The sequence below is a fragment of the Setaria viridis genome, chromosome 8 (assembly GCF_005286985.2).
Source record: "Setaria viridis chromosome 8, Setaria_viridis_v4.0, whole genome shotgun sequence".
Taxonomy (NCBI): Eukaryota; Viridiplantae; Streptophyta; class Magnoliopsida; order Poales; family Poaceae; genus Setaria; species Setaria viridis.
Window position 1 is genome coordinate 31,014,541 of NC_048270.2, and position 55,013 is coordinate 31,069,553.

The 55,013-nt window shown below is 45.6% G+C and overlaps 4 protein-coding genes and 1 pseudogene across 6 annotated transcripts; 1 reads left to right on the forward strand and 4 right to left on the reverse strand.

Moving 5' to 3' along the window:
• Window positions 1–18,267: 18,267 nt before the first annotated feature.
• LOC117833181 (uncharacterized) lies at window positions 18,268–25,429 on the reverse strand. 2 transcript variants are annotated; one of them, XM_034712602.2, is made up of 5 exons: window positions 25,248–25,429; window positions 23,868–23,975; window positions 23,471–23,560; window positions 22,875–23,008; window positions 18,268–22,030 (listed from the first exon to the last, which is right to left on the reverse strand). In XM_034712602.2, the coding sequence occupies exon 5, from the start codon at window positions 22,023–22,025 to the stop codon at window positions 18,837–18,839; it is 3,189 nt and encodes a 1,062-aa protein (XP_034568493.1). In that variant the 5' UTR covers window positions 22,026–22,030; window positions 22,875–23,008; window positions 23,471–23,560; window positions 23,868–23,975; window positions 25,248–25,429; the 3' UTR covers window positions 18,268–18,836. The 2 variants fall into 2 exon arrangements, with proteins under 2 accessions (XP_034568493.1, XP_034568492.1); XM_034712601.2 differs by lacking the exon at window positions 23,471–23,560.
• A 1,549-nt stretch (window positions 25,430–26,978) lies between these two features.
• LOC117833517 (T-complex protein 1 subunit theta) lies at window positions 26,979–31,887 on the reverse strand. The gene is made up of 13 exons (XM_034713043.2): window positions 31,591–31,887; window positions 30,892–31,154; window positions 30,644–30,790; window positions 30,387–30,548; window positions 29,731–29,808; window positions 29,291–29,424; window positions 29,005–29,077; window positions 28,846–28,923; window positions 28,641–28,763; window positions 28,431–28,525; window positions 27,839–28,048; window positions 27,479–27,536; window positions 26,979–27,393 (listed from the first exon to the last, which is right to left on the reverse strand). The coding sequence occupies exons 1-13, from the start codon at window positions 31,739–31,741 to the stop codon at window positions 27,322–27,324; spliced, it is 1,644 nt and encodes a 547-aa protein (XP_034568934.1). The 5' UTR covers window positions 31,742–31,887; the 3' UTR covers window positions 26,979–27,321.
• A 7,769-nt stretch (window positions 31,888–39,656) lies between these two features.
• Window positions 39,657–41,988, reverse strand: LOC117866750 (glucan endo-1,3-beta-glucosidase 8). The gene has a single exon (XM_034751030.2). The coding sequence runs from the start codon at window positions 41,349–41,351 to the stop codon at window positions 39,882–39,884; it is 1,470 nt and encodes a 489-aa protein (XP_034606921.1). The 5' UTR covers window positions 41,352–41,988; the 3' UTR covers window positions 39,657–39,881.
• LOC117834493 (uncharacterized) lies at window positions 41,822–43,100 on the forward strand (annotated as a pseudogene).
• Window positions 43,101–50,841: 7,741 nt separating this feature from the next.
• Window positions 50,842–54,612, reverse strand: LOC117866529 (uncharacterized). Of its 2 annotated transcripts, XM_034750760.2 has the most exons (3): window positions 54,297–54,612; window positions 51,621–54,209; window positions 50,842–51,464 (listed from the first exon to the last, which is right to left on the reverse strand). In XM_034750760.2, the coding sequence occupies exons 1-3, from the start codon at window positions 54,607–54,609 to the stop codon at window positions 51,061–51,063; spliced, it is 3,306 nt and encodes a 1,101-aa protein (XP_034606651.2). In that variant the 5' UTR covers window positions 54,610–54,612; the 3' UTR covers window positions 50,842–51,060. The 2 variants fall into 2 exon arrangements, with proteins under 2 accessions (XP_034606651.2, XP_034606650.2); XM_034750759.2 differs by having other exon boundaries at window positions 51,621–54,612.
• Window positions 54,613–55,013: the final 401 nt, after the last annotated feature.

Sequence of the window (55,013 nt, forward strand, 5' to 3'; positions counted from 1 at the left end):
GCCCGTCCTCACCAAGATCCTTCTGGAGGACGTCAAGAAGATCTTCAAGACCACCACCGGCACCACCTTCATCATCCCAACCACCGGTACCTTAATCTTCTTCATCTGCCTGTGTTCATGGAGAGATGCCGATGCACATGGTAGCAGCTCGATCGTGTGAGCACTGAGCACACTCATCGTGCCTCGCGTTGCAGGGACAGGCGCGTAGGAGAGCGCACTAACGAACACGATGCCCCTGGGTGACCACATTGTGTCGTTCCTGATCAGCCAGTTCAGCCTGCTGTGGATGGACCAGCAGCAGCGCTTGGGAGCTGCGACGTGGACGTGGTGGAGAGCGACTGGGGCCGGGCGCCGACCTCGCCGTCCTCGAGGCCAAGCTCCGCTAGGACACGGCCCACACCGTCAAGGCCATTGCCCGGCCTGGTGTGCTCGCCGAGTTCGTTTTTGCATGCGCCCGACCATCTGTAAGGTCCTGCGCGGCTCCGACGTGTGCGATTTCCTTTTCGTGACCTTTCTTTTCGTTTTTGTGGAACAGTTGTAGTAATGAAACAGTTATAGTAATGCTATAATTTTGGAACATACACACATCCGAAATTCAGCAAGATCCTGAAAGACCGATGCTCATCAGTCATTACTCTCCTGTATTTCCAGTTACACACCAACTAATGCACAAATCTGACAAAAAACTGGGGAATCCTTGCATCAGTCGATGCTAAGAATCTGACAAAAAACTAGAGAACAAAACATCAGAGATAAGATAGTTTGTGGCAAAGGCTTGTTCAATTGAACTTATTCCATCACAGATGGCTTATGCAACACCAGACACAAGCAGTGTGTGAAGTACAGGTACAGGCACAGGTAGAAGTGCATGACCAAAGAATACTAATTTATACACATCTATTTTGTGATCATCTTTATGCCTTTTGAAATCCAAAAATAACACAAGACAACAAATTGCTCTTGTTACATGCTGACAAACTGTCATCAGTTCATCACTTCTTTAGCAAAGCTCGAGAGTGTATCCTCTTGCAGTATGGACTGGTCCTAAGTAGTTTGCGTATGGGTGCTGAAGCAACTGCTCCAATTGTGGCATGGCAAGGAGTTCGAGTATGATCTTCGCCTTGTCAGCCTCCTTTAACATTTTCAGGCATTTCTCAACCACATTGCTATTGAACTTCTGCGTGGACAAGTGGATGTACCTGCATGCAAACTGTTGTGCAAGACTTGAATTTGCATTTGGGATCTTCAAGTACATAAAAATGTAGCAAACTGATTCTACATACTACTTTTGTCAGGGCGAGGGGGCCTGGCGGCGCTCGCGAGGGGGCCTGGCGAACAGTAGGATGCCGGCGAGGGCAGGGGCGACGGGGCCTGGCAGCGAAATCGCCTGGCGGCGCTCGCAAGGGGTCTGGCGGCGGAATCGCCTGATGGAATCGCGAGGGGCAGGGGTTTTTGGAGAAAAAAAGGCTGGCGGTGGGGGCTTAAACGCAAAATAATCCCACCTCTCACCTCATCCATTGGATTGGCATCCTGTAGCCCTAGTTCCTAGTTTTCAAGTTTGCACAGGTTGGTTGGTTTGCATAATATGTTGCTTTTTTTTGGAGGGGAGTGCAAAAGTTTTCAAATTTTAAATTTTTCATTGGTGGAAGATGCAATTGCAAAATTTGTGGCTCTGATACGAGGAAAAAGAAAATTTTTAAAAGAGTCAGATTATGTAACCTTAGTGTTAAGATTGTGAGACCTCTTCGACTACACGAATCATAAACTAGCGTAAAGTTAAACTTGACATTGAGTTTGCATCTTCACAGAAGAAGAGAGCCGTTAAAAACAAATTTCGGTGATGAGGTTTAAACATCTAGATTTAGAGGGTTTGTTTCGGTGAAGCTAAAGGAAAGTTGTTGGTCAGACGATCATTTCTGAGCTTAGAGCCTCGTTCACTCGCCACGACTTCGGCGAGGGAATGAAGTGGATGAATAAATGATGAATGGTAGCTACAATGAATGAAGCATCTATAATAGAGTGGGTGAGGGCATGTGACCCCTGCCCATATGAAACATATGAGCTCCAAATAAATTAAAATGTTATTAAGGTTTAGGGAGTGTGGGCCATCTATTTTGCTTTTTGACATTTTGTGGATCGGGTTATTGTGGATTCAAACATTTTTAAGTAACGGTGTGGTACGTACATCTGGAGCTAGCTTGTGATGCGCTCGATTTGGGTGTATTGTGTGCTGATGGTATGATCTTTGCAATCCTTGAACCGTTTGAGCCTAACTCCCATTTTTTATCTAAACCAAAATAGGAAAGATAGTGCTACCAAAGGTTCTCTAAATTTTGAGGCAGACTCATTAAATCGAAAGCATAGGCCATTAGGGCATGAACATGATCTTTAGCATAATACTCGCTCCGTTTCATAAAAAAAATCACTCGAATAGTTTTAGGACATTAATTATTAATAAAAGGTAAAATGATCTCAATTACTCTTATTTATTAATTATATTTGGCATTAATTGACTGCCGCATACCCAAACGCATATAATCATCATATACCATATTAAATATAATGACTTGTTTTGTGATAAAGTTTTGATATAAATAAATTTAGATGGACTATATTTTCAATCGAAGGAAGTATATCCTTCAAACTCTATCTTGTGGTAAGCGAGAGAAAATTACGAAGCAGTAGAATGGCCAAAAGGAACTGTTGAGAACGGTAACTCTGGGGCCGTACTCGTTGATAACCCCAGATCAAGCGCCCGATTTCGTTTATGTTAGCTTTCAGCAAAATTTAGATATAGCAAAAACACGAATTGCTAGACACAAATCGCAGCCGTCCGGCAGTGAAATCGAGCCGATCAGTGGAAGCAAGTGGCGTCGTCGAACGGCACACTGCTAGTGGCACACACCTTCTAGCAGAACACTAAACAAGAGAATTCCTTATTTGATATTGGTATAACGATTGATTCCTTACTTGGCTCGCAAAATTTTATCCACCCATATTTGACATCGGATCTAAATTTCATCCCTTTTATAACACTCCGTTAGTTTTTCCATCCTATTATTGTTAAATGTCTTGTGAAAAGGCAATTTTACCCCTGTTGTCCCCTTAGAGCATCTCTAGCAGATTACTCATATTCCACTACCAAAATACTTTCTCTCTCCCTCTCTAATAGTTACTTTTGCGTTTTTTTATCACCGTTGTAGCAGACTACAAAAACAAATCTTCAATACTTCCCCAACACATGGGACCCACACTTCAGAGATTATTTTTATTTTTTTTCTTCCCCACCCCTCTCTTATCCTCCCGGCTACCCATACCTCCCCCTTCCCGTTTCTCCTCTCAATCCACTGCACCCACGCCAATCGTCCCTCTCGATGGCAGAGCTTGCCCGGCCGGCCTTGCACGAGGTGAGGCAGGAGCGCGCCAGTGCGAAGCGACGCAGGGCGCGGCAGGAGGCAGGGGCGCCTAGCGTTGGTTCGCCGGCACGGGTGAAGATAGGGCGAGGTCGCTGGGCCCTAGTGCAGCCGGAGGCAGGGCGGTAGATGCTTGGTCGCCGGTGCGGGGTGGAGCCGGGGTGTCGTCGGGTCTTGGGCGCAACCGAACGCTAGGTCACAGGTGCGGGGTGGAGCTGGGGCGCCGCAACGCTAGGGTGGAGCAGCAGCGCATGGTTGGCGGAGCAACGATGCCGAGCGAGAGGAGATGTCCGGCACACCAAGAGCAATTGCCGATAGGGGAGAGGGGTGGAGAGGGTTGCTGCTTCTCTCCTACATCAAGGGGAGAGGAGGTGAGTATTTGGCAATTGACTAAAGAATTTTAGTATTGAAGAAGGGATTGGTAGTCTGCTGGAGCCCTCTCCCATCTCTAAAATGGTAGGTTTTTATATTAGGTGTGGATATGAGCAATCTACTGAAGATGCTCTCCCCTATCTGCTACCACGGCGCGTTGGCCGCCCGAGCGTGTAGCCCGCTTGCCTCTGCACGCAGCACGCTGCGCTTCGTCGTCCCATCACCGAGCTTCGCCATGTGAGACCGTGAACGACGCACGACTCCAGAATCCAGATGTCCGGAGGGCATAAGGATGCTCCGTGCCTCCATCTCCATCCATGCGCAGGTGCCACCGAAGGGAAGCTATCAACACAGCTAATTTCTCCGTCCATGACGGCGTTGCCCCAACTCCTCTGTCCACCATCCGCATCAAGCCTACAGTACATGCCGCTACTCCTGAGTCCATGTGCAAGTCTACGACCATTCACATTCAGCAGCTAATGTTTTTTGCAATTGGTTAGCAGTAAATAGGTACTTTGTTTGCTTGTTAGAACTGAACATTGAGGGATTTTTTCATAGTAGTGGATTGAAGTGGAATGTGAGAAATTGGAGAGGAAATTAGTTCATTTTAGATGCATCCTCTCCATTCCACTCCAATACTTTTCTATCCAAACAAGCCCTGAAGTGGAGCGTCGGTTGTTGTGTTGGCATGCTTGGAACTTATCTGCTCCTTCTAAATTTGTTGATTTTGCTCGTCTGAACTTCTGATTTGATCGCTTAATACTTCAATTTGCTGGAATGGAATGCTGGTGCCTCAATCCACAGGGATCCACCGGGGCTGGGGTGATTTTTTCCTCGATTGGAGTTTCAGGGCGGAGGATCCAGAATCGGGGATCGGGGCATGTTAATATCATGGAATATTACACTATTACAAAAACGGTTTCCAAGAGCAGTTGAAATGGCATTTGTAGGGGCGGACGCGCCACCCGCTCCTAGCTTTCGCAGCTACAAATAGTTGTTTGCAGGAGCGGGTAAAAAACCCTCCCCTGTAAAGCTATTTCAAGGGGCGGGTGACATCATCACCCGCCCCTAGTAATAGTGTCTTCAAGGGCGGGTGACACCATCATCTGTTGTAGTGGCGGGTGAAGCCATCACCCGCCTCTGGAAATATCGTTCCCGCCAAAATTTTGTACCATTTTTGCGTCAAATTTTTAAAATATGGTTCTCAATCAACCCATTCAGATCGAACACTCAAAGAATATTGTATATGCAATATAACCAGTTCTGATAATAGTGCAAGTTTGTACATCAATACTTAAAGGTCCTAGAGATAACAAGTTCAAATCCATAAGAAAAGGGTAGGGTACATCAATGCATGTAACATATTTCATACTAATCCGGCTCATTTCATTAGATATGGAACATAGTTAAGGAACTTAGTTAAGGTCTTCAATCGTTCAGCCTAGAACTTCATCAAAATAAGTTAGAGCACGGATGATTGCACTCTCCTTTGCTTAACATGGACGGTCATATACACAACTATAAATCTCGAACAATGGAGATGTTAACTAATGTGGCCTACAGAAAGTGAGATGAGCCTGGAACTTCTAATCTCTAGTGAATATCGGATTTCCACCCATGTAAGTCAAATCAAACACTTCCAAGACTTGATCCAGCATTGCACGAAAGCTCATTGCCCTAAAAGATGATAATCACAAGATGAAACTTAAAAGAAGTAACATAACTAAAGTTAAGAATGATAAAAGAATGTTCCATACCATATCATGTTGATTAAGCCGACAAAGTCTCTCAGTAGTCACAATCATATTGCCTTCTCCCTCCTCGAGCTATTTTATTCAAAAAATATGACAAGTCTGGCACAAAGTACCCATAATCCTTAAATTTCTCTAGGCAGGCCTCCACGACGGTCCTCTCAAAAGCTACCCTATTTGGTGCTATTTGACCCCATGCGGCAATTGAAACCATCGGGATAGTCTCTCCCAATGATATCAAGGTGAAATCTGTATTTCGAACATGTAATTCAAAAGAGATATGTACTCTTTTAAAATGAGGTTCACCAACAACCTCGGTTTGCACTACTGGAGAAGTACCACTTATAGCTTCAACAATATTTTTGAGCCATCTAATAGGGTTGATAAGCTACATTGTATGTAAGTAAATTTAGAATTTATTCATGTTTAGTAAAAAAATTAATTAAAAGAAGGAAAGAATATTACTATGTTGGGAACTAATCCACTCCTTCGATCGCCTGTTGGCAAGTCAATGGCGCCATTAGGGAAGTGAAGTCTTGGATGACTAGAGGGAGGGTCCTCGAAAATGTACTGTCCCCTGCCACCTCCACGGCCGCCACCACCACTTCCACTTGTTAGCCAAAACTATCCAAATAAAATTATAATAAGATAGATTATTCCACAAACATCAACTTCAATGATAATTTAGATAAGATAGATTTTTCCACAAAAATCAACTTCAATGATTGTCCAAAATAATGGAAGAAATTTATAATTGTTGGTTTATAAAATAATGGAATAAATTTACCAGGCAGCGGTTAGGTGGCGGCCCGGCGGGGAGGAGGCTGCCCGGGCCCGGCGGGGAGGTGGTAGGGAGGAGGCGGCCCGGTGGGGAGGCGACGACGCTCAAGGATGAGGCTGCCCGGCCCCACAATGGTGGAGAGAAGGGGAGGAGGCGTGCCCCATGCTGCATGGCCCGGCGGTGGAGAGGCAGCGCGAGGAGGCGCCGCGACGGGAAACACGACACTGCGGCCTGGCAGTAGAGGCAGCGCGGGGAGGCGCTATGGCGGTGGAGCCCGCGGGGGAGGGGAGTGGCACCGATGCGGGGAGGGAGGGGGGAAATTTTGGCAGCCTATCGGTGTCCCGCGGGTTTCTCCAAAAATTTGGCTAACTTCCCGCGGGAGTTAACATATATAGAGTGCCATTAGCAGGGGCGGGTGATGCCACCACCCACCTCTGAAAATGATTTCCAGGGCGGGTGATGCCACCACCCACCCCTGAAAAATGATTTCTAGGAGCGGGTGATGGTGTCACCCCCCCCCCCCCCCAAAAAAAAAAATTATTTTTCCATTTTTGTTTTTCTTCTAAAATATATTTTTGAGCTATTAAATGATCTCAAATGCAAAAGTTGTCAACTACAAAATTTAATGTCTCGTTGAGCTCTACAATTTTGATATAAAGTTTATATTCATCAGAGATAAATTGTAAAAGTTTGTATTCAAAAAATACATCCACTAAACACATTCGTATGTACTCACAAATATACTCATACATTAAACTTCAAAAGTTATTGTGCTTCTCAAATGAAAAACATGTATGCCACCTTCAAAAGTGTTAGGTAATTGATTCAATTAGAATACATAATTGATTCAAAGTACATGAGATAATTGATTCAAACTACATATTACATGAGTTAAATAGACTCAAACTAGCTATATATTATGCGGTAATAATTCTTGATTCTCCATCCTTGCGTGCCTAGGGTATTTCATCTTTCTTTATACTTGCTTCTAAAATTATCATCTTCTGTGGTAGGTCTATGAAGAGGTTCATTTTCTTGTACTGATTATATTCTTCAACGTCTTCAACACCAACTTCTAAAATTTCTTATTTTCTAGGGACTACAACGTGCTTTGTCTTTCTTTAGGAGTCATCTTTGTTGACCTGTGAAGCAAGTACCCAAGGGTCATCTTTGTAACGAACATTGTTGAGGTCAACAATTGTGAGCCCATAGCCGTCCACTTCAACACCTTTCGGGTGTTTGACCCAACGACACCGAAACACCATGATTTGTATATTGGAACCATAGTGGATTTCACATATATCATCTATGATGCCATAATATGTGGTACTTTGGCCGGTTTTCTCGTCTAAGGCCTCAAGATGAACACCACTGTTCTAAGATACAATCTTCTTGTCCTTCACGGCAGTATAAAATAGATATCCATTAATATTATAACCTTGCCATAACGTGACCTGGCTAGACGGACCAACTGCCAATCTTTTAATCATTTGATCTTTCATGGTTTTCCCATCTGGTAGATTCAGGTCCTTCAACCATGCGGTCAAACGATGCTTGTGCTTCCTTGTGATCCAATCTTCCGAGCGGCCCTTACTTTGAGCACGAATCATACTCAAGTGTTGACACACTAAAGATGACATTATTGTGAGGTGTTACATCATGCTATAATGGGCTTGTTGCACATCTTTGAAGTCCTTGTCGATGAAGATTTTCCTCCCAACTGTGCCGATCCCTTCCAACTTCCCCATAAATCGTGGAACAGGCAAACCAATTCGTACTTTACCCTTTAGGTAATCTAGGCAAGACTCGATGATTTCCTCTATATTGTATCCCTCTATCATGGAGATCCCTCGGGATAAGCATGATTCAGAATGTACCAGTTGAGAACTGACATGAAACGCTTATATGTCCACATTTCATGTATGCAAAGTGGACCCAGTGCCCGTATCTGATCGACCATATGAATCATGAGATGTTCCATAATATCGAAAAATCCCGGAGGGAATCACATATCCAGTTGTACCATAGTCTCCCCAATAAATTCTTGGTGGTGTTTCAATTCATCTTCATTAATAATCTTTTGAGAAATTTTGTTGAAGAAGTAACACAACTGAGTGATAACCATCTTCACATATACAGGCTTGATCGCTCTAATTGCAATTGGAAGGAACAATGTCAGCATCACATGATAATCGTGACAGTTGTAGCCGGATAGCGAGAGATCTTTCATCGAGACTAGTTTCCTGATGTTGGATGAGAATCGACTTGGTACTCTAATCCCCTATAACGACTGGCACACTGCCTTCTTCTCATCTAGTGTCAAGTTGTAGATAGCTAGGGGTAGTTCATATCTTCCATTCCCCTTATCGATAGGGTGAAGGTCTTGTCTTATCTTCATGGCTACCAAGTCTTGTTCCAACTTCAGGGTATCCTTTGTCTTGGTTGATGTCTCCAGGAAGAGACCAATTGTGTTAACAAATACATTCTTCTTCAGGTGGATACCATCGATGGCATGGTGGACCTCAAGGTCCGGTTAATACAGCAAGTACTTGTAAAAGATTGACAGTTTCTTGAATTGCATGCCATCGATAGGTGGCTTATCTCTATTTCTCTTCTTCCCATATTTTGTCATCTTCCCACAAGGAACCCAAATGGTCCTGACCATGTTTCATATTCTAGGTCGAGCTTGCCGCCAAAAAAATTATAGAACTTCTTACTTCGGTACCTGTGTCCTTCCACCAAGAAGCGTCTGTACCCAAGGTAAACTACCTTTCTAGAACCTTCTAGGAAAGACCATACGGTGTTATCAATGCACACTGTACATCTTGTCTTACCTTTCACCTATCCTGACAAGACAAACAATGCTTGGTAATCATTGATGGTGATGAAGATAACAGCTCTTAGATTAAATTACTGCCGTGTAAAACCATCAATAATGTCGATACCATTCTTCCATAAAGTTTCCATCTCCTGCATCAAAGGCTCAAGAAAAACATCTATATTGATGCCAGGATGCTTTGGTCCTTGTATAAGGAGGGATAACAAAAGGTACTTTCTCTTTTGGCACAACCATGTTGGCAGGTTGGACATCGTCAAGATCACTGGCCATGTGTTGTGAGTGTTGGTCCTTTCATCGAACGGATTCATTCCATCCGTACTTAGTGCAAATCAAACGTTTCTTGGATTGTTTCCAAATTGTGGATACCGCTCATCGAACTTCTTCCATTGGTGAGCATCGAATGGATGTTGAAGCTTTTTGTCACCCTTCCTACACTTATTTGAATCCAACCATCGCATCGGTTCAGCGTCCTTTGGGTATGAGAAGATACGCCTAAGGCGATCGGCAATAGGGAGGTACCAGATGACCAAGGCAGGAATTATACTCTGCTTATGAAATGCCTAAAGTAGTGTCTTCTAGCTCAACAGTGGCAACACTATTCCTTGCACCCTTAATCTTCCTTTTATTCCCATTGGTTGGACCTTGCCTATCATCATCACAATAATTGGAATTATTTTTGTACCGACTTGCAGAACATACAGGATATTTGCCCAAGCCTTTGAAAGTATCCCCGCGGTACAAGATACAATGGTTTGGACATGCATGAATTCTTTCCACACCTTTAATGAATTTGTTAAATTCTCCACGGAAATAGGCGTCCGTTCTTCATGCTTGGTACATCCATATCCTATCCATCTCTCTGAACAGGAAAAAAAATTACACCATATAAAAACACCATATATATATATAATTACACACATGTAGTATTTCCTAATAAACAAATGAAAATATAGAAATCTTGAAAAAATTGTAAACAATTATTTATCATCCATGTCAACTTGTTTTGTCCCACAAAATCTTGGAAAAAATGTGGGTCAATATAGAAAAAAAACCAAATCTTCTTCTCTCTCCTCCATGGATATCTGGGAAATTCATCATTCATGAATGAGGGTAAAACATCAGAACCTAACTTCATCTAAAAGTTTGAGGTAAATGTAGCTCCAAATGGCTAATCCACACCTTGGAGATCTAGATCTATCTAGAGGTATATGGAACTCCATTTGAGCCTAAAACATATGCAATAAGCTTCAAAAAGATAAGGAATTAGCATCAACTTATCTTGTATAAGCTCCAACTCTAAGGAAACAAAGTTGAAAACCTTCCCCCAATTTTCGAGCAGCACCTCCCTCGAGTAGTGACTGTGTTGTTGGGAGAAGCAAGAAATCCAGCTGGTTGTTTTGTCGCCCATTTCCAGGGGCGGGTCATCTCGTGGCCTGCCCCTGGAGAACCATTTGCAGGGGCGGGTGTTGCTGTCACCCATCCCTGGAAATTTGTAGGTTCTCCAGGGCGGGCCACATGCTATAGTACCACCTCCATTTTGTAGGTGCGGGTGGCAATTTTGCCTACCCTTAGAAAAAAACGGGGTGCCCCTACAAATCGTTTTTGTAGTAGTGTTAATATGTTGATTATTGCTACAGGAAACCACATGGGTAAATATCATGGAATATTAATATGTTGATTATTGCTGCATGAGATAACATGGGTAAATTGGTCTTTTTCACATGTCATTTAACAGTCATTCAATTGCAAAACTAACGAAATGTCACATAGGGTATGAAATTTAGAGTCAGTGTCAAATAAGAAAAGCTGAAATTTTGAGGACCAAGGAAGGAACTAGTCATTATACTAGTGTCAAATAGGGAATTGCCTCATTAAACATTGGTGCCCTTCTTCCCTTGTTGGCAAGTGAGGTGACACGCAGGAGCGAGCTCGTTCTTCTTCTTTCTCTAAGCTGGGCATGCCGTCCTGGTCTGAAATCCGGAAACATGAAGTAGAAACCTGCACATTGCTCCAACGTCATCAGCGTGGGGTCCTCAAACCCCGGCATGGCTTGTGAGAAATACTCCTTCCCTTCCAAAGTCGTTTTAGTTTTTATAGATTCATACTTAAAAAGTCAAAATAACCTACAATTGGAACGGAAGGAGTAGGTGAATTCAGGCATATTCTGTATAAAAACAAAGGATATATAAGTTCATTTTGGATAAAAAATGAGATTTGTAATACAGGTGGAAAATATTTTCACGTTTACCGCCTCTGTCCACCTCCATTCCACCTCCATTCCATTCCCATTTGCGTGCCTATCTATCTTTGGAAAGAACTGATGATGTCAATTGTTACTTAGAGTTTTATTCCGTACCCCTCGTAGAGGGTCCATTTGCCGGTCCGAAGGTGTGACGAAAGGGGTGGTTAACTGAAAAATTCAGTTTTCTAAAATGTTCCCACCGATTTTAAGAAGTTTTTGTCACCGCGATTGCTTACTTACCTGCCCGCACGTACCCGTGGGTCGTCTCCATCGATCACGGTTAGGGTTGAAAACAGACGGGATAAATCTCGTACTCTCTCGTCCCTTTTTCACATTTGACCCGCCCATTTTCATATTTATGGACAAATTCGAGAATGGGACGGGAAGCGAGAGAGGGCCTGTCCCACCCGTTTTTAGGGGATCCCGTTTTTAACCGGGATGAACCCGTATTTATCCCATATTTGATAAATCTGGGATAAACTTAATATGCATTAGCATTTACCTAGCCCTAGCTCACACCTCTTATTGCTCAAGAGGCCATGCTAGCCACATATTTCATGAAATATCATTAGCCTAAAAATCCTTAGAGGTACCAAAATATGATTAGCAACTAGCTAAAAAACTAACAATGTTGTATGTGTGCGTATTAAAGTATAAGTTTCTGCTTAAGTACCCGTTACCGCTCATTTCCGTAGTCCCATTCATCCCGCTCCCGCTCCCTTTCCCGCCTATTTCAGACGCAATCCTGTTTTCAGTGATAAAATGCAGAACACAGGGTTTCCCACCGGTTCCCGTCCGTTTTCATCCCTCACGGCTCCTCTCCCGTCCCTTCCTTGTCTGCCGCGTTCCTACCCGCCCGCAATCACCGTCTCTTTCCTTCGTCGCCCGCTAATCACGCCTCCGGTGTTTTTTCGCCCTCCCCATATTCCCTCCCGGCCTCCCTCCCCATTCACCAAGCTCGATCCGCCGCCCCCATCCGCCCGCGAGAGCCACCACCGTCCTCCAGCGTGAGGTGCCCCCGTCCTCCGCCGCGAGGGGTTCCCCGTCCGCCCGCGACAGGAGGCGGGTCCGCGGCGGCGTCGGCTTGCAGAAGAGCTAGCCTGGCTCCACCCGAGAAGGAACCCCGCCGCCGCACACCCGCGTCAGGGCCGCAGCCATCCGCACCACTTCCTCCTTCCGCGAGCCCCGCCCCCTGTGGTTCGGCCGAGCGAGCTGTGTCGCGGCCCCCGCCATCGTCCACCTGCGTGAGCGCCGCCACCTCTGTCCGCCTTCTCACCTCCACTGCCTTCTGTCCACCAACGCCGCCCGGCGCTCAGGCATCAGCTCCTGCCTCCTCCCTTCCCTCCGGCATCCCCTACCCGCGGCGCACGGGCACCACCATCGTCACGGACGTCGCTCCTCTGTCCCCGTCCGTCCGTGCTGCGCCTCTCCTGCCCAGTCCTACGACGCCCGGCAGCTGTTGTTGCTGAAGGAGTTGCGGCCGAGCGTGCCCGTGCGGAAGGTGACGGAGCCGCCCCTATTACTGCTGGCATACTCCTCCGATGATGAGTGGAGCAACAGAGACTCCGTGCAGTCGTCTTGCGTGAAGGAGGCGCTCCCTTCGCTGTCGGCGTCATCCTCCGACGGCGGAGGAGAAGAAGCTCCGTGCAGCCCACCCCTGCAGCCGCCAAATACACATGGAACTCCACATCTTCTTGCCCCTTGCTGATTCAATCGGCCTCACCAAACGAGCTCGCAAGAATCATGTAGGATCATCTCTTCCCCTACCTTATCTTTTTCTTGTTGGATAAACGTCATTAGTTGGGCGGATTAGTTCTTGTTATTAGTTGGATCTACTAGAAACCACTTTTTATCGCCCTTTTTGTTCTTGGTCCGGTGTTTGTCCCACATTTCATATTGTTTTGTCGGTGGACATATAAGGCTAGGATATAGGTCTATGAATATAGTTTAAGTATGAAGCCAGACATTGCACTTAACTATACAGGTCTCTTAATATAAGGGTAGGACAGCTGATATTCTCCAAGCCAATATTTCCACCAACATGATTTTCTCCATGCTAATATTTCCACTATTTCAGACAGAATGACCAGCTGATGTTCTTTCAGAAAGAAATTTGAGTGTTGTTTGATTTGCATGGGAACTATTTCTGGAAGAAATTAAAAGCTTTGTGTCCGTGTTGTGAGTGATTGTTAAGAAATTTTTGGTTTAAGGCAAAACAACTCTGTTATCCATTTATGGTATTTATTTCCTCGACAACTCTGTTATCCTCAGCTTTAGTGACACTTAACTGGTGCTTATAAGAAATTTTTATTTGCACAATCGTGTCTGAGATCCAGTTTCCACCATGAGCCATGGTTTTGTATGTATGTGAAGTAGTACGGTAGGAGGTAAAAATCAGCAAGGACTCAGCTGGTTAGGACTTAGGAGTATGGGTGTGGAATAGCCTTTAATTTTTCCTGTTTCCATTTCATGTTTCACTTCCCCAATATTTTACATGAGGGGTATAGAAAAATTAGGAAGCATTGTATTCCTGCAGATCCTGTTTTTAGCATACTGATAGTTTTGTCTATTTGTAAATTTATTAACTATTGAAACTTACCCTTCTTTTGACAGGAACAATGCTTATTGACAATATATATTGTTTTGCCAAATGAACTAGCTCAATCAGAATATTCATTGTTTGTTTCCGAACCTGTCAAAAACCTGGAGGCTGTTTCCTAATCACTCTAGGAGATTTGGATCCAAACAGTTATTAGGTATATCTTTGACACAGTTGTATGGTGAAGGGACATCGCAGCTCAGGTGGGGAATTTAATTGTTGTTTTTATTTCAATTTTGCTATGAAATTTAGAAATTATATATAAGAACCGAGATTCTTCTTTGACTGTTCACCAATCGTGCAGGGGAATAGTTCCAATTTTGAAAGAGATGGAACCCAGATTTGTGATTTTTATAATGTTTTCATGGTGCCTGCATTAGTTGCTGTATCTGTAAGTACAAAATCCAGTATACTATGAGTTCCTTAGAGGTCTGGTGTGTGTGTGTTATGTTGGCGTGCATGCCTGTGTTTTTTAGATACTGTAGGCTCCAGCGGCTTCCAGGTGGTGACTGACTGACTGTTGACAACGATCAACAGGGTGCTACTCTTGAGCTAAATCAACCTTCTGCTGGAGATAAGAAAGGCACCTTAGGCTTTGCCCGGGCTCGATTTAATCCTTGGGTCCGCCACTGGGTAGGGCAATCAGTAGCACTGTATTCTGTTGCCTTATACAGTGTATTCAGAATAAAAACAACAATATATAGTGTAATTACTAAATGGATACCAGCAGTGAATGTTCCTTGTGAAAGGAGGTGGTGTCACTTATTGATGCAATGATGGAGGACGGCATTGCACTGTACAGGGGAAATTTCAACTCAATTACTTGTTTGTATTGCCGGATAGAATTTAATCCAACAAATAAGACAAGGATTGATTAGCCTATGATCATGATTTGGCAATGTAGGCTTGAAGTTGAAAAACATAGATATACCAATTTCTCAATTTTGAAAGCAAGTCCTCCAAGGTCAGGACCGATGGGGTAGCGCTAAATGTCAGGTTGATCATTTCTTTAGTTGCCGGTATCTAAAAATCAATTGATCTTGCACATATAAATTATTTTTCTTTCTGTCCAAATGCAGAGGTTTACAGGTTCACAGATCTTGTAAAAGAACTACTCATCGATTTGCTATTCAGGCAAGTGGCTTTTTTTGGGCATCGGTTTAGATTTGAACAATTCCTTTTGTCACTTGGATGGCATCTCATTTCGTTAGGCACCATGTAATTCACCACTTTGATCTGTGGATTCGTGGCACCATAATCTGTTGCCTCTCATTGCTGCAACTTTTCTAATAAGCACTTCTTCAACTTAAACAGTGATGCCGGCTGAGACTTTGAGCATGGTCGTGGTGTTCCTGGTACAGGATTATCACCCAACTAACTGTGAGCTCATCTTTTGCAACCGTGGTGTGCTCGTGTAGTGTTGATCCTGTTGTGGCATGTTTTTTGGAAACCGTGTCTATGCTGCAGTTTTCTACATTATGGCTGAAGTTTTCCTGGTTTGCCTTGAAATGTTGTTGCAATTTAACTGACATGGCTTGCATCTGCAAACTCTTGGGGATAAGTCAATGCTTGATGGTGATATGCAAACCAAATAATCAAATATCTGATGTTGAGCTCAAACTACTGCTAAAGAAATTCAGTTAATTCCCATGGCATGTTAATTATCACCTGGAGAGTTTCGAGTGTAGAATAAAATTATTGTGGTCAGTATACTGATATTGCAAAAGAAAAAAAACATTTTCTCTATCTATGTGGTGAGTGATTGTTAAGAAATTTTTGGTGTAAGGCAGATGCTTTGGATTGGGGAAATGCGCCTTTCTGGATATCCAATGTAGTGAATTGATTGTCAAATTTCAATGGAAACCATTGCTTGCTAAAAAAGTTTCAGTTATCCGGGAAAGCCTGAAACGTTTAGCATTCCATTTCTGCAGATGAAATATTACTTCTACTTGGTCCTCTTATAGCCATTTGGCGTTACTGAAAAGGTTATGTTGGTCCTTTACATTTTGATGTCTTCTGTTCCTGGTTATATATGTCTAAAGGTACAAAGTTTTGTTAGGTGAGCAGGTAACTGGTCTGGTTCAGTCTTCCCGTTTTCTGCTGCACTTCCTGTACATCAGAAATGAATAAGGACATACTGTTTAAACCTCGTGGCATGCCACTATTCAAGTGTGACGATATAAGAGAGACATGGCGACCCATGCGGCGCAACCCTATTTGTTGGTCTAGACAATCCATTCTATGGCACATGGAATTGTACCAAGCCTAACAGTGTGTATGCGGCTAACATGGTCAACAACAACGTCGTGGCATTTTGCATACAGGGTGAAGCAGACGTGCCAATTGAGAAGCACAACTATCCTGTCAAAAAGGGTGCTCGTTTGCTTGTCCGACAATCAATGTGGACACGTACGTGGTTTCGTCCAACAGTTCCTGCAAAGCACAAACAGATGTAGTTTGATTAATACTTTATTATATATGCACCATAAGAGGTCTTGGTTAGAGTTTTATTTTTGAATATGTTATGGTTTTTAATAATACAGTAAACATTCAATTTTTCCATTCGTTTTTAACCCTAGATAGTACCGTACTTACCATCTTTTCATTCCCCGATATCCAAAACATGTACTCCCTCCATCCCAAATTATAAGTCATTCTAAAAATCTTGGAGAGTCAAAGCATCTCAAGTTTGATCAAAATTATAGATAAAATTATAAAGATTTATAACATCAAATAGGTATACTATGAAAATATAATTGATGAAGAATCTAATGATACTTAGATGACATCATAAATGTTATTATATTATCATATAAATTTGATCAAACTTGATATACTTTGACTCTCCAAGATTCTTAGACTGACTTATAATTTGAGATGGATGAGTACCATTGTTCGACTGGCGTCTCCGCACATTGCGTTAGATATATCATACATGGAAGAGCGCGAGGATCAGCACGAGAGTACAAAGTTTTTTGACCTGACCAATGAAGCGAGGAATGAACCATAGCTAGTTATGATTGCACCTTAATTTTTAATAGTGGGTGGGGACATGTGCCCCTCGCTTATGTGGAAGATACAAGCTCCAAATAAACTGAAAATGTTTTTAGCAAATAATAGCATGAACGTAAAATGGAAATATCGATCGACAGCTCATGAGTTATGTGTCAGAGGTTCGATAAAGATGGGACTATCTCATCTAGCACTCTATGATGTTTAATTAATGATTATGAAACATAATGAGAACTGGACAAAGGAACCGCCAGGAACTGTTACGCTCAGTGACGGCAGAGCTTGTTACCAAGGCATTTGCTAGAGCAAGATTATGCGCCCGATTTTACTTTATGTTGACACGAAAACGTGCCTCACGATGAACATGCTAGTTAAGCATCTCATCCGCAATCTCTGTATGGAAGTTATTATAATGCAAGGAACCAAAATTATTATACGATCCTCTCGTTATGCTTTACCGGTCTTTGCCTGCGCCAAAATATTTAACCGAACATTCTGACTTCAATACCAAAAGTTTCTTTTTATCTTCTTTTTATCAAGATATTAGAAGTTTTGATATGCGTGAGTTTCGGTTGCAATTCAAATATACCATAATCAACCGAAGTTCCTTGCCATCCATATTCAGATGTAAAAACTTCTTATTGAACGTCCGAACACTAGCAGTGCCGCAGTGAATACGCACGTGGTGCTGTTTGCACATATTTTTGGCTTGTTATTACTGAGCCTCAACAATGAGTTTATTAAGCAGCCCAGCCCAGCCAAGCCCACCGGAGCCAAGCCACAGGCCAGCAGCACGTCAAGGCAATTCAGGGGACAAATTACCTGGCCAGCAAGGCAGCAACTGAGCGATGACATGGGCAGCATCAGCTCGTGAAGAGCTTCTTAAGGCCATGGTGGTCTGCAAATTTTCGGCATGGGATGAAATATTGCCTAGCGCTGATGTGGAGGCAACGCATGGAACGAAATTGCGAATCCTTGGCGCTTGCAAGAGTTTCCATGGAGAACCAAGTACATCGACGAGTGCAGGAAAACTAGCTTGGATATGCTATGTCCGGCTGAGAGAGCCCTTCGGCCTTCGGTATGGTCCATCCGAGCCCAGCCTGCCTCGGCCCGAGCTCAGGCTGCCAAGTGTACAAAGTGCTGGCGCCAAAGCCCGGACCGTGCGTGCCGCAGACGTGGCAGCCGGTGCCGCGACCTAGCTTCGATTTGGTTCACCATGGACAAGCTCACAAACACTACGAGTCACCACACACAAGAATTTTGGTACGTTACAGCAGTTTTATTGCTTGAGCAAAGGCAGCATTTGGAGGCCATAATTTAGCCGTCCAAGTTAGTTACATCGGAACATCTCCACATTTAAACCGTCCAGGTCACGGCACAGACGCAAAGTATCTCACAGTTCAACCACAGTGCACAAGTAAGACAATACTGCATGCCATTGAACACACACGACATGTGAGAAGCCTGGAAAACCAGAGTTACTTTCACTGATTGCAATTTGCAAGCCACTGTAACCACCAAGTGCACACAGCAGGCGACAATTTTACTCCACAGGCAACTGGTGACAGTTACCACTTGACGCACCAGCAGAGAGTACAAAATCGCAACACCCCCCCCCCCCCCCCCCCCCCCCCCCCCCCCCCCCCCCCCAGCTGTATCCGCACGTACGGTTTCAGTAAGTCTAAGCTTACCGGCGTATATGTACACCCAATAAATCGATAACCTGACATTTAACAAGACAAATAATTCTAGCACGAGTCGACTTCGGTTCAACTACATTAGAGTCTGCATCAACATTTGCGAGTAGTAGTAATCGTCGTCGTCGGGTCAGGTGTCCCTGTAAAGGAAGGCGTCGGGGACGGAGGCGGGGTCGAGCTCGTAGAAACCCCGGAGCTTGCCGCCCTGTTCTTCCGTCAGGCGGAACGAGGGGATCCGGTGGGAGAACCTCAGATTCTCCTGAGCGGGTACTTCCAGGACGCCTTTCTGCTTGTCGGGTCTGAACACGGATAGGTACCCGCTGACCTGGGCCAGGAAGGCGACGCTCGTGCTGGCTTCGGTGCGGTTGATGACCTCGCAGATTGCAAACTCGCAGGCGCCGGTGCTGGACGGGACCCAGTCGGGCGCCCAGTTCATGTAGATGGCCCAGATCTCGCCTGCTTCCGGGGTGATTGTGACCTCCCACCTTGTGCCGGTGTCTCTGGCATATACTTCATGGGAGAAGGTGTCCATTGTGTCATACATGGCATTCCAGTTTCGGACGACCCTGAAAGTGCCGCAGCTGATGGGTATGTCCTGCTCCAACCATCGCTTCTCCTGTTCATGTTCAGGGCAAGCCTCAAGCCAGACCAATTGCACCCTGAAAGGTTCTTGCTTGACTTTTCTTATCCAGGCGTAGAACTTGGGAAATTTATCAACCTCACTGAACAAGGCCCATATTTGTCCACGTAAAATCTTCTCACAGGAGCGACCTTCTTCAAAGCTGTGGAAATCAGAATCAGGATATGTATATACGCTGGGGGGAATGTCGTTTTGCAGAGAGAAATCACCAAATTCATTGGCATCACCGGCAGTCTTCTTCGAGGTCGTATTTTGTTCAGGAGGTTGGCAAGCATGTGCTTCAGAGTTGTTCTCCTTCTGAGCAATTTGCTCATCTCCAGGATCCGCTCTACGACTTGTATTGTCAGTGGTCATATCAACAAATGTGCCGCTTTCTTTCTTGCCAAGAGACATGTAAGAGTCAAGAGTAACAGAAGAGAATGCTGCATCCAGGTCAGCAGGGAGACATGCATTGTCAAGTTCCAGAAATCCTCCTGGGACACCAACCTTTTCATTCCCGTTTGTCCTATAAAACGGGATGCTATGAGAGAATCTGAGAAGCTCACTTGATGGTATCACAAACGAAGATTTATCCTTAGCTGTCGCAAATAAACTGACAAATCCCTTGATCCTGACCAGTGGGATAACAGTGGCACCATCATTGACTGACATATTTGATAGGACTTCCACAACCTCGTACTCATATGATCTATGGTTATCTGCATCAGAGCTCCATTCCATACTCCACCCCTTGTAAAGAGCCCACACCTCACCCTTATTAGGATATATGACATACGAATTCCTTTTTTTACCTTTCACCCATGCAGCAATATGAGAAAACATGGACCTATCTTGTGATACGTCAGTTCCTTTCCCAAGGCAAAAGTTTCCACAGGCAGTAGGCAGTTCTTCATTGGTCCAACACTCCTCAGCTTCATCCATCGCATCATACTCCAGCCAAGCCAAATGCACTTTGAAGTTGGAGGCATCAAATTGCTTTATTCGAGCATAATACCTTGGCATGCCATCAAGATTATCATAGAGGGCCCATATCTGACCAACTGCAAACAGATTGATATCCCTGAACTCCTCAAAATTGAAGATATCTGGATCAGGAAATGTTACCACCTCAGAATAGGAAGGTTTCTTTTCGCTCACAGTTTCAGGAGCTTCTTCCTTGATATTGTCTTCATCACTTGTATCAACTTCAGGGGCTTCTTCCTTGATATTTCCCTGATCACCTGTATCAGTAGTTTTTTCCATCTCTTGGACGTCAACATTGCTGGAGACATGAGGTGGATCTGGTTGTCTAACATTAGATGGAAAATCATTCTTCCTCTGCCTCTTTTTGGTATCAATGTTCAGGAAAATATTTCCATCAGCATCTTGCTTCCTTCTACCTGACCTTCGGGTACCAGAGGATCCTGCAGCACTAGGCACTGTAGATGCATCTTCTCTAGTCAAGTTCCTTCTGTCAGTAATGTTTGGATCAACAGGATCTTGCATTGATCTTCTGCCCGCAACATTTATCCTTGAATCTGCATCTGTTTGTCTACCTACAGAAGAAAGCTTTGCAGAACAAGGCATATTCATAGCATCTGGCTTCGCTGATGCATCTTCTCTAACCAATTTCTGTTTGTTGAAAATGTTTGGATCAGAAGAATCTGGCATTGACCTTCCATGCATATTCCTGTTTTCAGTTGGGACAGAAGATTTCTCTTGATTCAGTGTTGAATATTGAAATTTCCCCCTTGACATGTCTGGGTGATTAGCCTTCTCATCACAAACGGGCCTGCTATACCCTTTAATGTATTCATCATGTTGGGCCACATTCATCCTCAGCTTCACATCTGTGTTTCCACCTGCAGAAGGCTTCTCGGGATGAGAATTTTGACAGGGAACTCCATGCTGTTGATTTGGAAACATGTGTGAAGGGTCTTGAGAACCATTTGGCTTCACATTGGTGCCTCTACCTGTACACGAAGGCTTCACAGGGTGACCTTGTTGACTCTGAGTGTCACGCTGCTTGTTTGGAAACATGTTTGCAGGAACTTGGGAGCCATTGGGTACACTTGATGAAGTGGGCATGGGATGTTCATAAAGATTATATGCAAAAAAATTCCTTTTGCAACTCATACATTGGACCATGGTGTTCAAGACCTTGATGTAGTACTGGTATCGGATCTGACAGTGTGAGCATATGGTCCAAAATGTTTCTCCAAGTCCAGGCCTGCTCCGTTTATTTGAATCAACTTTCTTTGATGGCTGCTGTTTAGCTGGCTTTGGCACATTTCTAAACCCACTCTTCCTTTTCAGGTCATACTGGGATCGCTTTGTGGGATCACATAGTACAGAATGAGCTTCAGCAACCAACTTGAAAGCTGCTTCAGCACCCACAAAACAATTTTTATCAGGATGAAGTGAAAATGCAAGCTTGCGGTACTGTTTTCTTATCAAGGCTTCATCCGCTCCTTCCTCCACTTGAAGGATTCCATACAAGTCCATCTCTCCATTCACCCTTAACTCTGCTGCGCAGTGCACATTACAGATGGTTAACAGCTTAGATATATTCTCAAGCTCTGGAAAAAGCTTTTGAGCTTTAAGTACAATCTTCTCAGCACCAACAAAATCTCTATTTTCCATCTTCTTTACAGCCATTTCCCTGGCCCTGAAGGCCTCTTCTCTATTGCAGTCGATCATATTCTCTGTAAAGTACAGCACAAAATGGCCCTGATGAGTATACTCTGGAAAAAATGTCATTCATTATGTAGAAACTATTCAAAAGTTAACGAACACCTTTGGATCATTTTCTCAAGCAATATTATGCCAAAACCTTTTAGTGCATCAGCCCAGAAAAATTATAAAAAAGAAAATAGTGCTTAGTAGTTGAAAACATGCCTTAAAACAATAGCATTAGTAGCACCTCTTCTTCATAATTCAGTTGACAGAATTGCTAGTTCTGTTATTTTAATAGTAGTTGAATTAAAAAGAATCAGGAGTAAAACGAGATCAAGCATGAAAGAATACTCAATGATTCTATCTATAACGCATTCCAACCAATATTTTTCTTATATATGCATATTAAACCCATATGATCTTGCCCATAATTGTCATAAAACATTTGGGTAGTATTCCAATCTAGCCCTTCTCTAAATATAAGCTTTTAGCTGCACAACTATCAGATGAGGGAAAGGATGAGGAATGATCCAAATACTCACTCTAAATGAAGAAAAGAAAAATTCTCATCCCAAATGAATAGCAAATCCACAAGTATGTATATAACTTTAAAAAAAATGCAGTGTCTGATGTAGCACCGAGTCAACAAACAGAAGTGGACATATAAAATAAACCTGCTGACACTGTATATGATATATTCATATATCATTGTAAATAATAAGCTTTTCAACACATCCAATGGCACATCATCACAAAGGCAATGATAAAATAACACTATAACAGGAGACAGAAAAAAACAAGACACATAGGTAAAGCATGGACAAAGATCAAAATCGACAAAAAGAAAATTTACATCAGTATTGCATCACTTACAGTGGCACATTTGAGTGTATAGCAGTATTCTTTATCCTCTAAACGTATCAACTTTCTTGGGAAAATAGATGTGGCTTCAGTGGTTGGCTGTCATCAAAGAATACCACAAGGTAGTAGCTGTCGATGGGCAAGACCTGTTAACATTGTTTGCATCATGCATCATTTAGTGACCAAAAACATTTGCAGTGAGATGAGTTAAGGCACTCAAAGTAGAAGCAAAGTGACAACAAATACTTGACTCTTTCTCTTTACTATCCTAATTTAGTTAGTTGTTAAATTAAAAAATGGTGAGCTAGAATAGAGTTAAGAGAGTGGCATCCCCATCGATTCTAGAGAGATTAACACCAGCAGCCAATTGCAACTGCAATGTAGTGTTCAAAGGGCTGGGAAGGAGTAGGATGGGGCCCAAGTAAGAGAAGTAAACAGGAGGATGACAAATTATCTAATTGATGCGAACAATTACAATACACTCACTATGTAGAGGCCTCTCCTAACATATATGCATACTTAACTGTACAGAATCATAACAAGTATGAAAAGTAACATAGATTCTCAGTATAGCTGGAAACAAACTAACAGAGATGTGCATAACATACAGACTTCAATTTCACCAATCCTCACTGATATTTTAGTTGTGTTCCCCCTCTTCTCCAAACAGTTGTGCTACCCTCATTAACAGTGTCGCTCTGTGGGAACCATACCAAAGAAATATTATTGGTTTATCGAACCCTGAAACCCCTTGCTACATATTAGCCTCTTCTACTTTTATTGCAGAGAGTCATATTACCCTGAAACCCCAACGAGGCAAACTTAGCACTTACATTAAAAGCAAACATAGCTGACAAGTAGGAAATGATTGTAAGCCCAATTGAAATGACCCAAATCCAAAGAGGCATATAAACTGATTAAGACTAATAGGTGTGTGTAATATATCATTTTTTTCATTCAGTGCGCATGTTAAGAGGAAAGGGAACTATTATGAACAGGGGTTACCTGGTGTGCCTATGAAACCCCACAGCAACCCCGGGTCATCCTTGTGAACCGTTTATGATTCATCGCTCCATTTTTTTCCTGAATGAAATAATTGTTATGCAGTGTCACCTGCACAATTGCACACAACAGATTTCATGACTAAATTCATCCACATACATGTATCAATAAATTAACAAGCATTGAATCATACAATATTCACATGTGCTACTTTTGTGTCCTGTGTTGTCTCTGACAAATTGGACCTTAAATTGTGCACACAGCATGATATTAAACATGTTCCAGCTATGTAATTTTCAGAACAGAGTTGCCATTTTTTTCAGTAAGAAGATGACACACACAAACACGTGATTGCGCACACAGAGGGTATGACGGGTATGAACAGAGGATGCAAGATTCATAATGAATCAGAAACGAATTCTCCAGCCAATGCACTGTCACAGGTGTACAGAATGGTACGCATGTTGCAAAAACAACTCTACGAAGCATAACAAATAAGTAGCAATATTCACTATTATTGCAAGAATTATTCATTCAGTTACCTAACTCATAGTGATTGTAAAGCCTAATCAGCCTGACTATAGGTCTAAAATCTAAACGGCAATCACACAGCAACAGGTAGGAGGCCCGATCATGCTATGTGGCCTGGACGACCTGTCTCTGGAACACTGATTATTTGTGCATCTAATTCGATCTAAGCCTATCCAAAGTCTACATTCCCACACAAATATCAATTTATGTACCTCCAAGTTTCTGGGCTGTATGAATAGTGCTAAGACTTAAGGCTGCATCCTCTGCAGTAAAAGAGATACAGCACAAGGCCATAGAAAAAGCTAGGTTGCTAGAAAATAGAAAACATACTCATTCGAATGACCAAAATAAAGACTTACCAGTTATCAGAAACAAGCAGACTACCCTAGAAACCAAATCAGAATACGTTCAGGCAAAGCAAAACACCACTCACAGCTACATCAGAATGAGCACACAGGTACCTAGCACCCAACATTAACCCATTTTTACATAAACCGTCAAGGCGTCAAATGATATTTGCTAATTTCTGATACATTTAATAATACCACCAAAATCTAACCATTCCCCTCCTTCCTAATAGGCTGATACTGCTCATCTCCTTCCTACTCGCCCTTCATTTCCCTCTGGCTCTCTTCTGCTTTCACCACGGCGCTGCTCTGCCCTCCTACAGGATCACGAACTCCCTAGACACGAGCAGTGTAGCGATTGTCTAGCGAATCAGGGGCCGACCCAGTGTAGGACATGGGTGTGGTAAAATCATGATCAGATCCGAATACAGATACCATACGTTAGTGGTTTGGGTGTTCGATTTCGGGCAGCACGACGAGAAGGGAGGGGAATGGGTGGGCATACCCCTGTCGGATGCCCGTTAGCCGGCGAAGCGCCCGACGGAGAACTGGCGGGCGGCGCCACTCGCACTGTGGTCGCCGCTAGGAAAGGAATGCGCCGGCGTGCCGCCCGTCGCCGCAGGCCCGCAGCGGGAGGGCGGAGGAGGGGCGCGCGTAATGGGGCGGTGGAGGTTTGGGCGAGGGGAAAATTTGGGGGATTTTTGCTTTAGGGCTTTGCATTCGGCTAGTGAAATTACAAATTGGCCACTGTAGGGGAAATGACTATTTTACCCCTAAAAAAGGTGAATGGAATGAGTGGGTGTTACTGAAATGAAGATATAAGAAATGAAAAATGTAAGGATGAGCTACGTGGAAAAGAAAATTTATTCATTTGGAACCTAAACCTCAAAATGAAATGTAATTTTTATCTAAAAATGACAAGAGTACGAGGGAACTACTTTTTTAACAATGAAAGATGAAAATTTAGGAGAAGCCGTTTTAGAAAACTATAAAGTATTTATAATTATAAAAGGCTTTTTTTTAAAGGTACTACGGTACAATAATTTCCTCTGTATCACGTTGTTTCGAGATTGGGAAGGGAAGTTATGAATGTCCATTAAGTGCACAACTCTATAAATGCCCATTAGTGCACTTACAAAATCACCAAAGTCATTCCCAGTGCAAGTTTCAACTAGGTTTTATTCTCATTAAACTTATATGACACGGAAGTATTTTTTACGACAATGGTAGGATATTTGTAAAGAGAGAAGAAGAGAGTTTATTCACGATGAGACCCTGTGCTCACCGTCTTACAACATGGATGGAACCAGCATTGTGGATTTGTGGTTCCTTCATTTTGTCGTCACATGGATTCTCGATCCAGCACGCGTATGGCCATGCATCTTCTAGTTATAATTGAAACAATTACACGTGGCGCATAATTCATATGTTACATTGAATTCATATAAACTAGCACAGGGGCTCCTTCGTCTTATCCTCACATGGATTCTCAATCGAGTGTGGCATATAATCAAACAATTACATGTGGTACATTGAATCCATTAACCATGCAACGATTAGATATTATGGTTAACCTATGAAATCGCATAATAAAACATTCATACGTCCAAATCTATTTAGATGATGTGTTATTATTGGTAACCGTACAATGAAACTTTGCACTACGCTCAAAAGTGAAGAAAGAGAACACTATAATATAATATAATATAAATAAAAGTGGCCTTTGACTCCTCAAAAGTGAAGAATGAGAACCCATTTTCCAACTTAGACAATACAATTATTTAGTATTCCACCTTTTCTCAAAATATTTTATACCCTTAAGTTTTGAAGACAACTTTTGACCATTTTCCTTATTAATAATTTAGTGTAAATATGCAAAAATTTAAGTCATACATAAAGTACCTTTAATACCTTTAATGTTACAACCAATCACAACAAAATGTATGATTTAACAAGTCATAACCAAACAAATGATACGTAGCCAACAGTGTTAAAGATTTTAAAACAGAGTACTCAACGCTATCTTACGAATATAGAAGAATGATTTATGGCTAGGGCTAGCGAGATAGCCATGCGCAATTAAGCATCAAAGTTCGACGCCTCCAGCAACCCTTATAACATCAACTCACCTCGTGCAGCTTTACAAGGGCTATCAGTGGAGGTACAATGCTCACCAACGGAGCAAAGGAGGCACCCTGCCTTTGTAAATTGACTGCATTCAACGTTACCAAACTAATAACCATCAAGACAACTTCAGTCTTCCAAGTAGAACTAAAGTATCACTTACAAAACTCAGATGAACAAACCCCGGAGTTACATGAGCTCAGTTTGTGTGATAAACTGAAAGAACAAACCCTGGAGTCAATCATTTGATACATCAGCACCGCAATACACCAGGAAAAGACTCCCAAATTCCCCATGGGATATTAGCTCAACCATGCAACCCTCACAAACGTGAACTCCAGGCACCCAAAATCTTCTACAGAACCAAAGCCTAGATAAGATACAGATGTTCCCTGATCTGAAATCTCGCAAGCGTGACACAATGAAAACAAGAGTACAAAAGCGAAAATGTGAAACTAATCCTCATCCATCCCGCCACCAGGCTGGGCATCTCTTCTTGGCCCTCCTGCTGGCTTTGCCATGATGATCTGCAATAGTTTATGAATCCAACTTATGAACCTCATATAATCTTTTTGTCTAAAAAGAATTATAACATTTGATTGGCATCCTTACCTGGTCAACCCGTAGTACGGTGCATACAGCATCAGCAGAGTATTTTAGGGCAAAAAACCTGTGCAGGCGAAAATAAGCGAAGCGAAACATAAAGACAAGCAAAAACAGCTGATACCAATACAGAAATTGTGCCAACCCATGCCCCAAATTTGAAACACATAATGCGTACGAGGACAACTGTGGTGCACCTATGACAACATCTATGACAAACCTAGCAGCACCACGATGAGTCGGTGATTTACATGTTCTAGTTCCATGAGACACACTAGCTATAAAGATTAAAAAAAAGCATATTCAAAACAGCTTTCTCATGATTTCTAACTACATTTGTTCATCCAAAATGTTAATACACTGACTTACTTTGTGACGTAGAGGTCCCATATTTTCAAGGCAGAGACATCCTTGCAAGCACCTTCCTCCAGGTCAATACCAACTTTTGTATTCCCAGCAGCATGCTCAGCATAAAGGGAAGATATTATCTCCATCGCACTAAGTCCAGCATTTTCAGATAGGGTTCTTGGAACCATCTCAAAGCTTTCAGCAAATTTTGCAATGGCATACTGGTCCAACCTGCATTAGTTAACCATCAACATTAATGAGGAGAAACATACTATATAATTCACAGTTTCATGGTATCATCCACTAAACTACAAAAATTGTTAGTGATAACAAAACAGTTGACAGATTATATAGATGAGGCCCAACTAAACTATAAAACACTATAAACTCGCCACTGGCTTCTAAATATGACAATAAAGAAAGGCATCAAATGATTTTTGTCCCATCTATCATGTCCCAATAAATAGACATCATACTGGATTCCATACACATCAATGAACCTTGTCATAAACTAGCAAGCTAATGCAACATGTTAAGATCCTTCTGTTTTCAACTAGAATGTTGGGATTCACATGTCCTCGAGCTAACATGGTACATGACAAAAATATCTTACCCTGTTTCCTTCAAAGAAAACTCCTTCAATCTCTTTGCCAGTTCTATTTCTGTTGCAGCTGCACCAGGAATTATCCGACTGTCCCTGCACATTGACTAGTATAAACACCAACAGTCAGACAAATTAATTAAACAGGAAGAAACAAGTGTAAAGTATATCTTTTGTACTAAAACAATGAAAAGTAGACAAAATCAGATTTCACAGATATACCTTGTATGTATTGACACCATCATCAACAGCTCTTTCAAGATCATCTAGTATACTGTCAGTACTGCCTCTTAAGACAACAGTAGCCACAGAATTTCCACCTTGCTCATTCTTGACAACAGTCACCTATAGAACAAACTAAATGTTGTAAGGAAAGAATGAAGCACAAACTATATCTTCTGCAAATACACAAAGGGGGACAACATACTCGAGCACCACCAATTTCCTCCACCGAAACAGAGTCTGCATATCCTAATTCGTCCGCATTTGGTTGGCTAAGTTTCAACTGTTTTGAAAAAACATGCAAAATCAGAAAAAAGTATGCTTAAATGCTATGCAGCAAGCATATTTTAAAAGCAGAACTTACAATTGCAACAGCCCCAGTAGTACGGCAGAATCTTCTCAGTTCAAACTTAGAGCTGATTTTCAGAACCATTAGTCTGCAAACAGAACATCAATAAGTGAATGGACATAGCAAGCAATGGTTAACAGCTACAACACTTAAAATCAAGCTTTGAGATACTTTCTTGAAGACAACACGAATTGAGGGTTTTAGAGAGGATAATGTATATACAATCGCTCTCCCAGTCTAAAAGAATTTTTCAACAAAGAAAAGCATGGCACAAAACTGTTCAGATCAGGAGGCAACTAACTTGTAACGTTCACAGAAATGTAGTGCCATATCACCAACTGCTGCGCCACTGACAATAACCTTGGCACCTGAGTCAGCAACAGCTTTGATAAGCTCCTCCACCTTAGCTTCCTCGGTCTTAGCATAATTTTCTAGCTGCAAAAGCAATTTGCAGATTACAGAGCTTTCCATGCACCATAAAAGCGAAGGAATATCACGTGCTTCAAAGTGTTATTAGGACACAGTGAAAGTTGAAACCAAATTTACTGCATATGAGACAAATCCATGAAATAAAAATAAGCAACATGCTGTTGGATGTACACTACTACAGAATGCAAGACTATACCTTTTAAATAGAAGTCAACTTAGTTTTGAAACGCACAAAGACTATAAAGAGTGCGGTGAAACTAGGAACATGTTCATCGCAGAAAGTGGGAAAAATTCATCATGGTAAGAACATACCTGCTCAGCAGAATGTATCAGCACAGTTCCCTTTGTTTCAGTTGCAGAAGTATCAACACCACCAGCAAATACTGCAATCTAAATAGGGGCTGATCTTAGACTTCAGAAAGAAACAGCACCAGACATCATCAGCGCACATCAAATTTCTAGCAGCTTCATATAACATATTAATGTATATCTCAGTTAAAATTCACAACTTTTCCATTCACTGCATTTAGCAGCAGTGTAAAATTAAAGGACACAGATACATAAAATGTAAAATTGAAGGACACAGATACATAAAAGTAACGCTTTGTGAATTGTAAATTTTGGACATTTTAAGCACTGTGTACCTTTACAATTGTACCAAGTGTAAAACAAGTGCATTAAATGCACTGTGTTGTGACCGCTCTATGAAAGAACTGATTCATGATGGCTACACTTGCAGAATTGGAGCATAGATGCACAATTAAGTTGGCATGTGTAAATAATGATTATAGGTGAGCACCATAACAAAATACTTGTTACTTTTTGAAAATACACTGTAACTACACAACTACAGTCACAACACCTTCCATTAAGAAACATAAAACTTAATAGAACGGATAAACGTATAGAACTTTGACAGATAACCGACCAATGTGCAATATGAATTAAGTGTAGCATTCTGAGGTTACCTTTGCCATTTCCACCCTTTTGATGCTCCCAACAGCATCATTTCTTAGAACCATCCCACGAACCACAGTAGAATTGTGCAAACCACCTCCAACCAGCTTAGCCACTCTAACATTGTCAACATTGAAGTTTGCAGGATTTTTGGGGCAAACTTGCATGCAGGCCTGGAGTGAGACGATACAACAAACCCATCATTAGTTGATACCAGGATGGTTCATGGAAGAAATAGCTCCTTATAAGCTGCTATGGATTAGCTTACATCAGCCACAAGAGGGCACAGTATGTCCTCCTGACCAAATTGCTTGCTCGCAACAGCAGATCTCATCCTCAACACGACCTCTTCCTTATTCCTCACATCCATGTTCTCTGAGCCTTTCTCGACAAGGTCCTCCAAGATCTCAATCGTCTGCATTCCCAAATATAAAGGCACAAAGAGCCTGCCATCAGACTGCAGGTATTCAACAGCACAAAAGCCTAGTGCCCTATTCAATTGGGAGGGTGAGTCACCTTGTTGATGGCCTTGGTGTAGCCAATGATGATCTCGCTCGGATGCAAGCCCATCCTGATGAGCTCCTCAGCCTTCTCAAGCAGCTCACCGGCGAACGATATGGTGAGATTGGCTCCATCCCCAATCTCCTCCTGCTGAGCCCTGCTGGCAAGTACCAGGATCTTGGCAGCCGGGTGCTGAACCTCGAGCTCGTTCACGATGGTGGCAGCATCGTTCGTCACGAACAGCTTGTCCAAGTGATTGATAACCATCTTGTTCATTCCTGCATACAGGAAACAAGAAAAATTAAATGACCGCCGCAACCTTTCAGCATCTTAAGTGAAAGTAATTCGGGTGAGATTTACAGAGGGTGGTATACTAGTGGTCCTGGACAATCTAATTGCTCGTGATCCAAACATTGCGCACCAATAAGAGATTTCAAACTGCGCGCCTGTACGCCAATTGCTTCACACTACCAAAACATTCATATTGCCCCACTAAGCTCCAATAATAAGCTCACTCCTTACTCCAGATCCCCCTTCACTACCCGACCATCCCCCCTACCCCGCAATCCGGCGGCCTCACGCTTACCCACCGAGCACGCTCTCCTCGCTCCAGAGTCCAGATCCCCCTCGCTCCCCAAGCAACGGCACAGACCCCCACCCCAAACCCACAGCGCGCGCGACGGGGCGGAAGGCGCGAGAGCGCGCGAAACTCACCGTTGGGGCCGAGGGAGGTGCGCGTGATGGCGGAGAGCTCGCGGCAGGCGTCGATGTTCTTGAGCACGGCCTCCTCGAGCCCCGAGAGGTGGCGGTGGCCCTCCTTGAGCATCGACTGGATCCCGTACCCCATCGAGCCCAGACCCACCATCCTCGGTCTCCGGCGGGCGGGCGGCGGCGAGGCGGATCGGGGGAGGAAAAAGTTTAAACCCTAGTGGCCGCTGCAGTGGGAGGGAGTGCGAGAGTGGAGGCGGGGAGATGCGGAGGCCGCCGAGGCGTGTTCTAGAATGGTGGGGAGGGGAAGGGAAGGGAAGGGAAGGGAGCCCTAGGAGGCCAGAAGGTTCGGCCCGGGTTGGTCTGATGGGCCTTATAGATCGGGCCGGGAGGGTGTCTCACTAATGGGCTTGGCTTGGAAAAGGCGGGACAGAAACGTGGGCTGGGCCTCGACAATTGGTTTAAGAAACGGCGGGACAGGGAGAGTGTGAGTTGCTTGATTTGGTTGGACGACACTACGACAGTAGCAGACTGCAGACTAGCATACACTTGATTCAGGGTAAAGAAAATCGAAAACAATTGTAGGCTTCTTCAATTCTAGTGCGTTGACGCGAGCAGAGCGTCAGCAAGCCCATCAGGATTTAACTGGCGCTATACTTTTAGTGGTAGGCGACGTGCCCGTCAATAGCGAGACGCTAGTAGTGACTTCGTTAATCTTGAGAATTTGCCGGTTTAGTCTTTCGAAGGTGCTCATAGAGGTAGGGTTGCGTGCGTGTGTTTGTCGGAGCGAGTATGCGTGCATGTATGTGAGCGTCTACGTTTGTACTGTGTGATTAGCAAAAAAAATTCTAGTGCATTGACTCAAGGAGAACTTTGGGTTAGGGTAGGATGTGATTTTGCAAATTGCGATGCTGAAACAAAATCAAAATGTTTCGGTGATCCAAATGTCAGAGGGTCGTGTTACCAAACTCATTGAAGTAGATGGCTAAATGTGTAGTCATGGTGAAATGTGAATTTGGTATAACTTGGTTGTCTAGGGTCCTTGACATCTTTTTTTTTATAGCTTATCTAGCCATACTCAAGTTCTCGAGACTAAGCATGAGTGCTCGTATTTTAGAAGCCAATATGCCTCCCTGCTCCGCCTCCAATTGCTGGCGTCGCCAGCCCCGGCAGCACCGCCCAAGCTTCTTCGCCGCTAGCCTAGGCGCATCCATACGCCCCCGCCTTCAAGTCACCTACTCATCCCCAACCACCAAGACCATGCCACCTTAGATCTACCATTACCATCCCACCGAGAAGCAGTTACTACCCCGGTCATGCCTCGCCTTGCCGTCCTCCAGGCGTCACCTCAGGGAGTAATGGCCCTCTACGCCATCCCGCTCCTTTGAGCCCTGAGCAGCGGTGCCTCCCGCATGAAATCCGCTTCGACACCGGGCCAGAGCCAGAGCTAGGATGGACTCGTGTCAGCCGGCGTTAGCGACGGGAACGGGCATGGCGGTCAGAGCCCGCTGTCGTCAGCCACGCCCGAGGCAACCGACATTCAACGTGCCCCCAACAACCGGCACCATGACGCCTTTCAACTTTGCCTCCATCCCCGCTGCCCATGTTGCCTTCCTTCAGAAGACCCAAGGCCGCTGCTTCAGGTGCCTTGGCCGTGACCACCGAGCCAGTGTGTGCAGGGATCCCATCTGTTGCCTGCGCTGCCTCTGCTCAGTGTACAAGCAGTGGGACTACCGCGCCAAGTTACGCCTGCAAGCCGCCCGCCCGGTGCGACACCGGCAACATCGGCGCGCACCATGGCCTGAAGCTCCCACCGGCAAGATGGCAATGATTCGCGTCGACGACCCTGCCCTGCGGCCCAACGAGGATACCCTCCACATCTCCACCTCCTTCGAGCCGTGAGCTGCGCGACTGGGAGGGGAATGCATTGGTCACCTAGGCCATGCGTGTCCCTCCAAGCACCACCGTGCGGAACATTGAGGACGCCATCCTCTTCGAGTTTCAGCTACACCCCGGTGAGGTCACCGTCACAAGGCACCGCCTGGAGGTGTTCCTAATCCACTTCCAGTTCCGGCGCTACTATGAAGAGGTCAATGCCAAGGGCTCCATCAAGTATCGCAGCAATGAAGTCTGTGTCAGGCCATGGCGCAGCCTCATCGGAGCTCTCGGTGCGGCCTTGTTCTACCGCGTCCGTATCTGCCTCGACAGGGTGCCGAGGCACGCCTGGCTGCTAGACATCATTGAGCAGCTAATCAGCCGAAACTGCGCCCTGCAATGCATCGACACCAACCTCCTGCACCCGACGGACATGCACGGCATCGAGCTATGGGCATGGACCGCCGACCCGAGCAAGATTGCCAAGGTGATGTGGCTCATCTTCACCACCCGCTCCATGGATGGTTCCTCCTCTTCCGTACACAAATCAACGAAGTCCCACCCGAACGCTGGCAACGCAGGATCAAGCATCGCATCCTCATCCACTTGGGGGAAATCCACAACTACTCATCGGTCACCGTGAACCCGCACAATCCGAATGTGCTGGTCAGTGAGCTAGAGAAGCGACGGCTACCCTAGTACTGGGGCGTCAGGGACGGCAACCCGAAGTCGGCGCCAGCCTTCCTGCCATTCCAGCACCCACCTCTGCCTCACACTGAACGTTGCGACGAGTGCAGGGACAATGGTCGCCGTGGCGGCGCACGGCTTAAACGTGGCGACGACCACCCGGACTTCCACAACTTGCAGCGGTGGTGGGAGGATGATGATGACGACGGCAGCAACGACGACTAGCAACATGATACGCGCGGCTATGGATACTCCAGGTGCTCCAATGGGTTCAGGCATGACCCGTAGTGGCGGGACCACTCCTGCTCGCCGCGGCATCACGACGGGGGCGTCGACACACATGGGGGATGGCACAGGAACGTGGATGGCGAGGCCTTGCCGTCCATCGAGCTCCGCAAGGCCACGGACTTCAAGCTACTCTTCAACCTTTAGGTCGGCTCCATGGCGGATGCAGCACAGAAGATCAACTTGCAAGGCGTGCGCCCGGCGGCACCTGCGCCACGCCCGGTACTGGACCTTCTTCGGAAGGCCTCATGTGTCATCGACATGTTTGGGGATGAAGCCTGGTTCAACGACAATAGCAACGACAACAGCAATGACATCCTTGAGAAGGTGGACAAGGTGCTGCGCAAGCTCTCGGCTCAGCTGGAGCCGATCAAGTACACGCACCTGGGGGGACAGATGGAGGAACAGGTGGTGGGTGACTCCATAATGCATGAACCCCCACTCGTGCACGCCGTGCAGGCCGTCGCAGGACGCGATCTGCATAGCCGATCATGGAGAGCGACATCGACGAGCAGGCCCTGCCTGCAGAAGCAGAACAAGCCTGCACAATAGACACGCCAGTGGCCGACGGGGTGGCCGGCCTCTTCACCACGCCCCCACAGCCGGTGCTGCAACCACCGGAAGAACCAAGAGCGCCAACTCTAACACTAGCCCCAGCTCGCCACCACTAGCGCTGGGTTTTCGACATTCCTTCAGTACATTGCAGTGTTCGACTCTCTACGGCTCACCCTATGACGGCAATGCAGCGGGCGCAACGCAACCTATGTAGGAAGCTTGGGCTTCTAGGTGATGAACTTGACCCTAAGGAGGCTGCTCTATAGGAAGTCCTTGCCATGTTCACAAGACCGCTGCCAGCAGACATCATTGTTGTGTTGATTGAGATCTTCAACATCATCAACAACGAAGCCGACGAGCAGGACGACACCATGCTCACCATGGTGGGTGAGGGGATAGACAAACTTCCAGGGGAGATGGCTGCTGCGCAAGTTGCAGCATGACCCTGCACCGTCTCTACCAAGCATCATCCTTAGTGCCAAATGCATTGCAAAATTCAACTACCATCCAGCTTTTCAGAGGCAGCGTGCTATGGTGGCCTCATGTATCCTAGCTCAACTTTCAATTGGGTTGTAACACTTAACGCAATACTCTACAGTCAGAACTTCGATTTGGTTGTAATCCTTAAGACGAACTCCTACTGCCACATTTTGGACTGGGAGATATCTGTGCTATGCAAGCATTCCTATTCAAGCCCACAACCACAACTTGCCTATGCAACGCACCGGAGCTTTTCATCCCCTCATGATTAATGTCAACTTGGATATCATTAGCTGGAACGTGAGAGGGCTTAACCAGCAAGCCAAAAAAGATGCAGTGCACCAGTTTATGAAGTCGACACTTTGCCACTTAGCTTGCCTGCAGGAAACTAAATTGGCAAACATCGATCAGTGCACAACTACATACTTGGACAGCTCTCGCCTACGCAAGCACGCCTATAAACCAGCTGGGGGTCCTTCAGGAACAAGAGGTGGCATCCTTCTCCTTTGGAACGAAGATTACATCGAGATATCGAACATCACAGTAGGCAAATTCAGCATAGCGGCGGATGTCCTCATCAGAGAATGCCTACAGAGTTTTAGACTGATGGTAGTTTATGGTCCTTCATGTCGCAATAAGCAGCAACGGTTCCTTAGCGAACTGCATAGACAAAAACCAATTGAACCAATCAGATGGCTCGTTGTGGGAGATTTCAATCTTATCTATAAAGCCTCGAACAAAAACAACAACAACCTCAATCACTGGCTCATGAGAGACTTCAGAGAAACGCTTGACAGGTGCGATCTCAAGGAAATTCCTCTACAAAATCGTAAATTCACATGGAGTAATGAATAGTTACACCCAACAATGGTCAAGTTAGACAGATTTTTCAGCAATCCTGACTAGGACATAGCCTTCAGGTCACATGCACTACAGGCGCTATCAACGTCCCACTCCAACTACTGCCCGCTACTACTATCAAATCCCACAGGGCCAAGGAAGCCGCAGTCATTCAAATTCAAGAACTTTTGGATGAAAATGCCGAGATTCAAAGAAATTGTCACGAACACATGGAATGTGCCAACCGAACATCACGAGCCTTTCCACATACTGTACCATAAACTCCTTCACACCTCACGGGCGCTGCAAGCATGGAGCAGTGGCCTTATATCCGATGCAAGAAAGCAACTGTATATGGCGCTGGAGGTCATCCTGCGTCTGGACATTGCCCAAGAACATCGATCACTCACCCAAGGCGAGCAACAACTAAGAGCCCAACTCAAAAGAAGGGTGCTGGGCCTAGCTACGATTGAAAGAGTGAGAAGGAAACAAGCCTGCACATATCAAATCTCAAGGCAGGAGATGCCAACACGCGGTTCTTCCATTGCAAAGTGAATGCACGCAAAAGGCGAAATCACATTCAGAGACTACAAAAGGACTCCGGATGGGCTGTCTCACATAAAGAAAAAGCATCAGTCACTCAGGAACATTTCAAGGCTACCCTCCGCTGACCACCGTCACGCTGAAACGACATCAATTGGGATGTGCTGAACCTGCAGCGCCACGACCTAGATGGCCTAGATGCCCAATTCACAGAAGAGGAAATTAAAGGGACCATTCATCTTTTGCCGGCTGAAAAAGCCCTAGGACCGGACGGATTCACTGGCATATTCTTCAAAGAGTGCTGGAAGATTATCAAGCACGACGTCATGAACGCAGCAAACACTTTTCACCTTCTCCGGACCGCCAACTTGAGCCTTTTAAACTCAGCGAACATCATTTTGCTACCTAAGAAAGAAAGGGCCGACACAATTAGTGACTTCCACCCAATCAGTCTGATTCACTTGTTCGTCAAAATTATCACAAAAGCTTTGGCAATGTGACTTGAACCTCACATGGACATGATCATCTCCAGAAATCAGAGCGCGTTCATCAAAAAGCGCAGGATTCACGACAATTTTATGTCAGTTCGCTCCATGGCTAGACGTCTCCAGCGAAATAAATGCCCTGCCTTGCTGCTCAAACTTGACATTGCCAAGGCTTTCGACTCCATCAGGTGGGAATACCTTTTGCTGCTCATGCAACGACTAGGTTTCCCCACTCGCTGGTGCAATTAGGTGGCTGCACTCCTGCTTACTTCATCATCATGAATACTACTAAACGGGGTGCTAAACGGGCCTATCAAGCATGGGAGGGGACCTAGACAAGAGGACCTGTTGTCCCTCCTGCTGTTCGTCATTGCCATTGATCCGCTATAGAAGATCCTGAAACTAGCCACCGACCAAGGGCTCCTTTCCAAATTACAAGGACGCGCAAACGATCTTCGGGTATTGATGTATGCGGACGACATGGCCATCTTCATCAATCCCACGCAAGCGTACATCTCAAATTTGGTCGAAATTTTGTCATGCTTCGGTGATGCCATAGGCCTCAACACCAGTTTCCAGAAATCAACAGTAGTCCCAATTCGATGAGCAGGGTTGAACACGGATAACATCCTTCAAAACCTTTTAGCAAAAAGATCTCACTTCCCCATCAAATACTTGGGTCTACCTATCACCACTAGGAGGCTTCGACACGTTGATTTTCAGCCTCTAGTGGACAAGGCAGTGGTGAAAATGACTACATAGAACGGGAAGAATATCAACTACATGGGACGATTGATGCTCATCAAGTCGGTCCTCACATCACAAGCTGTCTACTTCCTTACGGTTTTGAGAGCGCCGAAGAGCGTCCTAAAGGAAATAGATAGCAAGAGGAGAAGATTCCTCTGGGCGGGATCCGAGGCCCTGGCAGGCGCGAAGTGCAAAGTGAATTGGCATAGATCAACTCATTCAACCGACTTGCGGGGCTTGGGCATCCTTCACTTCGGCATATTCGCATGGGCACTACGCTTGCGTTGGCTGTGGAAGGATTGGGTGGAAGACTGGAAACGCTGGGATGATCACGACCTACCATGCAACACAACAGACATGCTCCTATTCGCGGCAGCATCCTCAATCACAGTGGGCGATGGTGCATGAACTTTGTTCTGGTAGAGCGCCTGGCTGCAAGGACAAAGACCGTGTGATATAGCACCAAATATTTTTAAGATTTCAAGGAAGAAAAAAAGATCATTGAAGGAGGTGTTAAGCAGCAACAGATGGGTCCGTGACATAAACCAGCATCACCCGGATTTTTCGGTCCGGCACTTCATCGAATTCATCCAACTATGGAGAGCGATCCGAGATGTCGACCTAAGGGAAAATGTGCAAGACACCATCACGTGGAAATTCTCAAACAATGGAAAATACACAGCAGCTTCAGCGTACCGTGCGCAGTTCATCGGAGCCGAGAAAGACAAACCTGAAAACTTTGATTTGGAAAACTTGGGCTCCTCCAAAATGCAAGTTCTTCGCTTGGTTGGCCATCCAAAACCGGGTGTGGACATCAGACGGGCTCCAAGCACGAGGTTGGGTTTCAGGGTGCTGCCCCCTATGCAGACAAGTACAGGAGTCAGACTGCCATTTGTTCATGGAGTGCAGCTTCACCAGGCGAATCTGGAATGAGATAGCGACGTGGGTGACTAATGACGACTTCTGACCCGCGAACTGGCCGCTGCAGTTTTCTGTCCACCAATGGTGGACAAACCTAGCAGATTCCGCGGGTGAAGACCGACGCGGCCTCAAATCCCTTATCATCTTCATATGCTGGGTTATTTGGAAGAAACGCAATGCAAGGATTTTCAATTGCCAAGAATCTACATCACAACAAATCATACAAGACCATCAAGAACGAAGCCTCTATGTGGATCGCAGCATGGGCAAAACACCTTGCGGCTCTCCTGCGGCGTAGTTAGGACAGCTGCCGGTGCACTTCGATGAGTTTTTTCTTCTTAAGCATGTGCACTTTTCCGCCCCTCTGTAAGACGTTGTAAATGTTAATTTTGTATGCGCCCGTCTAGGTTTTCCTCTTTTTAATATAGCGAGCAGCTCTCCTGCCGGTTCGTTAAAAAAAATGAATGCTCGTATTGGACGGACACATGCTCTTATTTCCTCGCAAAAAGATCCAAGGTGGGAATTGTACGTTCACGCGTGGTTGCTTTCGTGTGATAAAGCGTATGCTCACGCTACATGGTTCTCAAATGCTTCTAGGAAAACTTTTGTAGACAAGGCATAAAGGATCTCCTAAATTTTGGAGCATTTTAACACTACATAAAAGTTTGAACATTGGCGTCCGAATGAAAGTGAATTTTTGTTGCAAAATGAACTCTAAATTCTTCTTTTTCCTTTTTTCTTTTTCTTACAAATGAACTGATAATCTCTCACTTATGAGCACAAACATCTCACGTGAACAAAAGCACTTCTTAGTACAACATCTTAATGGCGTCACCTACCTACAAATCTACAAGCATTGCATTCACGCCTCGCGTAAGCTCAAAGCAACACGAGGAGCAGAGCCGCCGCCACCGCCGCCGTCCGCGCCATCACCACCGCCGCCGCCGCCGCCGCCCCCGACCCGACGAACCCAACGCTGAACTTGCACGCTCCCAGCGACGGGTCCTTGTCGACGACGACGGCGAGCCCCTGGAAGTCGCACGCCGACTCGGCCTGCCCCTGCGACTGGTAGTACGCGTTGAACGCGTACGACGCGTTCCCGCGCGCGTCCAGCGCGCCGCCGCCGCAGCTGCACCCGTACCCCAGCGGCGTGCAGTCGGCGCGGCCGCACGCGTAGCCGACGTTGCCCGCGAGCCGGTCGTCGCCGCCGGCGGCGGCGTCCGGGTTCAGCACGCACCACCGGCGGGGCAGGTACTCGACGCCCCTGGCCGGGACGGGCATCGCCGGGCGGCCGCCGCCGCGGAGGTCGAGGGGGAACTTGGGCCGGCCGTCGGAGGTGAAGAGGCCCCAGTGGCGCTCGAAGTTGCCCGGCGCCACGCTCTTGGCGTCCTCGTCCATGAGCCCGAACAGGTACACCTCGATGCGGGCGTTCGGCCGGAGCGGCGTGCCCTTCCTCGCTGCGAGGCGGCGGAGCAGCCCCTTGTAGAACCGCTCCGCGAGCGCCGCCGTGGCGTGCTTGTCGCCGTCCGTCGGCCACCCCACCTCGCCGATCATCACCGGCAGGCGGCCGAACCCGACCCTCTTCAGCGCCGAGACCAGCGTGTCGAAGTTGGCGTCGAACACGTTGGTGTAGTTGACCCGGCCGTCCACCACCGGCTTCGCCTTGCCGGCGCCGGCGTCGTCGAAGAAGGCGTAGTCGAGCGGGAAGTCGTCGTTCCCGTACAGGCTGAGGAACGGGTAGATGTTGACCGTCAGCGGCGCGCCACTCCGGTTCAGGAGCCGGACCATCTCCGTCATGACGCCCGCCACGTCGGCGCGGAACCTCCCCGCCGAGGGCACCGGGTTCCCCGGCGGCGAGTCGTAGACGTCGGCGTTCACGGGGACCGTCGCCTTGACCGCGCCGCCGTGGCCGGCCTCGTCGAGCGCGCGCTGGATGTTCCTCAGCGCCGGCACGGTGACGCGGTCGAACGAGCCGTTGTACGCGCGGAGGAACGGCTCGTTGCCGACGGCGACGAACCGGATGTTGACGCCGCCGTCGAAGGCGTACCGGGTGACGTTCTCCTTGACCCACTCCCTGGCGCGGGCGTAGTCGGCGACGGCGGCGAGGAGGTCGTTGGGCACGGCGACCATCGTCTCGATGCCCGTCCCGGCGAGCCCCTCCATGGTCCGCTCGTCGGCGTCGAAGATCTTCACCTTCCGGAACCCGTTGTCCGCCAGCAGCCGCGCCATCACCTTGGGCGGCAGCCGGCGCGTCGACATCGTGCCCCAGTTCACGCCGAGCGCGTCCGCCGCCGCCACCGCCGCCACCACCACCAAAACCGAAGCGAGGACGCAGCGTAACGCCGGCATTGGATGGATCCTGCTCGATCTACCACGGTCGGTCGGCCAGGAAAGAAACGCCCGGATCCTGCGGGCTTAAAAGGGAGAGGTCGATCACCACACGTACCGGCCGGTCGGCCGACATGATAATGGCGAGAGGACTGTTACGGAGTGAATGCAGGCGGCTTCCTTTTTGCAGGTGGAACAACCGCGGCAAGCTTTCTGTCATGCAGCGGGGAAATGAAGGATCGGAAAGCAGATCGCCGCTGGAGCATTCAATGGCTGCGGTAATGATTGGCGGGGGTTAATAACAGTGGAGGTTTGGGTTGGGTTTAAGGTGGGAGGACTGGAGGTCAGGGACGATCGAGTCGAGGGAGGAGGCCGTGTTCGTGGGAGGTTGCCAGCTGAGCGCAGCGGACGTCAAACGACGCGAGCCAAAGGTTGCCGGCGCTCTGAGCCGGAGTTGTGTGCCTTGGCATCGGCTCCGGCCGACACGGACCATGGCGTTCAGCTGCGTGAGCTTCGCCAAGGTGCAGTGGTCTTGAATCTTGATGACTCAGCAAAGAAAACCGTGACGTGTATATATGTGAGGATCATTGAAAATATATGTGTATATATGTGAGGATCAATGACCACGGCGATGCCGATGTAGAACTACTTTGTCGGCCATCTGCATCCTTGAGGTGGTATGCGGTTAGAGCCTTGGTCAGTTGTTGACATCTGGCTTTCTTTCATCCATCAGTAGTTTAATAGATTGAATATGTTTGATACAAAATTCAATTGGAATAGAAAGATATGAAAATGAAAAGATGTTACATGAATAGGTCCGCCGCTTCGTCCTCGCGAGCCCCAACCGCTTCCTCACCGCGGGGATCGACGGCCGCCTCCGCCCCAATCACCGCCTCCTCAGGGATCTCCTCGGCTCCGACAAAAACGTGCTCACCGCCGTCAAGCAGTCCATTGAGCTCATCTATGACAACCTCGAGGTCGTGCTGCTCCCCAAGCTCCAGGCGCTCCGCGACCATAGCGTCACGGAGGAGGTCCTCGTCAAGCTCGTCACCACGCACCCCAAGGCGCTCGTGCACAGGGCCACCCGCTTTGATGAGGGCTTGGCTGCCATGAAGGAGTTTGGATTGAGCCCGAACTCTGGCATCTTCCCCTACGCCTTTGGGGTGTTTGCCAAAATCTACCAGTCCAAGTGGGACCGCGGGGTGGAGAATTACCTCAGCCTGGGGTGGACAAAGGAGCAGATCATGCATCAAGCACCCCTACTGCATGTCAGTGTCTGATGACAAGGTCAGACAGCTCATGGGCTTCCTCTCTGAGAAGCTTGGCGCTGGGACCCTGAGTACGTACGTGTCATCGACCCCGACTGTTCTTTCCTTGAGCTACGAGAAGCGGACGCTGCTGAGGTACAAGGTGCTGGACATTCTGGTGTCCAGGGGTGTCCTCAAGAAGGGCATAAGGATGGGCCATCTGACAATGTCGGAGAAGAAGTTTGCGGAGAGATATGTCAATAGATGCCAGGAAGTGATACCTGAAGTACTGGAAGCTTACGGAGCCAGGACAGGTTGTGCTGTGAAGTAGCAGGATGATTCTGCCCTGCTCTACCTGGGTACAAAGGCACTGTCTTCTCCTTGTCCTCAATTGTTCGATGTTTGTTGTTTCATGCTTTTCTATGGTCATGAATTGCAATGCAGTACTGGAGTCGATGAATTACTTAAGTTCCTGTTAACTATCCTTTAATACTGATTTATGGCATCCCTTTTGATGTTTTTTCCTCTGTGGGTTCTTTCTGTGAACAACAAAGCATTTCAAGCCTAAAGAGATTATGCTTAGAGTACTACATGACATGTCAAAACAGATGAATATTAATTATCAAATAACAATATTAAATAGCTAGAAAATCAATCAGCTTATAAAGATGGAGAACAAAATCTGAAGTGCTCATGTTAATTGTGACAAGGCCTTAATAAGTTACAATATATATGCAATGCAGCTTCTTATAACCGAACAAGTGTTCCGTACGTAGCAGTTGCTACAGTACTGTTTCAAGTTCCAACTCCAGAACCACAGATCTAGCACTCATACGCATCGATGCTGAATAAGTGAAGAGTGTTAGATTGATCTCTTTCCCAATGGGCCCAAAGGCCCATCGGGACCCTGATCCACGTCCTGATCGGGGGCGCTCACCCTAGCAATGGGTGGTGGGCCCCTGTCGCGCTGCGCTATATAAACAGGGTGGGGGACCCGGCTCGGCTCACGAGGTTCGCCGCAGCCAGCCGCCCCACCGACACACCTACCGATCTAGGTTTGCGCAGTAGCGGCGGGAAGCACCACCGCCACCTCACCGGCGACCGGACTCGGTACTGCGCGTCGCTGCCTTGCGCAGACTCCACCAAGCGAACCAGCGATGGCCAGCAGCTCTGCTGCTCCCACCTCTAGGGGTGAAGGTACCCCTATCTCTCTCTCTCACTCTCGGCACACACATCCCAGGAACACCATGACCCTCATGTCTTTTATGATCCCGACTAGATGTGCATCTAGAGATCCTAGGCACGGCCCTAACAATGGTATCAGACACCTCACTAGAAGCTCTTCTAGATCGGGAAAAAGAAGTAGATTCAAAAGAAACAGAAAAAGTAAAACCCTAACCTTAACCCTAGATCTAAAGAAAGAAAGCGGCGGCTTACCTGTCGTCAACTTCACCGCCGCACGTCCACCGACGGCGAGCGGCAAAGGCCGGCCGAGCCTCGGGCTCGCCGGGGAAAAAGTCCACCCGAACCGCCGGCGCATCCACTCGGGGCTCGGGGGGGGGGGGGGGGGGGGGGGGGGGGCGCAACAACACCACCAAAGGACCGCTCGACAGCGGCGCGCCCAACCTTGCGGTGGACGCGCGCGCCGGCGAGGGGACCCGCGGTGGCGCCGGCCCTCCTCCATGGTCGCCATGGCTCTCTGAATCTCGCTTTTTCGGAGGCTCGGAGGGAGAATGGGGGGAGGCAAGAAAGAGAAAGGGGAGGGGGCTGCCGCGGCCGTGCGCCGGCGGGGCCCTCCCTCCACCGCCGCCGTCAGCCATCGCCGGGCGCGGGAGAGACAGCCCCGCCGCCGCCGCCACAGCGGGCGCTCGCGGGGGGAAAGAACGGAAATGCGCTAGGGTTTTCCAGGGAGCCGGCCGTCGGCCGGTTTTGATCCGCCGAGAATGACGCTCGACCGTCGGATTTGGACGAACGGTTGAGATCATCCGGGCTTCTTTTGGCCCAGGCGGGAGGAAGCGCTGGGCCGCTTCGGTGGCCCAGGCCCAGGTTGCGGCCTGCGAAAGCAACCAGGCGCGCCGAGCGAGCAGGCCAAGTTTTGGGCCGTCCGTTTCGTGGGCCTTTTTGGCGGGCCGGCTGCGTCGCGCGAGCGGGTCGAGCGCGGGAACGGGCTGTGGGCCGTTTTTCGCGGCTGGGCCGAAATACGAATTTTGCACAATAACGCCTGATAATTAGTTTTTTCTATTTCCAGAAGCATTTACTTGATGTTTTTTTGCATAGTTTTAGTCTCTAATCTAATTTGAACCAACAGGATAATTTGTATTAGAGATTAATAAAGTTTGTACAGTGGTTTTGCTTCTGAAAATAGATTTATCTCACAGTTTCCGCTGCAAAAGTCATATTTATTGCTCCATTTAAATTTAATTTGAACCAACGACATAATTAAATTTGTGAGAGCATGATAAAGTTAATTAGATTATGGTGCTGTTATTTTCTGACCAACGTTGTTAATAACTGTATCATGATTTAAAAAGTTCTTTTGATGCTTTTATTTCTATTTCTGCCCAACGGTGATATAGTTTTAAATTGCATCAACAGTTGTATGTTTTATTTTTTGACCAACGTTGGAAATAAATCATGCAATTGTTGTTATGATCTCACTTTGGATTGTAAATTTCAGGATCATTCAACTTAATGGCTTGTCTCAAAGAGATACCCATTCTGAAAGGCAACAACTATACAGAATGGAGGAAGAAGATTGAGTTCTCCTTCGTTTGTGGAGAAGTTGACTGGGTGCTGACTACACCGCGGCCACAAGCTCCACAGAAGCCAGCGAGGGCTGAAGGTGATGATGATGATGCATGGCAGCAAAAGGAAAGGGACTATGCTCCACTGGAGTTGGCATACACCCTTGAAAACAAACAGTGGACCACTGCCAACAAGAAATGTATGGCTTTGGTAAAGAATACGATTGAGCCTGCTATTTTAGGCTCGATCACAGAGTGTGACTCCGTCTCAGAGTACCTCGAGAAGATAAGGAATCAGTTCACTGGTTTCTCAAAGATATACGCTATCCAGCTGTTCAAGCAGCTGGCCACAGAGAGGTACAATGGAGGAGGGACTGGCATAAGAGATCACATCATGAGGATGTATAACTTGGCAGCACAGTTGAAGCCAATGGATCTTGAGCTCAAGCCTGGGCACATTATTCATTTGGTTTTCGCTTCTCTGCCAAAAGAGTTTGACACTTTTGTTGTCAATTATAACATGCAGCCAGAACAGTGGGACATGGAAAAAATGATAGCCATGTGCGTGCAGGAAGAGGACAGACTTAGATCCTCATATGGTGGTTCATTGCACTATGTGAAGGACAACAGGAAAAAGATTGCTAGCTCCTCTTTCAAGGCACGAGGAAAGGCTCCTATGCAGCAGAATCACCAAAAGCCTCTCACAGTAGACAAAGATCAATGTCTACACTGCAAGAAAAAGGGGCACTTCAAGAAAGACTGTCCCGACTGGTTAAAGTCAATAATGGCAAAAAGAGGTGAGAATACTATTTCTTTTGTAAATGAATCCTTGTATACACAGTATTCGAAATCTACTTGGTGGATTGACTCAGGTGCAACTGTTCATGTTGCAAATTCTTTACAGGGATTCCGTTCGACGAGGACTACGCAAAGAAGCGAAAGATGCGTTGAAGTCGCAAATGGAGTCCAAGCAGAAGTTGAAGCTGTTGGCGATGTCTCTCTAGAGCTAGTTGATGGTTTCATGCTTGTACTTAGAGATGTGCTTTATGTTCCTTCGTTACACAGAAACTTGATTAGCATTTCACGTATGGACCATGATGGATATGAATGTCATTTTGGAAATGGAAAGTGTGCCATTTGGTTCGATAATGCATGTGTTGGTGTTGCCATCCTTCACAATGAGTTGTATTTATTATCACTGCGTGAAAAAGTAAATTCTGTGTGTGATGTGAATATGAATGTATCCTCGTCAGAGAAAGAAACAAAGAAAAGAAAGAGAACTCATGAAATATCGTCGAAATTATGGCACTGTCGTTTAGGCCATATTTCGAGGGGGAGAATAGAAAGATTAGTTAAGAATGAAATTCTTCCTCAATTAGAGTTCTCAGACTTAGAACAATGCATTGATTGCATTAAAGGAAAGTTTGTAAAGCAAATTAAAAAAGGCGCTAAACGTAGCACAGGAGTTTTAGAGATAATCCACACTGATATTTGTGGACCATTCCCTGTGAAAAGCGTGGATGGCTATGACTTGTTCATAACATTCACAGATGATTACTCCCGTTATGGTTACATTTATCCAATTAAAGAAAGATCAGAAGCGCTGGATAAATTTAAGATATTTAAAGCTGAAGTTGAAAATCAGCATAACAAAAGAATCAAAATAGTAAGATCCGACCGCGGGGGGAGTACTATGGTCGACATACCCCATTTGGCCAAGTTCCTGGACCTTTTGCAAGATTTTTGCAGGAAAATGGCATAGTAGCCCAGTATTCGATGCCGGGCGAGCCTCAGCAAAATGGAGTAGCTGAAAGGCGTAACCGTACACTGATGGATATGGTGCGAAGCATGATGAGTTATTCCACCTTACCATTGGGACTGTGGATGGAGGCGTTGAAGACCGCCATTCACATTCTAAATAGAGTGCCAAGTAAGTCGGTGCCCAAAACACCGTATGAACTATGGACAGGAAGAGTACCCTCACTAAAGCACCTGCGTGTGTGGGGGAGCCCAGCTGAGGCCAAAGTATTTAACCCAAACATCGGGAAGCTAGATCCCAAAACAGTAAGTTGCCACTTCATTGGCTATCCAGAAAAATCAAAAGGTTTTCGTTTCTACTGTCCAGACAGATATACAAAGTTTGTAGAAATGAGACAAGCGATTTTCTTAGAGGATGAGATGGTGAGGGGGAGCATGGTAGCTCGAGAGATTGATCTTGAGGAGAAGCGGGTGTGTGCACCTAATCCGATGATTCAGGAACCATTCTTCTCACTACCTATTATTCCCGCACCAATAGTTCCTGAGGTCGTGGTGCAAGCACCCGCTACAGTCCCTGATATTGTGGTGCAGACACCTGCTGTGATTCCACCCGTGGAAACGATGAGTGAAGTTTTGGAACCTGTCCTTCAGGAGCCAACTGAACCCATCATTACACACGAGGAAGAGTTGCAGCAGCCACCTCTTAATAATGTGCCACAAGCAGAGGCACAGAATGTGCCTGAAAGTGAGGGGCCTAGAAGGTCTCAAAGGGTCAGAAAATCAGCTATCCCTGATTGTTATAAAGTTTATAATACAGAAGAAGTTCATATAGAAGGTGATCCCACTTCATATGAGGAAGCTATGAAAAGTGTTCACTCATCGAAGTGGCTAGAGGCCATGGAAGATGAGATGAAATCGATGAGTTCCAACAATGTTTGGGAACTTGAGGAGATTCCTAAAGGAGCCAAAACAGTAGGCTGTAAATGGGTCTACAAGACTAAACGTGACTCCAAAGGGAATATAGAAAGATATAAGGCGAGACTTGTGGCAAAAGGCTTTACACAAAGAGAAGGAATAGATTACAATGAGACTTTTTCTCCTGTCTCATGTAAAGACTCCTTCAGAATCATAATGGCACTGGTTGCACATTTTGACTTAGAGTTACATCAGATGGATGTAAAGACGGCATTTCTAAATGGGGATTTAGAAGAAAATGTCTACATGAAACAACCAAAGGGTTTTATCATGGAAGACAAAGAGAATATGGGATGTCGTCTAAAGAAATCCATTTACGGATTAAAGCAAGCCTCTAGACAGTGGTATCTAAAGTTTAATGATATAATAAAGAAATTTGGGTTTCAAGAGAATATAGAGGACAATTGTGTCTATGCAAAGTTCAAAATAGGAAATACATTTTCCTAATTCTGTATGTGGATGATATCTTACTTGCAAGCAGTGATATCAATCTACTGCAAGAGACAAAGAAGTTCTTGTCCTCAAACTTCGATATGAAGGATCTTGGTGAAGCATCATATGTTTTGGGCATAGAAATTCACCGAGATAGATTGAATGGGGTCCTTGGATTATCGCAAAGGGCATATTTAGAAAAGGTTCTAAAGAAGTATAATATGCATGCAAGTAAGGCTACACCTGCTCCCATAGTCAAGGGCGACAGTTTTGTGAATTTTCAATGTCCCAGGAACCAGTACGAGATCGATCAAATGAAAGCGGTTCCATATGCTTCAGCTGTCGGAAGCTTACAGTATGCTCAAGTGTGCACTCGCCCTGACTTAGCTTTTGTCACCGGGGTTCTTGGTAGATATCAAAGTAATCCAGGTATAGAACACTGGAAGATGGTAAAGAAAGCATTGCGCTACGCGCAAGGCACAAAAGAACTCATGCTTACATATAAGAGATCTGATTCCCTAGAGATAAAAGGGTATTCAGATGCAGACTTTGCGGGAGACAAAGATGATAGAATATCCACGTCTGGATACGTATTCACTCTCGCAGGAGGAGCTATCTCATGGAGAAGCTCAAAACAGAAAGTAACTGCGTCATCAACGATGCATGCAGAATTCATAGCATGTCATGAGGCCACGGGGCAGGCAATGTGGCTAAAGAAATTTATACCCGAATTGAGAGTGGTTGACTGTATTCATAGACCACTAAAGATGTACTGCGACAATGAGCCAACAGTATTCTATGCTCACAACAACAAATCAAGCAATGCTTCCAAAGCCATTGAGATAAAGTTTTATGTTGTGAAAGACAGAATCCAGGATCACACTATAAGTCTCGAGCATATAAGAACAAAAGATATGCTTGCGGATCCGCTCACGAAAGGCTTACCACCCAATGTGTTCAGAGAACACTTAGCCGGCACGGGTTTAAGGGAAAGCCTATGATTCCTGGATTGGAAAAGGCCCAAAAGAAACAGAATTGTTTCAAAATAGAGAGGTGTGTTGTAGCTGTTGATTCTATCGGCGATTAAGCTGTGACGATGAGGCATGCTCTACATATTAATCTACGATGAAACGAATAAAAGTGAAAAGTGTAAAGTTAAAAGTAAATGATGAGATCAAGGGGGAGAATGTTAGATTGATCTCTTTCCCAATGGGCCCAAAGGCCCATCGGGACCCTGATCCGCGCCCTGATCGGGGGCGCTCACCCTAGCAATGGGTGGTGGGCCCCTGTCGCGCTGCGCTATATAAACAGGGTGGGGGACCCGGCTCGGCTCACGAGGTTCGCCGCAGCCAGCCGCCCCACCGACACACCTACCGATCTAGGTTTGCGCAGTAGCGGCGGGAAGCACCACCGCCACCTCACCGGCGACCGGACTCGGCACTGCGCGTCGCTGCCTTGCGCAGACTCCACCAAGCGAACCAGCGATGGCCAGCAGCTCTGCTGCTCCCACCTCTAGGGGTGAAGGTACCCCTATCTCTCTCTCTCACTCTCGGCACACACATCCCAGGAACACCATGACCCTCATGTCTTTTATGATCCCGACTAGATGTGCATCTAGAGATCCTAGGCACGGCCCTAACAAAGAGTTGATGCTTAATGCACCTAATCACGTCATTAGTCAAAACACGGGTCGGGCGCTGGAGGGGTTGGAAGCCCAATTACCATGTCTGGAGGCTGCTCCTCTACTTCCAGATTCAGTTCTTCATTAACCAGGAGCAAGAAGCTCCTAATCTGGTGAAGAATAAGATTACTGCTTCATCTAAAACAATTCATCTGCGACTACAGATGGCACTTCAAGACTCTGGTCAGTTTAATCTAAGTATTCCGCATTGATTAAGTTAGTGATCATGATTAGGCTAAGATTAAGATCATGTTTAAGTTAATGAATTAAATCTAGCAGTAAGTTGTCGGACGTTCAGTCTAGAAGGCAATCGAGTCGTTATTAATGTCCCAATCCACTATTTGAAGCGAGATCATATTTAACTGCAGAGCAGCAAATTATGAGCTCAAAATCAGTCATGCTCATGGATCATGGTGTTGCACAGTAGAACAATAACGGCCTATTTGGTTTGGCAATTGATTCCATCTGGCATGGGCTGGTCCTGCATGCACACAGGTTAGCCTGGTCTGAATATTTTTTGCAGCACATGTTGGCTTATGACTAACCCTGCATGGAACAACTTGTTCACGGACGGGGTGATGGCGTCCTGTGATATAAATCAAATCACCTTCTTTTTTTATAGGACGACTCTGAATCATCCCTTGTCTGATTGTCTCGAACCAAGCACACTGTAATTCAATGAATCTCTGGATATCTATGTAGAATGTTTATCGTCCAAATTAGCACAACATTGAGGGTTGAAACTTAATACTAACATACACCAAATTGTTCTCTTGTGGAACAGAGATTGTCCATGTATTATTACAGTTTCCTATACTTGGAGCTTATCTATCAATTTTGTTTGCCTTGGAATTACATATTTATTTGACCCACTGCCTCAGATAAGTCTTTTCTCAGACACAGCCATGATGCAAAAGTGAGACCACTACACTGGTATCCAGTTTAGCTGAAAACTCTTCTTTAATGGATAAGATTTCAGCATAAACATCCTCTGTTGTTGGCCGGTCCTTGGGAGACATCTCAGAGCATACCAGGCCAAGATTAGCTAGCTGCAGAGCACACTTTTGGATCCCACCCATTACTTGATCTGTGTCTTCACCTTCAAGATATCGGGTGAGATTGGGTTCTAAGATCTCATTTATTTTCAGTGGAAGGGATGACTTCACGAAGCCGCGAAGGTTTATACCGTCCTTAAACATCTCATCGGTTGGACGCTTTCCTGTGATCATCTCTAGAAGCATGATTCCATAGCTGTAGATGTCACCCTCAATTGAAACTTTGCACCCCATGCCATACTCTGCAATATTGTGCAAAACTTTATAAAAAAAAGGTATGCACTTAACTTTGTTCAATAGTAGAAAGTTGGTTCATATTGTATCAACTATCAACATATCTTTATGTGACAAATAATACGCGTATATTACATCAAAGAAATGACAATTTATGTCCCCACCTGGTGCAATGTATCCGACAGATCCTCTGGGTCCTGCAATGCTCGACGTTGAAGAGTCACTGGATAGAAACTTTGCAAGCCCAAAGTCACCAAGGCATGCAACCATTTCATCATTCAGAAGCACATTGCTTGGCTTTAGATCACAATGAACCAAAGGAGGAGCACATCGATTATGAAGATAATCTAGGGCAGCAGCAACATCCACAGCTATTTTTATCCGTGAGTCTAAACTCAGTGGTCCTTTTGTGCTCTTTCTGTATTCTTCTGGATGGAGCCAGCCCTCTAGGTTACCATGACCCATGTACTCAAGAATGAGCGCTTTGAATTCAGTTCCTATTGGATCAAAGGTTGAACATACACTTATCACTCTTAAAAGATTCCGATGGCGAGTGTTTCTTAGAGCCTCGCATTCAGAGAGGAAGTTGCTTGGTGCTCCAAGTTGGTCGGACCTGAATACCTTTATGGCTACTGCACATAATTCAAACTTCAACTGACCTTTGTATACCATTCCAAATCTTCCTGAACCAACAAGATTATTTGGAGAGAAACCATCTGTTGCTTTGAATAAGTCAGTGTATGAGAAGTTCTTGAACTGCTTGAGTGATTGGTCAGTGAGCGTCTTAGCTTGCCTTTTCTTCTTCAGAATAATGACTGCAACACATGCCGCGATGACTGCAACCATAGTAGAAAGTGGAACTACTACAGATGCAATATATTTTGTACTCTTCCTTTTATGAGCTGATGTCCTGCAGAGTGGTACATGCAGAATTGGAGAAGTTGCACACAGTTTGCCGTTTCCTTGGATGAACACGTCACTCGCATTGGCAAACACGCCACCTCCAGGGACGGCCCCCTCAAGGTCATTGAAGGATAGATTTAGAAAACGTAACAAGGTGAAGGACTCAAAATATTCAGGAATTCTACCTGACAAGTTATTCTGGGAAAGATCCATCTCAGAGATGCCTTGTAAGCTGATAAAAGAATTTGGGATGCTTCCTTTCAGGAAATTTTTCTCTAAGTGGAGAGAATCCAAAAGAAGGCACTGACCAAGTGTGGTGGGAATCTCACCTGATAATTGATTGTTGGAAAGATTTAGTAAATTCAGATTAATTAATCTACCAATCTCCAATGGTATGTTCCCAGTGAGTTGGTTATAGGACAGGTCTAAGCCTTCAGAAAGCGTAGATATTGAAAATAGTTCCTCAGGTATAGCTCCGTATAAGCTATTGGAAGAAAGGTTGAGTGTCGTCAAATGTTTACAACCATTTATGCTAGAAGGTATGAGTCCGGTCAAATCATTTCCCCCAAAATTAAGCATAGTAAGCTGATCCAATTTACCAATTGATTGTGGTATTTCTCCAGAAAGTTTGTTGCAGGATAAGGTTAGGATGGACAAGTTTCGGAGGTTTCCAAGCATGTCTGGAATATATCCTGAGAGTAAGTTGTTATCTACCTGAAGGACAGTGAGGTTCATGAAATTTCCAATCTCTGATGGTATAGGTCCTGTCAATTTATTTTCTATCAGCACGAGGACCTTTAAGCTTTTTGAAATATTGGTAATATAAGCAGATATTACTCCTTGAAGGTGGTTTCTATCCAACCATAATTCGAGTAACTGGGTGCTGTTTTTTAGAGAGGATAAGAAAGTCGAGTCTCCAGCTTCAAGCCTGTTAACACCCAGATCTAGGTAACTCAATTTGGACAGGGATCCTAGTGAAGGAATAACACCTGCGAACGTGTTGCTACGAAGGTCTAGAACTTGCAAGTTTGTGGCGTTGTCCAGGGAAGAAGGAAGTGGCCCTTCAAACTTGTTCCCTTCCAATATCAAATTTGTGATGCTTGTAAGGGTGTTACCAATGTCGGCAGGAAGCCTCCCGACGAGTTGGTTGGCACCAAGGCCAAGAAAAATAAGAGAAGAGATGTTATAAAGTGCTGGTGGAACAGTGCCTGACAAGTTGTTGTAATTGAGGTTTAGTGTTTGCAAACTTGTAAGGTTACTGAAGCTCTCTGGGATCTGTCCATGTAAATTGTTATGAGAAAGGAGTAATGAAGATAAGGAAGCAAGGTTACCGAGTGAGTGAGGAATCTCTCCTGAGAGCATATTTTTATCTAAGCTAAGGTACTTCAGTACTGAGGACGATGCCTGCCACTGCCTGAAAGGAGGGATAGACCCAGAAAGGTTATTTTGTGAGAGATCTATGTAAGAAAGGGTTGTGCTGTTGAATAGAGCGGCTGGTATTCCTCCACTAAGGCTATTGTTCTGTAGATTTACCCACGTCAGATAGTTGCTCTTCCCCAAAAACTCAGGAATGTTGCCTGTCAGATAATTGCTAGGGAGGAACAGGGCAGAAAGATTGGGAAGCAAGCCAAGTTCTTGAGGGATGCTCCCACGAAGATTGTTGTTGCTAAGAATAATACTTTTAAGAGACAAACACTGACTAAGACCTGGAGGGATCTCACCTTGTAACGCATTGCTATAAAGGTCGATGGCCTCAAGGCGAGAACACGAAGATATTGTCTCTGGTATCTCACCACTAAGGGAGTTCATGCTGAGGTTGAGGTACTGAAGCCAGGTTAATCGGCTGATGACTGGAGAAATATGGCCATTGAGCTGATTATTGGGCATGTGGATCCTTTCAAGGAAGCTGAGGTTAGCAACACATGGGAAGATGTTACCAGAAATGTCCTCTGATTCAAGATCCAGTGCGATGACTCGGGATGCGTTCTGTTCAGTGGCACATGTCACCCCGTGCCACTCGCAGAACGCAGGGGAGTCGTTTCTCCATGATGCTAGTGCTCCTCCTGGGTCGCGGAGCTGAGATTTGAGGCAGAGAAGGGCATCGGATTCATTGGAGGTTCCAGATGAGGCGTGCAAATTTGGACACAGGGCAAGTAAGCTGAAGAAGATGAAAGAAAGCGGTGGCAGGAAGGAGGCGTTGTAGATTGTTATGCGAGGCATCTTATTTCTGTGCATGGGTGTGTTTATCATTCTGCTTCATCTTATATAGAGCTTCATGCCAATGCCGGAGCACGAGTCCGGCAACCAAGTTTATTACTGATGGTTTTGAATATTGTCTTGTGCAGGTTTAATTTCTCACCTAATGCAAATACAATCATCATCAGCTTTTACAGTGACACAAGCCTTGCAAGATCTTCAAGTCAAGAATCATAGACAGCTGGCGATGCAATTGTGTACGAAGTTTCAGCACTCGCTTTCCAATTTGAACGTAATTATTACTTAGCCGTCCAAACGCGGCCAATGTATAGTCGTCTCTTTTATGCGTGGGAGTCGGTGATTTTCGTCCAAACGCGGCTAGTACTAAATAAGAATATCCTGCTGCTATTTGCAAAATATTGATATTTAGATATGCAAAAAAGAAATTCTATTTTACT

Excerpts from the sequence above, each read along its gene's own strand:
- LOC117833181 (XM_034712601.2), bottom strand. The coding sequence starts at position 22,025 with ATGATCGACTGCAATAGAGAAGAGGCCTTCAGGGCCAGGGAAATGGCT.
- LOC117833517 (XM_034713043.2), bottom strand. The coding sequence starts at position 31,741 with ATGGTGGGTCTGGGCTCGATGGGGTACGGGATCCAGTCGATGCTCAAG. Across the intron at positions 30,549-30,643 it reads TGTGCCCTCTTGTGGCTGAT|GCCTGCATGCAAGTTTGCCC; the intron begins GTAAGCTAATCC and ends GTCTCACTCCAG. Across the intron at positions 29,425-29,730 it reads TGATACATTCTGCTGAGCAG|CTAGAAAATTATGCTAAGAC; the intron begins GTATGTTCTTAC and ends TTGCTTTTGCAG.
- LOC117866750 (XM_034751030.2), bottom strand. The coding sequence starts at position 41,351 with ATGCCGGCGTTACGCTGCGTCCTCGCTTCGGTTTTGGTGGTGGTGGCG.
- LOC117866529 (XM_034750759.2), bottom strand. The coding sequence starts at position 54,609 with ATGATAAACACACCCATGCACAGAAATAAGATGCCTCGCATAACAATC. Across the intron at positions 51,465-51,620 it reads TGTCGGATACATTGCACCAG|AGTATGGCATGGGGTGCAAA; the intron begins GTGGGGACATAA and ends ACAATATTGCAG.